Below are 72,089 nucleotides of genomic sequence, written 5' to 3' on the forward strand. Positions count from 1 at the left end.
GTTTTGCTTTAATTATTCGTTCAGAAAAATTACCAAAAGGACTCTTTTCCATATACCTGTGAGAGCAGCTAGATGGAGAAATGCTATATATTTTAACCGAAGTGGCAACGAGCCCCACATTATGACTTGCAGAGCTCCTCAGCGCGAGAACAAAGGCAGGTGGTAGAGAACTCCATGAAACTTTGATTCCTTCATCCCATCCGTACGCAGTAGTTGCCATTTTCAGGCTACCTGGAGCCCATACTCTCTGAAGGGCCGCTCCCTCCCCGGACCGGGCGGCCGAGCCCATACCCAGCCCCCGAGTTGCCCCCCCTCAGTGAGGCTCTCTTTCCTCTGCAGGGGTGCGCCGGGGCCCCCCTGCTTGTGCTGGCCCTTTGGGAAAAGCAGCAGCTCCTGCCTCAGGCCCTCCGCCCTTCCCGCTCCCCGAGGAGGAGGAGGAGGAGGAGGAGGCGGGGGGGGGATTCCCGGCTGTGGGGGTCAGGGAGGCCCGGGCACCCGTTGCCGCCCGTCAGCCGCCGCCGCCGCCAGGGGGCGCCGCGCCCTCTCGGATGGGGGGCGCGGGGGCTCGGCGCGGGCGCGGCGCTGATTGGCTGGCGCGGGCCGGGCTGGGCGCGGGGCGCCGCTTCTTAACGGGCGGCGCGGGGCAGCGGGAGCGCTGTGACCGGGCGGGCTGCCGCGAGCCGGGCTGTCGCGAGCCGGGCTGCTGCGCGACATGAGCGAGGTGAGCCGGGCTGTGGGGGGGCCGGCGGGCTGTGGGGGGGCCGGCGGCCGTAGCGGCTCAGCGGCGGAGCCCCTCGGAAAGCGACCCGGGCGGCTGGAGCGTGGGGAGCGCCGGGCGTCGAATGTAACCTTCCCTTTTCGAAGCGCAGGTGGGGAGGGCTGGGTGCTTCCCGGGCTGGGAACCCGGTGAGGGTCTGCTGTGCTTCCCGGCAGAGCTGGGGCACCTGAGAGGTGTCTCTGTAATGGATGGGGAGGCTGAAAGACGCAGCTTCTGTTAAACCCCGTCTTCCGAAAAGCACATCTCCACAGGTGTGTATGCTCCTTCAAAGCATAAAACAGGGCAGTGTTTTGCCCTTTGAAGGACCGTGCACACTAGTGGAGAATAGTTTATTAAAAAGGGAAAGTTACCTGCTAGAGCTCATGGAAAAAAATGCCCTGTTTGTAGTTGGATGCTGATGTAAACTTTATAAATAGTGTCCTGGGAAGGATTACAATTAAGGAAAAAAAATGTAAATAGTGCCAAACATGTAAGGATTTCTTGTACCCTTGTAAATAAATAAGCTGAACACTTTCACTTGTGTTTTTTTGCACTAGAAAAGTTCTCTGGGGCAAACTAGTATTTCTGTTAAATGTCATGAGGTGTGATGATTACTTGACAATGTAGTCAGTTAAATACTGAGCAGGCTTAGCTGGCAGATCCCACATTGTCTTTGGGAATTGGTAGAGATACCTGTAACTATGCCTTACCCAGCACCTGTCTTTGGAGCCTATTTCCTGTTATAAAAGACTTGCTGCTTCATTAACAAATGGATATTCCTTTCTTAGCAGCAAGAGTAAAATTATGAGCAACACCAAATAAGTTTTTACTAGTTGTTGTGCAGGTGTTATACTCGGCTGTATTTTTAGATGAGGTGTAAACCTGAAACAAAAAGCAGTGTGGTAGCGTGGTCTCTGGTGCAAGGATTTATGAGAAGCTTACACCTTGGCTTGCAGGTCAGGCCAAATGGGGAAAGCAGAAGAAATCCTCATTGTGCTTTTCTGCTGCTTGCAGGGATCAGGCAGCCCAGGTGTAATGCACCAGGCTCTCTGTGACCTCTCCTTGGCTGCTGCCTGTATTTATATCAACTGGATGGAGTTCATGCAGTGTGGGGTTTTTTTTTGCTGTCACTATCCCTTTGCCACCCAAACTAGATGAAGTGTTCTGCAAGATATAACAATTCTATTCTACTCCTTAAAGATGGCATTTGGGGAAAAATCTTTTACTGACAAATAATGCTTGGATGATACTGCTGTACTTAATATAATTGTGCAAGGCACTCTTGTTGTAGCCCTGTGTAGGGTTGTATTTGCTCATTAATTACCCCTTTATAGTTTGAATTACATTGCTTGCCTTTTGGATTTTAAAAGTCCTGGTGAACATCAAGATCATCCCTAGTACCAGCATAGGGGTTCTCTCTTCATAATAGATTTCCTTGTGCCTCACAAAACAGTATTCCTAGCAAACCCTCAGAGCTGGAAGATGTCTTTCTCTGGCACAGCACTAAGCCCTGTACGTATGCTACTTAGCCCTGCACTCGGTGTCTTCAGTGCTACTGTCACTGTCATTCAACTGACAGCATTGGAGAGTTTATCACTCACAGCTCCAATGGAGAAAAGCTTCTTTGCTGTTACCTGCCTGTCAGCTATTAATCAAAAGACCTTTCGTCTTCCAAAGGGCAGATGGAAGCAGCTGGACCACCCCAAACCACCTCACTGCAGAAGACTTTTTTAAAAAAAGAGGGGAAAAAAGATTAGCAGAAAGCAAGCTCCTTAGACATCTGTTTGCTGTGTTTGGATGGGGGTCTTGATGGATTTCACTTGTAATGCTGTAACAGAAAAATATTTTTTTTATTTGTTTTAATCTGCTAGAAAATCTGAGGACAGGGTGATGGAAAAGAGGCTCAGCTAGAGCTGTTGAAAGATTATCCCAAGTAGAATGGTGTTGGGAGGGTGGGAAGGGTTTTTTGCTTTCTTAACAATTGTAAGGATTTGAGTAGAGCTTGAAATGCTCTTGCAGAAATCTCTAAAGAGAGCTTTCATAGCCTTCAAGTTATTTGCTGAGACTTTGCATGGATTCTTCTTTTACTGCTTCATGCAAAATTAACTTATTTCCTGTTTATGGGCAGTGATTACCAGTCTCCTGGTGGAGAAAGCTGAACAGGAAGCAGCCATTCATCTGACTATAGTACTTTTCTATTTTCTAGTAGCTAACTTGTTTTATCAGGAAGGATAAAGAACTTGTACAGAAAAGCCCTACACTTCTTTCTCTATAATATTTGTCTGAGAATGTGTTTAAGATGCTGGGCAGGAGTCAGGCCCTGTAACTAGTTACAGGGAATTTGAGGTATGAGTTTATGTAGTGGCATTGCAAAACATGGTTATTGCTTCCTGCTGCTTGGTTTTGGTGACAGATCACTTAGCTGTATTGGGAACGTCTCAGGAAAGTCACTATATAATGAAACACATTTTTAGGTGTTGAAGTGGCTTTGAAGATCTGTCCTCAAATAACTGAGGAGTCTTTTCTTTAGGTCTGTAGGTGTGTTCCCTCATTTTTAATGAACCTAGAGAGAACAGCCATGCTGGAAAACATCAGCTACTGTCAGTGAGCACCCATGAGATGCAGCCCTTCTTCCATTAAAGATCTCTGATGACATAGGATGAATTGGGAGAAGTAGTTTTGAGTAGTGGGCTCATAACAATGCCAAATTGTTATTCACAGCCAGTAGTTTTACCAGTGAGCCTCTAGACTCACAACTGGCAAAAACTTGATTCATCACAGAGAATCCTGTCACCTTATCGGTCACTTAAGTATCTGACACATTGCAGATGATGTCTGGTCACAGTGGCAGTATTCCTGTGGCACGAAGGTTCATAAGAAGCATTTCGTCCCACAAACATTTTTGACATTCACTGCCACTCTTCCTCCTGTGCTGAATGATTCTGGTTGTCATCCAGAATCAGGTCTGGATTTGGGAAGGAGCACACTTAAACAATATGGTGTTACAGCCCTGGATGCTGTTCCAGTGGTTCAGGGATGAAGCACACATATAGGGAGTCAGAGCTTAAAACAGGATTATCTGAGATTGCCTTGTTGGATGCATTTATTTCCTTTTGATCTTAAAGAGTCAGAGTGGTATTGCTGGTGTGTAGGGGAGGAATTCAGCTTTAACGTGTGTTATTTAGGTGTCTGGGTTTAGGAGAGCCACTCAAAATCTACCTAATCAGCCCACATGCCTGAGGCACCTGTGATTTAAGAGAAGAACTTGCATTGGAAGAGCCTTACACAGTGTGAGTGAAGTGCTGTAGTGACTGTCAGGGTGCTGATGTGCACCACCTAAGGTAGGGTTTGAGCCAGCAGCTTTATATATTTGAGGAGCAGCCTTGCTACCAGCCAGTAGCAAGAATATTCTAGCTTCCTTTTGAAACAGGCATCAAACAACCAGACACATGAAATTCATAAGAGAGAAGAGGAGAGCTGTTAGGGCTTTGCCTCTGTAGAGTGGTGAGGTGTCTTAGCTGTGGAGGCTAAGAGCTGGGGACTTGATCTCTGCATAAATGTAAGGTATTTTGGTCAGGCATGGAATACAAAGAACACCAGGTCTTGTTTCTTCCTTGAGCTACAGCAAGCTCTTTACCTTTGCCTTATGTTGCCCCTGGGCTCTTGAATCCTGCAGCAACTGCTATGTTGTGTCCACCTTCAAAAGGATCATGAAGGGTGCTTGTCTGACCTGTAATAGGAGTGTGTAGGGCATTCATGGGGGGTTGAGCTGCCATGTGGGGTGTGCTTATCCAGACGGCCTGGAGTACTGAACCTCTTCTGGAGCTCAGATTACCTTCAGTGGGGGAGATATCCTGGCAGCCAATTTGGCAAAGATGGAGGCTTCACTGGAAAGGTGATATGGCCTAACACTGGAGTCAAAGAATTTTTTTCTGAAACTTGAGCCTCACCAGCCCTTGGGGCAGGGTGTGTGTATGTAAGACACTAATCACCAAGGCAATCTCTGCTATGGCTATCTTCAAAACTGGTAATACCGCATGGCCTGGTGGTTTGGGCATGCCCCTAAACTGGCAGAGGAACAGATGGTATCTTCCCTCCAGGTTGAGGGAGAACCTGAAACATGTCTCTTATCACTCTGGACAAGTGTAGTTACCAGGAGGCTGTTAGAGAAGGAGAGGAACATGGCCAAGTGTGAAACATTAGGTGTATGTGGAGGCTTATGCCTGAAACTGTAGCTGCTTCAGGTAGTTAAATGGGAAAACTGGGGTTCTTTCATGGGTTGCTGTCCTGAATTCAGTTGAATCTGTTCCACTGAAATAGTATTTTTGGGTCTTGGAACCAGATGTATTTAAACACCAAAGTGAGGATTGTACACCAATAATCCTGATAGCACTAAATTGAGGAGCTGCTGTTTGTAGGGAGAAAATATGCTGTATTTGTTCAAAGGAGCTGCTGTTACCTTGTGCAGTGCTTGCAGTCTGGGGGAGTGTCTGAGCCAGCCAGTTGTCAGGGGGGCCCTTCTAGATGCATTTTTTGGATACTGCCATGACCCCCAACTGTTAGCTATTGGCTTCACTGAGATTATAACCACAATAGGTACAAAACTGTGTAGATCTAAAAGTGCAGCAAGAACATGTCAGGGTGGAGGAGGAAATTCTGCAGCTGTTACAGGATGGGGGTGGGACAGGTAAGGCACATGAACATCAGTTTTTAATTTTAACTTGCATCTATTTATTAGCTGGGTGGTAAATTGCAGCTCAGAAGAGGAGGAAGAAGGGAGAACAATAAGTTTTAGATCTGTCACTTTGCCTACTCCTTACATCAGTGTGGTTTCAGTGGGATCAGGCATTTTCTAAAACAGCACTTAGAAGTAAGGTTGGAAATTGATCTTAATTTGGTGAAACTGGCAGATGTACTCTTTAGAAGCACACTGGTTTTCTTGCAATGTATAGAATGCCAACAGATTCAAACAATACCGCACCTTAATAAAGAGCAGTTAACTTTAATCGTATGCTTCAGATATCATGTTTCCCTGTAAAAGAGTAACTTAAAGGAAAAACTCTTGCATTTGTAAAACAGGAAAACTCCAACCTTTATACCGCAGTACTTGGTAATAGAATATCATTTCAGGTTGCAAAGGCATTTTATTTTCTAGTCCAATATCCCTAAATTCGTAATGCATTGGCAAGCTTGCAAGGGTCATCCAGCTGTTTCTACATTAACCAGATCATGCTCATGATGAAATGTGGTGTATAGTAGCAGTTAACTTCAACAGGAACAGTGGGGGCCTTTTCATCAAAGGTTGCTAGCTGTTTGTTGATTTGAATAGAATATTTTATTTCTAAGCCACTGCTATTGTATGTGTTGGGTTTTTTTGGGGGATGACTTGGAAAATGTCTCAGTGTTTACATGTTTTATCTCTTCTCTGTAGCTTTGCTACAGAAGAACTTGTAATAGTGTGGCAAGGCCCAGACACTGGGTATGTAAATCATGAGGCACCCACTTCTTGGCTGAAGAGGATTGAGAGAAGGTGGCTGTGTGCATCAGAGGAAAGCTATGCCTTTCTTCATCTTGTCAGTTACAACAGAACCTTAAATTCACTGAGCCATGTAATGCTTTCTTCTCTGCAAGACATAGGATCTTCTAATGAAGATAACATACATTCTCCCTCTTTCTGAGAAAAGGTGTTCTGTTTCATTTTCTTCAGTTGTTTGGACACTGGGTTTCTAAAGACATAAGTAGAAAATAGGTCAAATCATAACCAACAAATCCTTTTCCCCCTTCTTCCTCTACTTTTAAGAAAACCAGTCTTTTCCATCTCTTTCCATAAGAGAAATAGAGACAGACTATATATAGGCTACCTTTCTCTTAAGAAAATAAATAGCAATCTTGATGGAATAAACTCAGAGCAAGGAACTGCAGAAGAGTTGCAGTTGTGAAGCTTACTATTTATGACAGGATTTGAGGTAACAATTTATCCCCACTCTCTCATGTTTGCTCCTTCTCAGACCAGACTAGTCTACTTATAGGTAAATGGGGGAAGTGTCATATAAGCCATGTCTTTGGCTGGTGCTATCTCATCTGATCAATTCATACTAAGTGGATATAGCCTTATTTATGGACTAGTATGGAATATGGAGGAAGAAGCACAAGTTTAGTCAGAAGAAATGAAAATTGTCTGCCTGCATGCCTTGAATATTGGTTACAGTTGAGCTGTCTTTCCTCTTAGAGAAAAGTATTTTACAGACACTGAATGTTCTTACATTATCACTTTAGTATATAGTGCATGAAATATGAATGCTGAAACTCACTGCTATGGTGAGTACTGTGGTAGCAGACAAATTGATGTTGGAAATCTCTTTTGTTTCTTTCAGCTTTAACAAAAAGGGGGGGAAAAAAACACCTGAAGGGTGGTGTCCTTCAGTCTGACTTTGGAAACTTCAAAGATTCCTGGACTGAGACAGCAAGCTGGTGAGAAGGGTGGCACCTGGTATGAGGGCTTCAGATTTTTTAGTGTATGGAGAGACAGAGCTGTAACTATGGCAAAATGTATGCAAGTGTGTGTTTAGTGTCTTTAACACGGAGTCTTAGTGTCCTAATGCCTGACAGAAAGGTCTGAGCTGTTTTGTCACCAGCCTTATCTGCTGCTCCTTGTCTGGCAGGTTTGAATCTAGTTGTGCTGTGAGCCAGCTGCTGGATAGTGCCAACAGGACTAGAAAGCAGCAGTAATAGACCCAGAGAAAGCTGAACCAAATGTACAGGTTAACCTAACAGCTTAAACTTAGGAGGGGCATGCACTGCTGTGTGCTGGAGCAGGGCAAGGCTGTGCTGGATCACAGCACAACATGAGTCTCCTAAAAGTGAGGAAGAGGGGAGACCTGTGGGGATCCTGGCTAGCTGTACACGCTGGTGTGGATGTATTTGGAGGTATTTTAGGTGCACCTTTTCTGAGAATGATGGAGCACAGTTCAGAAATGTCCAAGCTATCACTGACTAGGGCTATTTCTGGAAACAAGACAATTCTGTTATGCTAAAGCTTGTTAACCTTGACAAGAGTTAGCAGGCTCTTCTGGAGTGAGGCAGTGAGACAGCTGGAACAGTCCTGTCAAGTCAGCATCTCCAATAGGAACTAGTAGGATTGCACATGAGAAGCAGTTTTTCACATAAAGTGTTTTAGTTTTGTAGAGGGTGGAGGAGAACTTTAAAGGAAATTGGGGATCTGCACAATCACTGGGCAGAGTGCTGGAAAGCAGACAGTACCTGCTGCTAATGCTTGGGGATGATTTGCATATTTGGGTTCTCCATGACCTACAAAATAAGCCTTGCTACCCAGCAGGTACCTGGGCACCTGGCTGTCAATCTGCCTTGGTGATGCTTGGTTCTCTATGAATCTAACACTAGAGGGATTACCAGGCATTGAAATAGTAGTTGGCAGCATTCTGACTACAGGAGAAGATACATTTCAAGGAAAAGGCTATCAAGATCATGATAACTCCTAAATTGGCACAAGTGTGTAACTAAGGAGATGAGGCAAAAATGAAGAGATCTGAGGACATCTTTGACTCCTTGAGGATTTTGGTGATATTGGACCTTCTCCTAGTGGCACTCGGGATATGAAGGAAGGCCAGTGATTTGTGAGGATGTCTTTATAGCTATCATAGCACTTTGCCACAGAAAGTTTGGCTTCAGTGAATTGGTGTTTCTGATCCAGACTTATTGATCCATTCTTGATGGATACCACTGCCCACATATTGCTGTACCTTTGTGTCTCTACTAAGAAGCTGTGTGTGTTTCAGCAAAGCCCTCAATAGACAGCACATTGAGGCTGTGTTGATAGATGAGTGCCCTTTTCTACTAGGGGATGCAGGAGTTGGGCTTTGGATGTCCAGGGTGGACTTCTCTTTAGAAGGGACCAAACAAGCCAAGTGCAGACTTTCGGACAGATGCAACATAATCTGATGGAGAGAAGCCTGGCTGAGATGAACCAGAGTGCAATGCCTAGCTAAACATGAAAACACATTTGAAAATGCTGAAGTCCAAGTTTGGGTGGGGCAGTAGAGGAGAGGTACAGAGACAGGAAAAAAAATTCTCATAAAATTCACAAGCATGTCTTTCACTTGAATTCTCTAGCTTGAATGTTTCAAGTAATGGGATTCTTTCTGTCTCTCTTGCTTTCTTTTGTAGAAAACACGCTTTTCTTTCAAATCCTCAGGATTAAATGATTTTTGTTTTAAAATACTGAATGCTCTGGTTGTTGACTGTTAAGCACATAATTTTAACACTAATTGAAATACTGTGTAGAATGCCTTTTATTTGAATTTAAGAGATAGTATGTGGTGTTCTGGTAATCTGAATTATATTGAAATCTGGTTCCTTGAATGCCAAACATAAATTAGTAAAATGCGAAGTAAAGGGAGACAGAAGATGGAAACTGCTACAGATTAGAAACATTAACCTGATACAAAGGAGGAGGAAGAGCTTACTAGGCAAGAGGGGTGGCTAGGCAGGCAGTTTTCTGCAGATGACATGGTGGAAAAATAAGATGTGGCTTTATAGCTGCTTTACACACATCACTACTCCACTCAGATTTGACAGATACACACCACCAGAAAAAAGAGCAAACACACTGTTGGTTTGGCATGCTTTAAAATGCATGTGCCAGCACACATGTGCTGCAGTTTAAGCAGGGCAGCCAAATACCTAAGGCAGGCCAGCTTCATGCCAATTTTAATTTGCTAGTCAGACTTGGCTAACTATCACTTTCCTTCAGCAAGCTACTGGACAGCATGAACATCCAAGCCAAACTGAATGAAGCTCTTGGATTACAGGAGATCCTCTCTTTGTTTCACAGGGCTTTTATTCTGAGCACTGTTTTGTATTCTTTGCTTGGACTAAAAGCTTGGTGCATGTCCATCTTGGAACTGGAATTACAGGATGGATCTGCAGATGCAGAAACATTGGTAGCAAAGGATCTAGCATTAAGGTTGTAAATTGCAAAAAAGTTGCAAATTATCTGAATTCTAGCAGTCATGCTATGTAAGTCTTTAATAGATATTTTTGACTGCAGTGTCAGGCAGCACACAGTTGGATTTAAGTGAATGTTATCTGCTTTCTGCATGAAACTTAGGGAACCTATTTTCTGTCTAGGTACAGGATGGGTATGTTAGAATATTAACAAAATGAATGCACGACTGTTTTCTGGAGAAGCACGTTAGGGTCCTTTTTTAATGGCATTACATGATGGCTTGCCATGTTCATGTGTGAATAAGGTGAAAATGTCTAGCTGGGTAACAATATTCTTTCACTTCCTATGCAAGGCACAAAGTGCAGTATTGGAGCCTGATACATAAAGGGAGACTGAAGACACAAAGAATGACTATTTGGTGTGGAGAAACTTGCAAGTTTTCATTGAACTTGAATTGCAAAACAGTTCTTTGGAGGGAGAGTGTTTGAAACAAAGTGGGGGAGCTTTTGCTAAATCTGCCTGACCATGTTTCCCCTGGACTTATTCTGTGGCTAGGGCATTACAGGGACTGCAGAGCACTTACTCTTGGGGCACGTAACCCGGTGGGTCTGTCCTGAGGCCAGGGACCTTGGGAAATACCTACAGCTGCTCAGTGAAAATTGCTTGCTTATCTTCTCTGCTGCTGTTAACAATGAAGCTGATAGCAGCATCAATTTCACTGAACAGCTGCAGGGTCCTGGGAGCTTCTGATTTATGGAAATCTCTATTTTTTGGCCAGCTCTTGGACAGAGTTAGTGACCTGGCTTTTCTTGTGCTTGCTGTATGTGAGCCTATTTGATTGCTGTCTCTGATTCCTGGCAATCAAGGTGACCTTGTGCATCGCCCTGTCCATTTTTCTTTTTAGTATGGCAAAATTGTTTCTAATTGCTTGGCTGTGGCTTAGACTCGTAGCAGCTCTACCAAAGTCTCAGCGGGTCATTTCTGATACAGACTAGAACAATGTGGTACAAATCCTGTCAAGCAAGGCCCCATTTCGAGGCAGCTCGAGCAGCCAATTCAAGGTTCCTCGCGTATGAATCTCCTCATGGCACAGAGCCAGAGATAACAGGTTTGCATTTTCTCTTGGTGCAGCCCCTGGGCAGGGTGTCCTGCCATTGCTTCAGCACACTCTCAGTCCAGTGATTCCCCTGATACTGGAATAGCCATAAAGAAGTTACTGTCAATTGCAGATGGCTGGGGAGCTGCTCAGAGTTGCTCTCTGTGACCAGACTGACTGCCCAGGGGTTTGAAGGAGTAGAGTATGTGATGCATAAACATCCTTGCTACTTTGTCTTGTTCTTGTCTTGAAAATCAGAAGGCTTTGCCCTAGGGTTGAGGCAGAAAGTTCCTTTGCATGGCAACTTGAAACTGCCATAATTAATACATTTTAACAACCCGGCTGGCTGTATATTAGTGCAGTCTAACAGACTGTAACCTCTGAAATATGTAGGGAAATGGGAAGAAAGTAAGAACAAACTTTTTAATTGTACAACTGGAAAGAAAACCGAAAATGCCAACAAACTCCAGAATTTTTGCAGTCTGGGAAGAAGCAGCCTGTTTTAATAATGATAGCCAATGTGATCAGATACAAAGCAATTTGTCAGTGCAGACTTTTGCTGTTAATAACCCAAGCTGTCCCTTGAAGACAGCCTCTAACTCAATTACAGCTGGCTTTGTAGCTCAGCAAATTAAATTACCCTAAACTTCAGAAGGGTTTGGAAGAATGAAATATAAAGTAAATATTTGTTATGGAAGCACCATCTGTAATCAGTTATACTATGCCTAGGTAAGGACTCTGACCCCTTAATTGGCTTAGGGCACTCTTCCTATCTGGGGATAGGGTACCCAAGGATACCCAAGATACCATCTGAATCTAAATGCTTTTCCCAGATCCCCAAGGTTCTCTTTGCTCTTAATCAGATGCCACAGTCAGTTGCCATTAACTGTCTGTATTGCCTGCACAGGTGGCCAAGGCTTATAATTTAGGCTACATGGATGGACCCATGTTGCTCCATGTTTTACTCCTTTGCAGAGTAAAGATTGCTAGGAGGCAATGGAACATCACAGGGAGATGCAGCTTGCTGTGTTTCGTGGTATGAAGCACTGACTTGCTCCAATTCAGTTCCCAGAACAAAATTGCAGAGCCTCCTTCCCATGGTACTAGCTGCTGCCTGTTCTGTTACCCTGGTACAACTGTTTGTGGATCAGAGACATCAACTACATGACTGAAATGATCGAGCTAAATACATAGCTTGTTTCTGTTGATCATTTCAGTGATTGTTTTCAACACAGCTTTGCTGAAGGGTTATTTTTAGCTTGAATAATTTTAGTGCTCTTCTTTTCTGTATGACCTTGCAAACAAATGTAGGCGAACAAACGAGGCCTTGGGGATGGGGAAGTGTGGCTGGCTTGGGCTAGACTGGGAAGTAGGAGTTCTTAAGGCAGGTTTCCTGCCCAAAAGTGCCATTTCTGGCACTGTAGTGCCAGGTCTGATGCTACCAATAGATAAGAAATAACAGGAGAAAAAAGGAAGAGACCACCTTAACCTTGGTCATTTTTCATTTATGCCATTTAACTTAATCAATTCTTATGTAATTGAAATATTCCTCTTGGGTCACCTTGATGTTTATTCCGTATCAATTTCTAGTGTAATTAGGATATGGGCTGTGTCACCAGTGTCCAAATGAGAGCTGAGGTATTTTCTGGGGGAAGTGGTGAGAGCATGTCTAATCTGTAGTTGATTTTGCCCTCTTTGTCCTTTGCTAAACAAAACCTAACGTGCAGTTTAGAGAAACTCCACAGTACCACACTGAGGTTCCAACTCTACTCATGTGAGTAATTCTGCTGAATTGAAGACAACTACTTGCTCACATATGAGTTACCCCTGTAAATAAGCCTTGCAGAATCAAATCCTCCATTTCCTGTAGAGAAAAAGGGATTACTTCTCATGGCTGGCATGGTAATTAACAGGATTTGGGAAATACATTCTTGCAGCTGCTTTCAAAATTAACTTCAAAGATTCCATTAATCCTTGCCTCAGAAAAAAAATGATTACAATGTCTTTGGAAAAATACCTGCTTAATAATGTTTTAATTCAAAATATGCTAATAACATAAATATTAAGCAAGCTACTGTTTGTGCTAATTATGTTGACTACATTTGGTGTTGGTGTAAATATTCAGTTTAGAACATTATATTGAATCTGAATACAAAATCAGCAGGTTCTCACTGTGCTGATTTATAAATTACAGCCCAGTGTTGGCAGAAGTGGGGCACAGTGGAAGTTGTTCTCTGTGCTATTAGAATACTTAAAAAAAGCACTGTAAGTGGGTTCTTACATCCCAGGCAGTGATTCTCTCTGCTCGTTTTCATTAGGTGCCTCCTTATTTAACTGGAAAGCATGCTGGGTGCTGAAGTTCTGTGTATGCTCCGGAGTGCCTGTTCTGAGGACTGACTTCAAGCCAAAAGCTCTGTCTGGACAAAAGTGAACAAATCACACCTCTTAAATTGAGGCAAATGCCCCGAGCTCTGTGAGCAACCCTGTGATTAAGGCACTCTGCCCATTGCATGGAGTAGCATTTTTGCATACATGTGTAAACAAAATCTGTGTTTTACATGGACAATGACCACACTGCAAAAAACCCCCAACCCTGGAGCAGGGACTGAAACCCTGTTTTTCAACTACCCTGAGAAGCCTCGGCTTCAAGGTTACTCCTTCAATTGGTTTTTCTGTGCCTGGTTGTCCAGTGAATCAGCAGGAGGGCCAGGGCCTTCCACTAGCATGCCTCCCTGTGCTGTCTCATGGGATCTGTGGGTTCACCCTGACTAAGCAGTACCTAAACCTGCATGTCCTCCTTCCTGGGGAAATGCAGCAAGTAGTACATCAGCAGTCAACCTGATAAATTGTCTGCTTCTCACACAGGCTGCAGCTTGTATGGACAGCTATACCTTGAATATACTGCTTTCCTTCTGCATTTGAAAGTAGTGTTTGAGGCTTAATTTGCACCAGTGTAAAAGTCAAAGATGCAAGGATATGAATCCTGAGGTCCAGGTTGTGTTCTATATAAAAGGATGAAAGGAAATTGCAAAGAGATTGTATCTTGCCCAGATCATTGTGATAGTAAGAGCCAGGCACTGATCCACAGTGTCTAGAAGGAAAATAATCTGTAGTTATCCACAGCCTTGTTGTTAATTTCTGACAAACACTACTGTGGTTTCTAGGATGACAATGTGCATGTGTGTGCATACTCATGTGCCTTCAGTGAGTGCAGAAGTCATAGAAAACCAATGCTGGTCACTGTGCCAACTTTTAGCCACTGCAGTTTGAATCCCATCCCACCTGTGGAGTTTTAATTTATTAAAATAGTTATAGGAGAGCCTTAACAAAATTAAGGACCATCGAGAGCTAGTCAAGTAGAACACTGCTTGACCCATGAAGATAATGACAGAAATTGTCACAGTGCCAGGGATCGTTTAATTTTGACAGCCAGTATTGAAAGATGGATTCTGGCACTCTTGCTCTGGCAATATTATGCTTCCCTGGAAGTGCAAGACAGCCAGAAAAGTGGCTATAGAAAACTCCTTTTGTGTAAAGGAGCATGCAGAGAAGGTGCTACATAGGTGAGAGTAGAGGCCATATCCTGAAGAACTGAGATCCTAGGGTGAGAACAGCCAGGGAAAAGTGGTAGTCTCCGGAAAGCTACTTCTACCAGAAATGTAAGTTTGTTCATAACCAGGAGTGGACTCCTTTGTACTGAAGTATATGTTGATAAGCATTTTTCCTTTCTGTCAGTTGCCCAGAAAATGTGGTCTGCAATTTCTTACAATGATGTGTAAGACAGAAGTAATGGACACATTATGAAATGTACCCATCTTTCAGACAAAATATTGGCTAGATGTTCTGTACCTGATGCAATTACCTTAAATGTGGGCTTTGAAGGTCACTTTCATCTCTTAAATATTCAGTATCATGTCTATAAAAATGTGGGGGGGAAAAAATGGAGTAACTTGTAAAGGAGGGACAAATAGACCAGGGAGGAAAGTTTGCTTGTGTAGCTTCTAACGTGATTTTCATTACTACATTCAAGCTTCTCTCTGGGATTCTTCAGTTCTGTCTGCAGATGTGCTTTAGGTGACTAGCTGTTAGTGATGTGAATGAACCTGTCTGTACATTACAGAAGTTGGTTTGGGGTTTGCCATCTGGCTGTATTGCAGACCAATTTTGTGAAGAATTATAATAGGAGAGAATGAGTGAAATGGCAGAATTTGTGCGTGGCTTTCCAGCAGTATACTTTCTCCCAGCTGTTCATATTCTTGCTTTTTGATGCATAACTTCAAAAAAACAGCGGTGCTAAAATTCCAGTCCCAGTACTTAGAGGCCAGGTACCCCTTGCAGCTTCAGCAAACAGGAATCTTTGTCACAGCAACATCATTTTTGCTGCTCTTAACTTTTTATCTTAAACATGGTAATATATTTTGTCCTTCTTTCTGTGTTGTGGTTAAGAGTAAAGTTTTTCACACTTAAAAGTGTGAAATGCTGAGTGCTATAGTTTCAAGTCAATACATGACACTAGAAAGAGGTTATCAAACATAGTGAAACAGAAGTCTGCAGTAAAGAAAAGTTTAACCTAATTAATCACATTGAAGTCCTGAATTCTGCAGAGTGTATACACTCATCCCAGGTCATAGCTGCTTGGTTCTTGCCCCTACTTAGATTTTGGCTCTTCATTTAGTTTCTGACATAGCTTGTGCTCTTCACTAGAGCATGAAAGAGAAACAATTGCAAAATTCCCATTGATTTCAGTTGGCTCAGGATATTGCCTCATTGCATAATTATTGTCAAGTGGCATGTACACATAATGTATTGATCTACTGACAGTAGCTGATGTTTCCCTCAATGCCCATGCTTGTTTTTAAAGTGAATATATTTCTGTTCTTTTTCAATAGCAAAAATTATACTTGCTGTTAAAAAGCATGGAAAACTTTGGATTCTTAGAACCAGGGGAGTTGCATATAATATGCTTGGACAGGAGGGACATGGAAATGGAGACAGTGAATTATGTAGTATGTAGGTCCCACATTTGATAGTCTGTTTTTTCATAGTTCTGTGTTTTTAATCTAGATTTGTCTAATTCATTCTTTAGTTTGTAGGAAGCATGCATGCTAATGAAATGCCCTAGAAATTCCACCTAGGGGAAACTAAAAAAACATACTATCAATCTTCAGACAGTAGTGGATATGGAAGAAGTATGCTTTGGAATCGTACTGATGCCTATAGTCTAATGAACCTCAACTGAGGCTTACTTCAGTGTCTTCAAAGATCAACCAACACTAAAGATCAGCCTTTTAAAACTTTTTCTTACATTGTACCTGGATAAAGTCAACCCTAATTGTCCTAAGTGAGGAACTGTACAGTAAGTATCTCGTCCTGAAAACAGCAGGTAGAAATTGCTGTTGCTCCTGATCATTCTGCTGTTGACTAAGAAGCTTTTCTTGCTTGGAAAACATGGAAAGTTCTTAAGCAGATATTTACAGTGACATTTTCATTTGCAGAAAGGTTATAAACTTTATAAATTTGTAAAATGTATTTTTCAGTACTTTTTTCATTTTAAGGCTAAAGCAGCTAAACTCTTTAATTAAAGCAGAAGGCTGTGAAATAAGGTGCTTATGAAATAGTTTAGTTTGTGTCAATTTATATGTCTTACAGAGAAAATTTTGTATAGAGAACAGGTGATAGTCCAGAACAAAGGCTTATTTGGCACACAGCTGGCTGACCCACAGCCATTTTTGTGCTGCATTGTACAAGCATGTATTTCCTTCTGTCACACATGTAATGCCTTTTGTTAGGGATGGACTTAATTACAAAACAAGGCTTAAGAAAAGCTTATGCACAGACTTGTCAATCAGTACAGAACATCCTAATAACATTTCATATGTCAATGAAATGACATTTTTGTCCCAATCCAAGTCTACACTGACTTTCTGCTATTCACTTTACAAAAACTCTCAACCTTTTCTATTCTTTTAATTCTACCCTTGGATGCTCTTTCATTCTTTGTTGTAGAAATAATATATTTTTGAAAATTTGCAGGCACTGCCTTACTGGGATACAGTCTGCTGTACCTTGTTGGCCCTGCACTGAGATGAAGAAGCAGAATAATGTCATTACTGTAAGGGCTCATTTGTCAGAACTTTCTGGCAGCTTTGTGTCCCTGATCTTGGGGCTTCTGTGGCTCATTGAAAAACAAACAACCTCTCTGCCCTCAAAAATTCTGTAATCAACACCTGGCTACAATCCCTAACACTGAGGTGCTAATTGGAAGCATAACTGAAAAGGTCAGGCTATTCCAAGGCAAGAATAGAATGTAAGATTAAAGGCAAAAATTAGGCTTGGGGGTGCAGGAGGGGTGAGAAGAATGAGTAGAAAAGCTGCTGCAGTAATTTAACATTCTTCTTGAAAAGTCCTCTGGGCTGCAAATTTACTTTTGACCTTGGTTTGTACACCTAGGGGACTAATTTAGTACAGTTTTACATACCACATTAACTAGCTGCTGTGTATAGCACTGAGAATTTAACAGGAAAGTGAACCTGGTCTTTTCTTACTGGGATTTTGGACATATGGCAGTAGTCCTTTTTCCTTCCTTTTCTGACAAATTGGGAGTGACTTTGATTTTTGGAGACATTTTTAATGATGTGCCTTTGATGTTCTTTAAAACCACTGAGTTAAAAATTAATATAGCCCCAAGCAGTCATAAACTGTTTCCTCCCACGCAACATAGCAACAAAACTGTTTATCCTGTTTTACTGTATAATCATTACAGTTTTGCACTCGTGTTCACTTTGGCTCGATGTTTCTTCTTCGATGCCTAGTGGAAAGCTTATTCAATGTTTTTGTCCTACTGCTTGCCTTAAAATGCTGGAGAATTTTAGAAGCAATCTTTGAATGAAGGAAGCTAGCTACAAGTTATACGAAACAAAGCATTAGACTGCTTTTATCTTGTAAAATATGGTCAACAACTTAGGGATTTCCTTTTTAAAAACAAACCCCAGAAATTAATATTTTCCTGTATTTCACAGATTTTAATTTGATCTATTGCATCTGGGCAAAATACCTGTTATACCAGCTTTTGGAGGGCTTTCATCCATCGCTTCCTGAAAATACCTCTAGTAACTCTTCCTCATGTTTAGTCCTCTTGTGCTCTGAAGGACATAAAGCTAAGCTTTTTGGAGCCTGTGGTAGCATCATGAAAGGTGATGAAAGAAGCAAGAAGTTCCAGCTCCTAATAATATCAGCGTCTTGAAAATGTTTAAAAAAATAGGTCCACTGAATGTATTGAAATCAAAGGCTAAAGGCTCTGCAGGTGGATGATGACACTATATAGCTTTTTTATAAGTTACAATGCCTTGTTAATGGGAAACTGATTTTCACTTTCAAATCCATTGCACTCACTTAGAAGACAGCACAGTGCTTATAATCAAAACATGTATATAACTGAAGGAAAGACTATCAAAGCTTGTTGGCAGACTTTCAGGCTTCATTCTGTATATGTTCAGCGGTCACCAATCAAACGAATGGCTGTAGATACTTAGACTGATTTCAGACTTAAAGAAAAAATCTTGATCTCATGAACAGAAAAAACTTCATTGACCAAAGCTAAGTTTTTATTTGTTTTCTTTGACAACTTTCTCTCCTCCCTGAGGGGAAATCCTGAGATACAAAATAAATGTGTGGAACCATATTCCAGCACTCCATCAATAGCAGACCAACCTGACAGGTGTAGCCTAGGGAGGAAAAAGAAGCTTTCATAAAGACTAAGTAGCACAGCCTGAAATGCTCAGGAAATAAGATAACTTGAAGAAGCATTTAAAAATAAACAGGGGAGGAAAAAGCAATAGTTATGATTTTATAGATGGGGAAAAATCCAGTATTTGTGTTCTTGAGAGGTCCCAGTAAATTAACACTGAAATCTAGCTTCAAGTGTGGATTGAAATATGGAAATATTAACTGAACCTTAAATAAAGACATAAAGGTTAATATCTAGCAAAACTGGTTGGTGGGTGGATTTATGGATTTCTGGCTGTTGGTAACTTACACTTTTGTAAAAGATGTTTATCCCTTTAGAATTCCATCCTTTGTTATGGGTCAAGTTCCCTCCTATTTTAGCTCTGAGGCTCCAGGGAGAAATAAATATATTTCCATCATATGGGGAGACTGTATCTGTGGTTATAGACTCAGTTGTTTTCTCTAGGGATGCTCTGTCTCATTGCACGGAGTGAAGATGAGCAGAGCCAGTAGAGCAGAGATATATGCACTGAAGTCTGCCACAGAGAAGACTAGAAACCCCACCATTGACATGTGGATGCATGATAGACCATATGAGCTCTTCTGTATTCTCCTGGGGCATTTGAAGAGCTTTATTTTCCCTCTGGCTTCTATAATAGGAGCTAAGAGTACACATGAAGGTTTTGTACTTACATTGTGAGTAGCTCCATATAAGCAGAAGACCCTGAAAATACTGCTGCTGTGGGAGATGGACAGAAACCAGAGCAGTAGAGAAGGCTTTAACCAGATATTCTAGAGTAAATACCTTCAGATAAGTATGCCTGTATGAATTTTCTTAAGTGAATCAACATGACTGTCCATATTTTGGTACAAATGATTTGGTTTGCAGTGCTACTGTAGCTGTTAACTTTCCTGAGGATGTGCTGCCTCTGGCTGAATGCAGCTGTATTTATTCACTGAATTTAATACTTCTAGTTTTTTTACATGTACAACCTTAGAGGAGGAATTATTTAGTCTATTTCAGTAATACACCCAAGTACAAATAATTTTGCATAATAAAGATGAAGTTTTGCCATACTTAAAGTACCTTACTTCCACCTGTGAGATGCTCCCTCTGGGGGATGCAGCATAACTTTCATAGTGACCATTCCTAAGCTAGAAAGCTACCTAGTAGTGTAATCACACTAGTACAGCCCTGCCACTGCGAATATTTATTTGGATTGCACTGGTGTTTGCCAAGTGTTACTTAGTAGAATGACTTAAATCAGTTTGTTTCATGGAAAGTCATGAGGCTATTCCTTGGTCAGAGTGAATTGAAGTGGGAAGTTCCATCTCCACTTGTGGCCAAAGTGGAAAGATGAGTCTTCTGGCCAAAGTCAGGTCAGAGAATCAGGGAAATGGAGGCACAACAGGGACCTGAAGAATGTCCTACTGTAGCTCATACCCTTGCACTGCTGGAAACTTGATTATGCATATCCCATCACTAATGTGATAATTATATACAGTTGCACACATACAGCTGAACCTAAATGGTACTAAGCATTCCTGTTCTGACTGGTAGTGTTTCAGAGCAACACTGCATGAGAGTGAATGACTATCCAAGGTATCGAGGAGAAATCAGGCAGTAACTGCTAGTAATTTCAAGAGAAAAATGCACATTTAAGTTTGTTCTAACCACTTGCTTTGGGTTTTTTCCCCTAACAGAGACAAGGAACCGGAGCTACAAATGGAAAAGACAAGGCATCTGGTGAGAATGGTAAGGGTAGACTGTATTTCTTGATGGAGAATATTGAGTCAAATTGAGTCAAAATTTTTTTATTGTAATGATAGATGTCAGGTAGCGTGGCCTTGGCTTCAGATCTTAACTTTTGAATGTGTTTTAAAAGCTGGAAGGGCTTCAGTGACGTTGTTTTCTTTAATATTTGTACATTCAAATCATTTCCTAAAGTAGAGACCTTATTCTGAGCTCGTACTGTGGTAAACCAAGGGGCTCTGTAGAAGTTAATACAGATACAAATGAGGATAGAACAAGACAGTGTTATGTATGTATGTAAAGGACACCAAGAGACTAGGTTAAGTATTATGAGCAGCTGCTATGTGAATGGGGAAGGTGGACAAAAGTAAACTAATTACAAAGGACTTGCTTGTAAACATAGCTTCTGTGGTCTGATTCATCCCACCTGATTTTAGGCCCATAACTAAGATACCGAAGTTAGAAGCCACTTGCATAGAGCTCAGTTGAGCGTTGCTAGAGATAGGCTATGCATAGACCATATGGCAAATAGGCTCTGAACTTTGGCACTCTACATGAGCAAATTGGGACTCATGCTCCACTGCTCTAAGGGGTGAGTCATTGTTTTTCAGACTTTAACAAAGGGGCTTGCCGGAATCAATTTCTGCCCCTTAAGTGGCACAAACAATTCTGATTGGAAAATGTTGATTTTTTTTTTGTTTGTTTCTGAAGAAAGTCAAACTGAATTTTCAGTGAAAACAGCAATTGTATTTTAGCTGAAATCTCATTTTATTTTCTATAGGAGGCAGAAATGCTTTATATACAAATGATCACTTGATTAAAATACCATCAGAAACATTTTTTTAAAGGAAGACATTTTGATCAGCTTTATTATATACCCAGCTGATGAGGCAGCATCAGTTTGTAGACACTCATGAACAGGTTGAGGATTGAACTATATAAATATGCTGTCTGCTTCTGTTTGTTCATCCAGTTCTAATTAAAAGAATATATTCTGGTAGTCCATCCCATCTACTAAAAAAGCAGGAAGAATGTTAAGTGTCGTCTTTGAAAAGCCAAGGGTTTTCTGAGATGGGATATTTGAGCAGTTATTTAAGATATGCATTTTGGCCTTCATGCGTTCGCCTGTACAGAATTTTTGGGCCCTTTGAGGCAACACATCCTAAAACATTAAGAGACTTCTTTATGCTTAGTTTTCCTGTTACAGAGAGGTGACTTTCCCATAAGGGCTGTTTGCATAATGTTACAGTAAATGAAATCTGTAGACGATGTTCCCACTATGATAAAACACAAATTAGAGTGGAAAAAAGAAATAAATATTTTGGCTTGTTATAGTGTCTTGAATTAGTGGGAACAAATGTACCCTGACAGCAAAGCCATTTGCATTCTCAGGTTAACAGGAAAGGAAAGCAAGCAAAATTGTCAGCCATTCGGGCAGCATGGGAAGCATGTTTTTCTCTTTACTGTTTGAGCACATTATGAACTGAGCTCATTTGCCTTGAATTTGTTCCCAAATAAAATTGGGGAGTTGTCAAGTTTATCTTAGATTTACTGATCCTGCAGCCTTTTAAAAAACAAATTATTTTTTTCTCAAAGGGAATTTTGAGTGAGAAGGGACTGCATCATTAATTCACAAATATATATGAATCTAGCTGTAGTTTAGTTTTAGGCATCATATAAACAGGCGGATGCACAGTTAATCTTAGACAAATGGATACCAATTATTTTTTGTAATGAAATTAAAACAAAAAAACTCTCCTACGTAAAAATGAGGAACAGTGGGGAGATGGAAGAATCTTCTGATCTTCCCAATCCACATGCTTGCATGAAAGTAAAGCAGAATCAGAACTTTGAACCTGAGGTTGAATTCTAACTCAAAGAAGCGAAAATGTATAGCTCTTTGTCCTTATTAGCTCTGTGTAGTTAGAACTCAAGCAGAAGTGATTTATTCCTCTCAAAATTGGGGTGTGCTGTAAACCTACATGCACAATAGAAATCCTGTTACATGTTTTTGGCCAGAAGTCTGCAGTATGTCCATGTCTTAAATTTTCATTGTAGCTCTTATCAGCCTCTTCAGATGTTTGTTTCCCTGTCAAAAGGAAATTTTTCCCTCTTGTTGAAAAGGTGGGGGAGAAACCAAAAATCTTTCATCTTGTTAAAAAAATTCATGCTATGAAAACGTTTGCAAAGGCAAAATAGTCTGGTCACTGTCCTTGCCCTTGATTACAAGATCAGAAAAAGGTGCTAAAAACCATCCCTAACAACAAATAATGATGCTTAGCTGTTTTCAGGGCTTTTGATTCACACAGTGGAGACACAGCTATAGGTCACATGTTGTTAGTGCATTGTTTGTAGAAATGAATTTTGTGCCTGTCTCTAGGCTGGCTCAAAACAGGAGAAAACTATTGAGCATGGTAATCGGCGTTCTTCCTCTTTGAAGACATGTATGGTGTTGCTGTCACTGTAAAGCATTCAGGGAAATACAATCTCTGAAGATTCCTTTTATAGTAGTGATGGTTTTGTTAGACACTTACGAATGCATGCTCTTGTTTGACCTTCCTTAGATAGCAACATTATATCCTTAGTTGTATTTAGTTCCTACCACCACAGCAGTGGTCTCTCTTAGCTAGCCTCCCTTCCAGTGGAGGATTTTATCACACACAAAATGCAGGCTCAGTCCCAATGTCTACTGAACTGGCACTGCCCTGCTCTAGCAACCTTGCTTTTGTTGACTCAGGGGGATGAACAATGGAAAAGACTGAGCTTCAGAAAAGCCTGCAGTGCAGAGCGGTGATAGGTCACAGTACAAGAGTTTGTGATAATGGGAGAAGAAAATCCCACACAAACTGTACTGTTGTCACATTGATGAATGGACTGTTGTACCTACATGGGACCTTCATTCATCAGCAGTTATCTTCCTTCAGATGCCTTCCTGAATAGTCTTCCAGACTGCTAGGTGGTAAGGTATGAGGGACAAAGCTTCCTCTTCTCTTTCAGACCATTGGTCATTAGCAGATAGGATTCCTCTCCACTATATTTTCTATACTATATACCACTATATCTCCTTGGGTTTTATGCAGCAATAAGCCTGGTAGTTCTTGGAAGCTGTATCAGTATTATCAGTACTGAATAATCACTCATGTTGGAGTAACTTTTACTCACACTGAGAGTTTTACTGTTAACCTTCAGTGACCTTTGTGAATGCTGGTCAAACTCTAGATGACATTTGTCTCGACCTTTTAAACGAGTTGTAGTTTACCCTTTCAGAGGTTATGATCAAAATCAGATGGTGATTCATGTCTTCCTAAGGAAGAGTGACTATTGCCTTACAGTGTGCTCTCATGGTATGTTAATGGCTACTGAAGTCAATGGAAGAGATCCTGATAGCTTCAGTGGACACTGTATAATACTGAGCAGCTTTTCCACCCAAAACATACTATATTGCTGTCAGAGAAGTCTATGTAACTTCATTCTATTGTCAGAGTGTGAAGAACAAAAATATTGTTGAGAGTAAATTACATAAACTAGTTTTCCTGGGTGAAAACTGGTCAAATAACTATTTTTAAAGAAACACCACCCTAATAATTAGCAGTAATACTATGCATACAGAAGTACCTGTAGAAAAAGAACTCATTGTATGTAGGAGCCATGTAACTGTAGCTGCCATAACATCATTGGGTCTTGAAGGACCTTAGCCTACGTGGAAGCCAAGACATTTGTGTATGCAATTATGAACTTAACTTGTAAACTGTTATATAATGCTCTATGGTAGAAAATCCAAAGGGAAGACAGCAGTACTGTCCCCATGCACCCCCTCCTATATAAATCTGACTTGGTCTAATAGTGTGGGATAAGAAACTATGATTTTCTTTTTGCTCACCTGGTTTGGTTAATCTGGCCTAGATGTTTCTACCTTACTATTCTTACTACCTTGGCAGTGTCACAAAGTTCCTTCGTAGGTTAACACTTGTCACTTCTCATTCTGTTTAACATTACCCTGTGGTTTTTTGCTATGTAATTTGCAAGCTGGTATTGTGTAATCTACTCTTTACAGCCTAGCACTACTGGCAGGGAAATAATTGCATCAGAATCAATTATTTCTGTCTTCAAATTTAGAATCACACTTTTTCCTATTAATAGAGCTTACCCTTTCTTAAAATATGTAAGGCATGTGATTGTTAATTGTTATTAGTAATTTTCTCAGAATATCAGATTTATCGTATAGGAATATGAATATTTATAGTAACAAAATGTGTTTTTATGTGATGAATTCTATAACTTCCTGGGTCTGAGTGAAATGAAAGTGAATAGGTTTTGCATCAACTTGTAGATTAGGCCTACACAGTCATGGCAAGATGGTCAGCTGTACTGAGAAAGTGAAGCCCTTCTCAGTTTCTACTGATTCTTGAGCATTTGTCTTGTCAGTGTATGATCTCTGCTTTGGGGTGGTAGGAAAACTATAAATGAATAAATGCTCTGCATTTCCTCCTCTCCATACAGTACACCATGGGATGCCTTTACATAAGGATAAAGAAACAGGAGAGTTAAAGTAAATTCTTATCTTTTGCATCTAAAATGGAGTCATCTAAACTCGCTTAAATCTGAATGCTTCTAGAAAATATTAACAGTAATGATAAAGAATTGTAAAACAATCATGCATGGTAGAATAAGATATCTCTCTAGTAAGCTTTCCTGTTGGAGGGATATGCATCTTGCAGTGTTATCCATAGTCCATTCACCCACTTAATCTACTCAAGGAATTTGGAAAATTCTGCACTCTGTGCACACTGCATTCAGAATCTTGCTAGGTCCAACAGTGAATAATCATCTTCATAGTTATTTAAGCAAAGTGCTTAGCTTAATAGAGCTTTAATTCCTGGCTAGAGGCCAGAATCATTATTGTAGTATGGTCTAATATAAATATCTGTTTAAGAACTCGAAATTAATTTTCCACTAATATTCTCCAATGACTATGTAAAAATGTACTGGTTTTGGCAACAGCCCTACAAATAAACTCACTTGTGGAAAAAAGACTTTGAGAAGGGAGGGAACGCACAAGGCTAACTTGTATAAACATTCAAAGGATCTCATGGAACATGGTTTACTGTATCTGCCCAGGTCTAGAGGTCATGTTCATTAGTCACAGGAAAGGACAGTGACTGAGCTGTAGCATTTCAATGCCTTGTGCATTTTCTTTCCCACAAAACATTGCTTGCGTGGCAAAAGATGAAATAGGTATTGCAAGCAACTGCTGAATCAATGTAAAAAAAACCCCCAGCCCTTTCAGACCGCTGCTCTGGTATTTCAACCCCACAGCACTAATCAGAAGTTAGAATGGGGAGTACTGTATGAAACTAATACTAAGTTTTCCTGGGTATTAGGTTGAATGTTGGGAGGAAAATTATCTTGCCCTCTTGTCTCTTTTTACTCTGGTGTTTTGCTAAAATTCTCTTTTTCCATGGTATCTGAATAACCCGGCTAGAGCCCCCCCGCCCTACTGCTGGGGAAACTTAACCCTACCCTGGTTAAACCAGGACACCTTGAAAGTGGTGTTTCATGGAATATGATCTCCCAATCAGTAATGCAGTCTCTCTTCCATTTCTTTCAATCTATATCCAGAGCCAAATTCTGTCCTATCTCATACAACCTAGCTGGTGCTAGTGGGGATTTAGGAAGTGAGATGCGAATTATTTGCTGTACTTCATGCCCCATCTCTTAAAATAGGAAGTCTGTCTCAGCAACATTCATAGACGTATACGCAACCATCAAATAACACAACACCTTCACAAAGCCTAAATACAAAAGTGTTTGAACCCTCAGCACAGTTACATAAGTTGTATTTGGTCATGTACAGATCGCTCAGGCTCAGAGGAAGGTGTAAAAATCCTGTGTGAACTCAACACCATGATCTGTTGCTGAGAGTGTTTCAGATGAGTTAGGAGAAAAATTCAAAGTAAACAGTTCTAGTCAAATCCCATGGTCAGGCACAGCTATGCATGGCAAAAAATACTGCAGGCAACCTTACCTGCTGAGTTTCATTTCTGGCACTTTCTTAGGGACAGCTACACAAAGTTTACCCAGAACAAAACCAAATATGCCTTGGGTCCCCTCCTGGCCTCTGTCTCTTCCTTTGCCCAGACTGGTCTGTTTATCAAGGAGTCCGTTCACCTCTTCAGGCAGCCAGCATGTCTCAGCTAATGACAGATTGAGCATTTAATAACAAGGCACTCATTGTCCACAGATCTTCCCTAGAGAGGATGATGAAAGGAAGAGAGGGGAATTATATGTGAACTTCAATTCCTCTCCTAGGTGACTTTCCATTTCTTGAGGCCAGGGATAAGTCCTCCAGAGGAATATTGTGTGTTTGTTTGGGGCAATGATGACAAGGATTGTTCACAAATAATTTTTCATATCAATAACTTTTGATGTTCATCTAGCAACAAAAACTTTCAAAGCAATTATTTTTATGTGTGTTTGAAATAAAGTAGACACAATCTGAACTGAAAATTCTCCTACTACCATGTGTGTCTGTACACATGCAGTGGTCGTCTGGTTTTATGGAGAGGATCCTTGGGTGGAGTTGGAAGTAATGAATAGACCTAATCTGAACTGAAGTAATACTTGTAAGAGAGCAGATACTGTTCTTATTCTTCTGTTATCTGACAGGTCAGGTTTGATACTGTGCGTTACTGCTGCATTTCATCTGGTAATGAGAAGCTTGCATTTTTAAATGTTTAGGCAGAAGTCTTAAAAAAAAAAAAAGCATTGTATTAAAAGTTTTGTCAATTAGCAGAGCCAGCAGTGCTCATGTAGTCTGGTCAATGTCCTGTCTTTGGAATTCCCTGTGAGTTTTTTTGTGTATCATTTATAACTACTCTCATGACTACCAAATAAGTCCATCTACTGACACAATGAATATAGCATTATGCACATGTAGGGTGTCTGTGTGTACATTGATATATAATGTTACTTATGCAGCTTTTTCTTGCATGTTGTTTTGGGTTTTTTCTTCCCTGGGACTGCACTGAAGGGGAAAAGAATGGTATCCTATCTGATGGAGTACCAGGAGAGCAAATTAAATGAAGGAGTCCCATAGGGAAAAAAAACAAAGCAGAACAGCACAACCATAGAAGAACAATTTCAGCTTTTTAAACTCACTTTCTAAGGACTTTAAAAATACAAAATTACTTCAAAATATACTTCTCCCTCTTTTTTTTCCTCTTAGAGGGAGAGGTCCCAGCTAGCTGGCACCTTTGAGATGAAAAAACCCTCACACATAACACTCCTGCTACAAATGAATCTGTCTAGGTACTTATATGGTCCTTACCACCATAGTAATTGAGTGTCTTCCAAGTATTTAAAAATAGAGATAACAATAACATTTTTTGCCCCAGTCCATCTCTTTCTTTCCAGCCTGATACAAGAATAACTTGATTAATTTATGGGATCTTTGTTTTGCACATAGTGCCTGCATACAACTTGGGAGACTTGTGTGCCTGCTCATGTAATGCCCTCAAATTGAGTCCACTCAAAAATGTCAGAAATGAACACATGTATATAAGTATATATACTTACATGGTCACTCATAAAGTCTGCTCCTTTGCAGATGGTAAAAATCAGCAGAGCTGCCGGATTCCTGAGTATTGAGATTTGAAGCAGCCCATGGAAATCATCATGTAACTTGTAACTTAGTTTCAATAGTTAATAGAGGATCACAGTCCTGCTAGTCCTGCTGTGTTAGATTGTGCGCATACCCTCACCCCCTCCCCCAAGCTTACTGTATTGTCAGGCAAACCAGGTTCAGTGGGAATGTGGAGGAGCAGTGAAATTGCCTGAAAGAATGGAGTCTGTAAAAACTAAAGGTAGAAGGAGCACCATTTAAGTCTGAGACCCAAGTCTCTGCAGGATACCCATGGGTATCTTGACATGCTCCTTTGTCCTTGGGTTTTTTGATATGTGCATTGACTGTGGCATGTTACACTCTGGTTTTGGCTTTCTGACTCCTAGTTTCTGCTCTTAGCTGACAACTATGACTTCCCTGTTTGGTAGGATTTTGTCTCAGTTTCTTTGTCCTGTCAACAATGACAAAGTGATTTGGATACAGCTTCCTGCAGCATTGGGATTCTGGCACTTAGGAGGTGCCTAATTCAATTGGCATTTGAACACCTGAAAGGTGGTAGGAGAGCTAATCCTTTGAGAAGCTGGTCTGTAAAGACTGGGCTAGGTCACTAAGAAAAATAGTTAGTTGTAAATTAAGCAAAAAATAATAATAAAGCTTTGGTGGTGCTGGTGGGTTTTGCTTTTTAGATGACTCATAACTATGCTGGAGTTCCTGTCAGGTGTTAATGAGAAAGCAGAACTGAAATTATGCCCTTGACAAGTGCCATATTTCTTTTGGAACTCAGTCTGTAATTATCAGTGTGCTGCCTGACTCTGCACCAGGGAGGATGACTTCTTTCCATGACTGACATGTAGCTGACAGAGGCTTGCTTCCACAAATGTGCCCTCATTTGAAACCATGCTGTCCTCAACACTATGAGGAGAGGAACGTTTAGTTGTGCTTTCCTGCTGGTAGGAACCCAAATGAAGGACACTGGTCAAGCCAGTCCCTAGATAACTGTAGTAAAACCAATAATGCTACCTCTGAAATGAACATGTCCCTACATCATCAAGGATGGTTTGGGGCTGTATCAGAACTGGAGTCAATGGCGTATGTAAGCTAGCATATTTACATTGGAAATCCATCAAGATGGAGTGACTTGCACAAGTTGCAGATCTATCTCTACATGTTCCCAGATGCTAATAAGAGGTGATTAAAAGGCTGCAAGAGGTGGATGTTGCTCAGCAGCATGTTTTTTAATTGAGAAATGAAAGAGGAACACAATCAATGCACAACAGTGGTTACCAGGATTTACTGTTGTGGAAACATGGCTTTTCATGACTGTACACACTATCTGCCTTACTTCATATGGTAGGCTTTTGTTATGTTATTTTTCTTTTCCAGAAGTCTTGGTTTTGTAAATGAAATAAAAATGCTTTTCCATTTAAGAGTTCCTTGTCTGTTAGTAATTTGGTAAACGATTAATCATTTTTTTCTGAGGGTTTTTAAGATTTTAATTTATATCACACAGCTGTCTTAATGCACTTAGCTCGATGCTCCAAAATTAGCTTGTAATTTGGTGTTATCAAGCTCCCTTGTGTAAGCAGGCGCTAGAATTTAGAACAGTGGGAATGTTACTGACATGATTAAAATTTGGTTCTTAGCTGAACTAGTGACCAGAACAAAGAGCAGTTAAGGCTGCAAAAAAGGAATTAGATGCTACAACATGAACAAGCATGACACTGCACCTTCAGTCCCAGTGCTCAGGGTGGATTTTAGGACCTTATGTAAAGTGCCTAGGTTGCCTGTACAATATGAGAGGGGTGTCTCAAAGTGGGACTTCAGCCCACATGTATCTTGGGTTACTATGCTGAACAGGAGCTGTTAGGATTAATAATAGTAAACTCTGTCCCTCTCTATAGGTTAGGGGTGAAATTCCTCTTGCCTGGCTGTATTGGTATACATCTGTGTGAGACACCTAAAACTCCATTTATTGTCAGTACTGAGAAATGTATTCTTTTGTGACATGATCCTTATCAGATGAGCTTCTCCGGAGGGCCTGGTGTTTATAGATCCTAACCTGATTTAGGTATAAAACGGCTTCTGATTCGCTCAACTCTATCAAATACTAAAATAAAAGTCTAGAGCCTGTATATCTCAATTAAGTGGATACTCAACAGGTTTTTTTCAGAAAGTCAATTTTAGACCTGGGCATTTAATTTCTCCTTAATCCCATCTCAAGCAGCTCCATCCTTACTTAGATCTGGTTGATCCTGGCCACTTCATGACAGCTCTTCCAGCCATTTTCTGTATGGAAATTGGATGTGAAAACATTCAAATATTTCCTGGCTTGAGGTCTTTGTTAGCTAGGATACTGGATCTGATGAAAGCATTTGCTTTGGTCAAGCACACTTGATATTGGTTCACTTTTTCCCCAGATCATACTGGGTTATGAATAGGAAGGACTGAGAAAAATACATCTTTTCCAAGGAGGAATTCTCAAGAAAAGAAGAAACTTGGATAGCACCAGATATGGAAAAGGCATTTCAAGAGTCACAGTGGAAAATAGGGCAGGGTGCTCTGGCAGCTCCTGGGAGATACTGTGGGTAGTCCAGAGACAACTCAGCTCTCAGCACTTCTGTAAGTGTCTCACAGTAACATTGTTTAATCATGGCTGATGAACGAGTACGCTAACTGTATTTTGACCATCTCATCTTTCATTCTAATTTATACCTAAAAATCCCTGAGACTGCTGGTTGACTCTAGGTGGGGAAAGCATTAATTATTTGTTCGGTTTTAGTGAAACACTGGTACTCCACAGTGACCAATTTGCTAGCTCCTCTAAAAGCTGCCAATAAAAAATGGACATGTACAAATGTATTCACTAGCAGAAACTAATTAAAATCAGGCTAATACCCAGAAAAAACAATTGTGGGATTTTGGGATTCATTATGTGTCTGTACTAATCCAACAGTAGCTATCCTGGCTCTGCAGTCTCTAATTTAAGTTACAGATCTCATACAGGCAGCTAAGAGTTAGCCTTTTGGATTGCTAATGGACTTTTCACTCTAGGTGGTTCCTGTTCCTACTTTCATAGGTTCTTCAGAAGCACTCCTTTCTGAGAATGTGTTGCAATAGCGCTCTTTCAAACACAATGTGTAGGACAGAGTCCCTCACCTGAACACCTTTTGTTTTATTGCACAGTGGTGGTGCATTGACTTCCAGTGCATTGTGACTTCAGTATTCTGAGGTTGAAGCTTTGATTAGCCTTTCCTTCTGTAGGTTTATTTTAAGGGCTTGTTCTGTTCATTCTGCCTGCTTTATATAGGGACCATTTTCTCCAGCTAAACAATGCTGTGTTATTGTATGTAAATGATTTTTACTCATAACTTTCTATTTCAGTGTTCATAAAATAATTCTCATTAAAACTGGTAGCACCTTAATTTGGAGCTGAGGTCCTTATAGACAGAGCAGTTTCTGACAGGAAGCAAGAATTGGCTATGGAGAAAATTCTGGGCTGGGTTCTGTTTTGTGGCAGATGTGGTACAGCTAAACAGAAGGGTAGGAGGAGAGAGATTAATAAAACTTCAAGATATGCTTATTCTTCTGGCCTTAGACTGATTTCAGAGTTGAATGTTATCAGGTGTGGTACCTTTGAGAAAGGATGTGGATGCACATATAATACCAGACCTCCAGTTATGTTTGGGTGCCATCTGGGGGTATGATGGAAGTGCATATACCCCCATCCTGGCTTATACAGATTGTTGTTTATACAGCACAGATGAGAATCAGATTCCTCTCTTCACCTCAAATAACCAGGAGCCAGAACCCACATAGGGATGAATGTCTAGACAGAGCTGAGGCAGCTGGATTCAAGGCTGGTTGGCATCCTGAAGCAGCTACCTCTTGGTTGGCCAGCGGACTAATTGCTAGCAGACAGTGCAAAGCACAGGTGTATTATCTCATCTAATGATTTTGTTCATAAAGCAGACACCTGTATTTTTCACTAGCAAAAATTTCTTGGTGATCTTTACAATGAATCTATTTGTAGCTAAACTCTGTGTATCTCTTGTGAGGACTGCCTCTGGGAGGCAAAGACATGTTGTGCTGCCTAGGAGAAGCTGGAAAAAACCATTCCTGGCTGCTTTTAGCCAAGAAGGTAAGAAGGCAAATGGAAGATAGGTCGGTTTGAACCTTTTTATCAATGGGTGATAGATGCTGTCAGTGGAGGGCACAGACACAGGCTTTGCCAATCAGTCATGAGTCATCATTCTATCCATCAGAATGATTTTGTCTCATCTCAGACAAACTTAAGCCTTTGGCTTAAGTTCCTTTCTCTGTAAAATTCAAGAGAAAGAAATAGCTCTTCTAGGCCTCAGTGGAAAGAAATGTGGAGATTAAGGATCCATAAACAATACTGTATATACTTAGCACACTGGCAGACAGGCCCATGTCATATGCACAGTAGGACCCGGTGCAAGACTTGGAGCTGTTCCACCCATGTCCGGGAGGTTTGGACCTAATCTGCACTGACTGCTGGATCTCTTTGAAACTATGCCAGAGAAAAGTGTCAAAACTGCTGTTTAAGTATTTATGGTTTTTAAATGAGGGACCACATAAATAAAAAGTGAGACTGAATCATTGGATGGAGTCCTCTGGAGGTCTCTCAGCTTAAAAACCATTCCATTACACCAAGAACATCAAAAGGAAACTAATTTTTGGCTATTCTCTCCATTCCTCCCATGCCACAGGCAGACCTTGTGAACAATGCAATCTAGAGGCTGTTCTCAGATGCAGCAGAATTAGTGTAGATTTTTATTCATCATCTTAAGAAGATTACTGCTGCTAACATTAGAATTTTCCCTACTACATGGTGAACTGGCTGAGGTCCAGAGTGAGTTGGAATTAGAATACTTATATTCTTTTATTAGTTCTCTTTCTTCTTGCAGTAGAAAATGCTGCACCCAAAAAAAAAAATCAGTGAAGAAAGCTGCATCTAGGGATACTAATGCTTCTTTATAGTTTCTCTTCCATATATCTCTCTGTGTGAGTTTGTAACTCCCACTCCATTTGGTTCTAAGTCTCAGGTTTTAATGAACCCAAATGTAAGCACATCCACAACTGCCATTATTTTGGAGTGGTACTCTGCGAGATCACTAAGAAGTTATTGTTTTCCTCTCCAAAGTATAAATAGATCCAAATTTACTTGAAACTTGGCATGGAAAGGTTTTATAACTACCGTAAATCTGACCCTAGCTTCACACAACTCCTAGGACATCACAGTAATTTTCTATGCCTGTAAGTAGTTTTCTCCAGGATTATATAGTACCATGAAGCATATTTAGGGGCAGATCTCTTGACTGAACTTGCAGAATAGAAACTGGCATCTAATTAACCTGAGCTGAGATAAAGAGCAGCTGCTTCTATTCTGCTGTGTGTTTGTGAGGTTTCTGTCCTAGCAGCAAGAGGTTGAGTACAGCTTCCACTTCTGTTCATCACAGCTTAACATTTCAGTATAATTGCAGAGATAGTGAGTGACCCAGCCTAGAACCGCCAGCTGCCTCTTCCAGTGTCAGGGATAACTTTTGTTGTTGTAAGTGATGCTGTCTGGGTGTGACAGAATGGTTGATAAGCTTGAGAAAGCATGCCAGAAAACAAAACGAAGCAATGTAGACTTTCAGTTCAGGTAGTTCAAGAAAAGGTGTTCTACACTTTCCCCCCCCCCCCCAGTAGCTTGCTTCAGGAGAAAGTCTGATTTGGTTAAAAAGTTGTTCTGGTTATTGCTAGTCAGAAGAGGTTTCACAGACTGAGGCAAGCAACAGAAAACACTCAGGTCCTCAAGTGGTGCAAATTGCCATAGCTATGCTGGCTTTGATTTCTGCTGGCTTACACAAGGCCCGAGATGCATTCACTATACTGAAGCTTTTAACCAGTCATTGTTTCATAGAAGTAGATAGTTTTCTGACAGTGAAACCCCTTATTCTCACAAGCAACAAGTGAGTGTGCCCGTGAGAGTGGGATGAAGCACATGCAGTGGGATGCTCTGGGGTGATTCCAATCTACTGGTCCTTTCTGCCAGGGAGGCCAGGCTGCTATAATGGGTTGGGTTAGCTATTCCATACTTTCTTCCCATCTTCACAAAACCTGAAGTTTTCCTTTCATCTTTTCCACAAGCAGTTGCTTCTCTGGCTTGCTTTCTTACCGTCTCCCTCATGCTGTTTCTATCTCACTCTTCATTCTTTTTCCTTCCCCAGAGAATTTTGTGTCTCTTCAGCACAGTTAGATGCTACTACTCCCTCTGCCTAACTTTCCCTCCTCTTATTTTCCTAGGCAAAGTTCCAGTCCAGGTCTTTACTAAAGAGTATACATTCACCAAAAGGTTACTGATTAATGCTCTAATTTGGAGTCATGGCTGACCCCCACCCAAGGTCTCTCATTTCTCTCCAGTCTTGCAAAACACTTTTTCTCAGACAGGATTTAAGGAAGGGCCAGGTGAGCAGACAGCAAAGAAACATCTGTGGAAGAGCACCACATTTAAGAAAGACAAAGCAGTCTTTAGGATAGTGGGTTTGGAAACAAGGCTTTTAATTGTTCTCTCTGTCCACCTTATTAGCTTGGGAAGAGAGGAGTAAATATTGGGTTTCCTGAGCAAAAGAGAAGAAAAAAGTATTTAATTGGTTCTGTTTACATTCAGGTCTAAAATTTGAGCAGTAAATAAAATGAGGTGGGTGTTAGTGCACAGACTCGTTCTGGCTGTGCTGTATACTGTGCATTCTGTATATGCCAACACTTGTGGTGTCAGGGATTTAAGTCCTAACTTAAATGCTTCATTGCACTAACCCAGCTTGTGTTTTCTGATGCAGAGGAAATGCATGAAATTTCTAGTCCTTCTTCTAGATGCTGACCTTATAAACTCATGGGGCTTGTAATCCTCAGAAACAAGGGAAAGAAAAATTAATCTATATGGATTAGAAAACACAGGCTGGAGTAATGATCTGAGGTTGGTCAACTGTGTGTCAGCTAAGATGCTGATCAGCTTTATCAACAATCTGACAAGTCTGTAAATCCAAACAGAACTTAAAGTGCCTGTCAATGCTTAAATTCACACAGGGGAAAACGTTTTCTAGAGAAGTTTTAAATGAGTTGCAGAATTAAGTGCTAGAGAAATCCTCAAACACAATGTATAAGGGAGAGCTTTGATTGTAATCATTTTAAGTGACTCAACTATTTTCTATTTTTTTTGAGGTTAAAACTGCAAGAAATCGTTGGCAACTCTCAAAACACCAGCACAGGAATATTCACACTCTGGTTTTGACCCCTTTTAAAGATTTTCCAGCTATCCATAACTTTTACTTCATTTAGTTTACATTCTTTTACTCATATTATATACACTTATTTTCTTTATTACAATCTGCACTGATGGCAAGGCCAATTAACAGAGCTCCCTTTTCAGTTGTAGACAGGCTTGCCAAAATCCAATTGCTTAGGCTGAAATTTGTCATGTTGATTGCTTGCCTCAAGCAGAATTATTTTGGAAGGGTTCAGCAAAGTCATTCCAGTTGTTTCCAAAAATGAGGCTTGAACAAAATGCAAGAATGTCTAGCAATTAAAAACAATTTCTGGTGGCCTTTTTTTGACTGTTCTGAGCCTTTGTAATTTTGAACAGAAATGTAAGATTTGCCATCTGGGATGTGACTTTTCTATCTTCAAAACTGGCCAAGTTATAAATGTTTAGAAAGACAAGTCTTACGTCTGCATGTGTTCAGTGAAGCAGTTAATTATTTTTTAAATGAAAGTTCAACATCACTGAGCCAAACAGTAAGCACTAAACCAACTAAACCGACACTGTCTTTGCAAGACTTAAGGAAATTAGTTTTCCTTAATTGCTACTACTTGCTTCTGTAAGTTACACTTTGGCCAAGAACCGAAACTAAGAGCATGGTGGTGCTCCCTCTGTGTTCCTAAGACACCACAGTTGCTTAGGAGGAAATGTACCTCCTTCCTTGGAACCAGGTGGTCACAGAAGCTGGAACAGGGAAGTCAAAGGATGGAATGATGGAGTTCAGAAGTGTCTCATCAAGAAACCAGAACCCCAGCATATTAGGAAGGGTTTGATACTTTTGAATGGAAACGGACTGGGAAGGAGGAATATGAATCAGGATGTGAGAACCGGATTAGGCCAGGAGCTGGCTAGTGTGGAAAGGGGCTGGGGTGGACTTCTGAGATTAGGGGATGCCCTGGTACAGTTCTAGGGACTAGGACTAGACAAAGAAGCAGCATCATTGAGGTTTACTGGGAACCATGATAAGGATGTAGCCTGGGAAGAGAGGGGGCTAGCCCTGAGTTTGTACAGATGAGGTGGAACAGAAATGGCCACCACATCTGAAGGCATCAATGAGCAATGAAGTCCCTGAGCCTGCAGCCCATACCTTCCATTGTCTCACTGTTCCTTTCCTGTCAGCCATATGAAGCCCACCAGTGAAATATGCAACTCATCCCATTTCCTACTCATTCAAGTAGAGGACAACAGCCTACTACCACTATCAGTTACCTCATTAAAACAAGAGGTTATGTGGTGGATCTAACAGTTCCAAGCAATCGTGCTGAGGAACCATGTGGGTGTTCATATGTTGCAGCAGAATAGAATTTTTTTCTTTAAATCTAGGAAATGCAACATGCTTCTAAGACTATGAAGGTTGCAAAAAGTCAAGTATTTGAAACAGGCTTTTCTGGAATTAAAGTTGTCCATGCAAAATTAACTGAATTAATTGCATGATGGTATTGGTGTAGCTTGTTGTTTACTAACTTTTTCATGCTCAACTTTACAACCTTAATATTCTTTTAAGATAGCTTTCTGTGTGCAATAAACATACAACAAGCAGGAGGGAAACCTTTATTCTCTGGTCTCAGTTAGATTTTTCATGTCAACTAGACTATCTGGCACGGGGTTTAATAACTCTCTAATTGCAATTGAAGCACTTAGCTAAATCAATGCCTACCCTTCCTGATAAAGTTGTTTTTAGATAGCAGTTGTTAAAAGGTGCCAGGTGAAAACTTAGTGAGGTGAAAACAAGGATAGCATGAATAGGAACCTTTCTTTTGTTCCAGACAACCTCACATCAATAAAGCATTTTTTGTTTTAAAGTGTTTTTGCATGTTTTATATTTAAAACATCTTATATTTAAAAGCAAACCACTCCAAGACCAAGTTTCAGGGAGGCCTTATGAATCTCCCAGCACACAAAACATTTACCATAAACTTATAACAAAGAATTTCTTCTTGAACTTTGTGGTTCATTGTGCTAGCTAGCCACCACTTTCATTGGCAGCTCAGAAATGCACTGCACTTCAGGCATGTATAACCTTTCTTTGTGTCCTCAGTGTACTGTGTGGGTTTAAGTGCACTATCTGTCAGGATAAAGAGATCATTTTCCCTTCCCTGCTCTATAATCACCTGATATATATAAAGAGCTAGGACTATGGGCCTACCTTCTCCTTTCACTGGGACTTTATTGGAAAACCATGCTTGCTTTTACCAACATTTAAAAAAAAAAGATATGTAGGTGTGATTAATCAATACATAGGCTATAAAAAGGTGGATGCTTCTTCTTGCTACACACCTGAGTAATAAGCCCACTGCAACCCAGCCTTAATGATCTACTCTTCAGTTGGATGCTTGTTAGATACTTGCCAGAACATGTAACTGCATTTTTATGAGAGAACAACCCTTCCACCCTTTATCTTAAATAGCATCAAACTCAAAAAAGGATGTTGCTGAGTGTCTGGAACCTAGAAAGTTTGGAATTTTGTTTTTTGAGGTGTGGGGGGGGAGGCAGAAGCGTGGTTTGAAGTACTGTCTAGTGCCTTTGGTGCCTGACCTTGCTCATTAATCTCTGCTACTTGGAAAAGGCTTCGAAAATTACATTACCCTATACCATCAGTCCTCACTCAATAAACACAGACACTAAAGTCAGGGACGAGAAATCCCACAGAGCTTTGGTATTGACTTGTTAGAATTGCAGGCTTTAGCCTCACAATACAGTAACTGTCTATAAGTAATGAACAAGCTGCTGAGAAGGACACCTTGCCCTCTGGATTCATTCCCCATTCTTTTAGAGAATCTCTTCACTGCCATTTTTTAATGCCTTATGCCAAACAGTAAATTGTCCTAGGTGCCAGTAAGGTCTTTTCTATTACTCAGTGAGAGGAAATTTGTGGAAGAGCAGAGCTATGCTCACGTTCTGTCTCGGAGCCAATCGTCATATTAACCTTAGCACCAGTTTCTGCTCTAGAGGAGGGGAAAGAAAAAACGATCACAAGGATATATGGGTGGGGTTGTATTTCTTCCATTAAGGAATGCTGAAGCAGTAACTTGTGTGCTTTGACATTTAATGAACGTGTGTGCATATTGCCCTGTAAAATTGTAATTCTCTATTAAGTGTGCATCGGCTAAGATTTCAGTGCAGAAGCCATGCCTCCTCCTTACCCACCAGTGATGCACAGGACCCAGGAAGGAAGGGGAGGGGATTCATGTTGGGGAACTGTACTACGAGGTGGTCACTATGTTTTTCTGTGCATTTCATGCAGACTATAATCTCATGTCAGTGGGGGCCTTCCTTGGCTTGGATCAGCAATGAGAAGCACAGCTAGCAATACCTTTTAAAAGGTACTTGTCTCCTCCAGCACATCCAGTACATCTGACTCACCCATTTTATTCCTTCTCCTTTATGTAGTCTTAGTCTTGCAGGCAAGTAATGGCTACCTTTGACACATGCTAGGTGTAACAAGGTTCCTTTGAGCATCTCCACTCTTCAGCATAATGTCACCAGCCATCACCTGGCTCATTATTAGCTAAATAGCAGAGTAGAGATTCTGTGTTTGCAGTAGCTTGCACATTCAATTATAGTTCTCACAGCAACTGTCATTTGCCTACTTGTTCATATGAAGCATTTGTTGTGGTGTGTTAACTGTAATCCCTTATTAGGGAAATATAAGAAGTCTTACTGGTGTACACTTAAAATAAAGGTTTTTGAGCATGAAATAGTCTCTCTGTAGCAAGCAGGCACACATACATGCATAAAAATTCAGTATCCTTGAAATAAACTGAAAGGATAGCAAGAGGTGCTGTTACAGGTTTTTTGTCTGTTCAACTATATATCTATAAAAAAAGAAATGTATGCAGACTGTTCAGTCAGCTCCTGAGGGAACATGAGAGAATCCAGATCAGCTGCACAACTGGCAGCTTCACTGGCAATCTCAGCAGAGGGAACAAATGTTCATTTTGACCCTCTGTTGAAAGTGAGCTGTTCTCTCCTTGCTAGCAATGGGATGGAGGCATACAGAGTAGTGTGAGAAGGTGTGCCTCTTTTATTTTCTTCCTTTCTGAAACAAATACATTTTCTCAGCTGTTACAGTTTCAGTGTAGTACCTTTCATAAGGGCTAAATAATTTATTTGATGAAAAAGAATTTCACATGAAATAGCAGATAAGTGTGATCATATGAAATTCTGCAATCTGTAGTTCAGGCACCACTCAGGGTCAGGGAATGTTACTCATTTGACTAAATATCAATATCTACATCTGAACTAGTCAACCTGAGCTCCCTTTATAGCAAATAGAGAACTAGCCAATACAGGAAGGGGATTCAAGGGTGAGATTCATGCTATTGTAAAATGTCTACCTAGTAGGTCTGATGAATTGTACCCTCAGAGTGCCTATTTTTCTCTGTTGGATGGTAGGTTTCTTTCTAAAGCAAGCTGCTGCTGAGCTCTGATGTAAATACCTGCAAGTTAGGTTAGGTGAATTTTGCTCAGAAATTGGACAGAGCTTTTTATCTAGAATCCAGTTTTTAAATGTTCGGCCTAATGAGCTTCTGCACAACATGTAACATGGCCCTCCAAATGGCTGTTGGGTGAGACAGCCTGGAATACACTGACAACACCCTCCAGCATATAATTCCTTTCAGAGCCGTGTTGCCACAGGATCTTAATTTATTTCCCTCTTATTTCTATTTCATTGTTATCATGCATTCTCCTGAGGTGCCTTTCTTGCTAAGGAAGTTAAGCAAACCAGCCTGCAGGGGAAATAAACATATAGTGTGGCTTTTTGTGTTCAATGGAGACTGTTCAGATAACACCCCAAGCAAAAGAAAACAGTGGAAATTTCCTAGAACCCTCCTGCAACAGAATTTCTTTGCTGTGTGGTAGAAAACTACAGCTGGGTGACTGCTTTCAGGAGTCAGAGATGTTAAAATTTTGTACCTTTTTTGAGAGAATTTCACTATACAGAACATTCAGTAAGACCACTGGCCAGACTGCATCAATCCAGTACTGCATCTGGTTGCACTTGTGGATGCTGGAGCAGAAGTCACAAAGCCAGTTGATGCAGGAGCATGTAAGATCTACTGGCAGGCCAAGTCTCATGGTAAATCGATGTCTATCAGAGTATGCTGGTCTTCGCTCAGACTGTGACTGAACTACCTTGGAGCTGCTCCAGAAGCCTAGGTTTCAGATCCATTGCATCTCTGGGCCTCTACTGATGGGATGCGTTTGGTTTTGTGGAGGGGTGGCAAAATTTATTTTGCCAAATACACTCCCAAAAAAATCTCTTGGAGCATGATTGTTCAACTCAGCCTGTGGGCTGGATCTGGTACCCCGTGACAATTTTCTTCTGTCTCCAAAGGACTCCAGATGCTTCCTTGGGCATTTTTAACCTTACAAGCTCCACTGCTATCTGCAAGACTGAGAATAGCCCAGCTGCCTCCACAAGCACCCCCAAGCTGGGCTATAGTGTAAGATGTTAAAAAACCATGGTACATACCTGTATTAAAACAATGGCTTTTTCATGATGGGATTGTGCCAAAGTAATTATCCTATTACCAGCACAGAACAGTGCCCATATTCATGCAAATAAAAGTTGCAGTGTTTGGACATAATTTAAGTTGTTCCTTGCATTTAATTTATGCAGTAAAGTAAATGCTTCTTACAGATAATCTTATTTACAAGGCGTTTTTTGATACCACGTTGTAAGGCATAGCAGGTACTGAAATTACTCTTTTGCTTAAGAGTGTAATGTTGAATAGCAAAGCTCAGTTCCTATACCTTATACTGTCCACTGCCGAGTGTGTGGTTAAATACTTTGTAATTATAACCAGGTTATGGATTTTACAAGAGGAGAATATCTTCTTGCTGTGACTTTCTAAGCTCTCACATAACAGTTTTTATTAAAGTTACTATGAAAACTTAAAATAGTGCTCTCATTAGTTGCTAACAGAGATCTGCCAGTATACAATGATGCCTAGAAACTGCCCTTATTTTCCATTTTGAAGATGAGCAGGGCAAAATCTCAGTCTTCATATTCTTAATTTTGTGTGTCAAGAGAAACACTTTCTGACACCATACCACAGTTCTTTTGATTGACTCCTCTCCTTTTTCTGATTGACAGGTTTTCCTCTGTAACCTATGCTATCTTCCCCAGCTCATCTCACTTTGGCAGTGCATGAATTTGAGCCCCCTTTTCTGCTACTTCTATGTGGCATATTGTGATCACTGCCATTTCTCTGAGCTTATTCCCTAGCTACTCTTAGGAACTGCAAATGTGGAGGGGGGGAGCGTTCCTGGAAAGCAAAGCCGTTGCGTGACACAAGGGAGGCAGTACTGCGTTGGAAGATGAACACCTCTCTTTCACATTTTCCTTGCAAGGGCTCTCAGGTACTGTTGGTCATCACACAATTAATAGCAAGTGCCAACTCATTTTGAGTCAGTTCTCTCGCAGTCTAGAGCTACAGAGTGTTTTGAAGTGCTGAAGGCTACATCTCTATTAGAAAATAAAATGTGCTAGAGCCTCTTCTCTGACTTTGATGTAAAGTGGCACAGCATGGCTAAACTCTCTTTCCCTCAAAAACCCAGGGTGTTCTCATTCACCCTGCCTGCAAGGTAGGGTCCTGGCTATGTTATGTGGCCACAGTAGCCAGGCAGTGCCTGGCAAAGGGCTAGGTGGAACAGTGCAGCCATGCCAGTGGCTCCACTATTACATGCTCTAGAGAAGCTGTGGATGGCGCCTGAGCCATACCGTGGCCTTGGGTACTGTCCTGGTGTAGCCATAGCCTAGGAGGTAGCCTTGAGGAAGTTATCCTGTTGTTATTTTGAACTTGATTGCTGAAGACGCTCTTGCAAAGGTCATAGTACTGAGGGGCGGTGGAAGGGGGAGAATTTATTGTTCTGCATTTGTAACCACATTAGGGTTCCCATCTACGGCTTGGAGTGCCTGAATGCTACCATAATAGGAAAGTAACTGATCATATATTAATCAAGGAGTTGACTAGTGAGTCAAGACAGTGGCTTGCTTCACGCACGGCTGAAATGCAGCTCGTACCATAGTTTAGCTGTTTAAAGGCACAGTGTTTACTGAGGAAGTGAGAACTGGAAATTGCACAGGAAATTAAAAACACATCATATTGATTCCTATTTAAAACTTGGCTGGGACATTGGAGATCACATGCATGCAGCTGCAGAAAGAGACTCCATAACTTTGGACTGAATTTGTGAGGAGGATCATGGCACTGTCTCCTGGAGGAGAGGATTTAGGACTGTATTATCCCTGCTGGTGGGGCACTGGTCTGCAGAGACAGAGCGACCTGACTGTGCCAGCTCTTGATCCCCAGCACCATTTCCTTTTAGGTCCCAGAGGCTTCCATTTTTTTGCCAGTCAGTCTAGCACTCCTCAGGTGCAGCTTTAGCTAGTAAGAGATGAAATTACACAGCTGATGGCCATTTTAATTTGCTATGTTCCTTGTTAAACTTCCACAAAGTTTGATCTCCACATGGGGATGTGAATTATGGCCTCTAGTTTTGTGCCCAGAATACCTCATAGATACCCATTAACATGTAAGTCTATGCATCAGTTATACATTTATAAGCCATTTTAAAAGTCTGTAAGTGATACATTAATTATTTTGGAGATGAGGAATGATTGCTTAAATTATATTAGCATTTAAAGAAAAATAATATTTGCCTCTATTAATTGTTGAGCAAAATCAATTCATCTGTAGCTGGCTACGAATTAGTTGAAAATACAATTTTTGTAAACTGAATTTTATTACTATTCCTTTCTGTTTCATTATACGTTATCCCAATATACATAGTTTTGTGGTTCTTTGTTTATCTTATGTCAGAAATAGTATTGCTGCTCTCCAATGTTATTACAACTAGGAAAAAAAAAAAGATGAATTAGAAACTTCAAAAGCCTCATGCTGAAATAACATTTTTAAAATTGTATAAGAACAACTGCTATTTTCTACAGCAAAACTATTTTTTCAAATTTGAGGTAACACTGCATTACAAAAGTAAAGGTCAATTTGAAGAAGAAAGTATTCTGGTTGCCTAATGAAGTTGTCTTCTTTATACCAAACTATAATTTACAGTCTAATAGGAAGATGTTAATTCTTTCCTGGTTTGCTTTGAGTGATACTAAGGGGCCGGTTGGTGTGGTTCAGATAAGAATAGCTGTTACATTTAATCTGATCACTAATAATAACCTTTATTTCCCTTCACACTGTGTTTTTGAAGTCACAGGAGACTACTGAGCTCCAGGGTTTGTTCTTCAGTTTCAGAGATGGTTGCTGTGTGGACATTGCACTTCTCCAGCACCTACCATCTTCAAATAACTGACCGTGGAAAATGAACAACCTTACATAAACCCATAACCTCCCCCACCGTTGAGTGTCTACCTGTTGACACTCAAACAGAACAGGCAGCCTATGAATTTGAAAGGTGGCCCTTAAATGTCTGAGTTCATTATGGAGTGAAGAAACAAGAACAAATGTAGTGAAGTAGTCCTTGTCACAAAATGAGTATCTCACCCTGCAGCATTTTTAATGAGTAGGAAGGAAAATTATTGGTTTATTCCTGAGCTAATTAGAGAAAAACTCTGCCCGTAAAAGTGAAGTAGTTGGATTTTCTATATAACAGTCAGATAGTGATAACCCTTTGTGCAGATATGGATAGGAAGGGGAAGAAGACAGAATTTCTGTCTTGCATAGTCCCATGGTTGCTGCTCATAGGACTGAAGGGATTGTGCCTCTTGTGTCTGAGTAGGCGATGGGGCCACAAGACTGTCACACTGAGGTAATTCCACAAAGACCTGGTACTGCGTTAGCATTATGCTAGCGCGTTGGTAAAGCAAGTAATTACAAGACTTCCAGGGATTCAGGTCTTTTGCAGATGACCACCAACCTGGAGATTAGCCAGTAATATCACAAAAGCCAATGGCTTTAAATGACTCTATCAATCTAGGAAAGTTAGACCAAAATTTCATACAATTTTGTGTTGTGACATCAGGAACATGCATGTGAAAAAAGTAATCTCCAAGAGGTTTGTGCCTAGACAGTAACTCAGGAGGCAGACAGAGCTAACAGAAAGGCCAATAACACCCTGATGCAGTAAGGGCAATCTAGGCAATGAGAATATTGCATCACACCAGCAGTATCATGGAGGTCCATCCCTCAACATGCATAGTTACCGTGCTAATGAGCTTTCATCAGCCCACTGGGCTATAACAAGCAGGCTACTCATACAAATAATTCTCTCTGGATCATCCCATCACTGGAGGGGTGCTGAGGCAAAGTCCTCACAACAGCCTGTCTCCCCAGACCACAGCTGCAAGCTGTATACACTAAGCTAGTGAGGTCGCAAAACCAGTGCAATGCTCAAGGCCCTGGGACATGTTTGTTCCTGATACCACAGAAAGCAACAAACTGGAGCTGCTGAGCTGATGATCTCAGAGAGGCCTCTACTTGGCATTTTATTCAGCAAAAAAAAGTCTGGGAAATAAATAAGAGGAGGCAAGGTTAGATCAAGGCTCTCTTCTGCATGTCAGTACTACCCTCCTTTCTTCTCTTGGGCTTGGGCAATGTCCACTCCCCCAACATTGCCATCTTTTCAGCTGCCCTGTGAAGTAAGAGTCTGGTGGGGAGCAGCAGGGTGACCAAAACAAAGGGTCAGAGCCAGCCTCCTGGGTAATGTGGCCCTGGCGCTTTTATTGAGAAGCAGACTGTTGCCTTTCTTCAGCCATAAGGTCAGTTATGGTGTTATTTTTCCTCATCTTGCACAGAAGGAAAAGGCTAGGTTGACTCCCATAGAAGAAGATGGGACCTGTCTTTTACTTCCTCACACCTCAGTTGAATACAGAAGGGGAAGAATGGCCACATCAACTCTTGGCTTTCAAAACTGGTACTTGTAAGGAGTTAAATCTGGCCTCCATACATCTAAGCACCCGTACATTTTCTCTAGCTGTCTGGTTGCTTTGTGGAGTCTAGTCTGATAAAATGACTCTTCCCATCACATAAAGATAATGCTCCACATGAATGTCAACATCCGTGAGATTCCTGCCCATTTTGGTCCTCTTTAATTAGGGACTGTTCTGCCTCATTGGACAGACTGGTGTAATAGCTTGGGATCAGAGTAGCATAAAGATTGTCACAGCTTGAATAATCTTTCGAGCAGTGGGAGGTAATGATCCTGCCTGAGGCAAAATACCGCTTCAGGCATGTTATGGGGCACTGTGATTCTGTCCCACACTTCATTTAGTCTTTTTGCAAATGCTGTGGTTTAGCCCCTGAAAAATGCAGTATTTTTATGAGTATATTCCATCTTCAGTACAGTCCCGTAATTCCTGTTGGATGTGGGCCGGGTGAGCAGGGGCGGAGGATAGCACTTAAGACATGAAATGCCAGTTAGAGGCTCCAGCCCATGCAATTTTTCATGCTGAATGTTTTTCCAGAAGGTGACAAGCAATCTCTATTTCATCTGGAGGATGGAGAAATTCTGAGAATAAAGAGTGAGTTCTCTTTTCCCCCAAGGCCATCCCTCCAGCTTTTGCCCTTCCATGAACACTTTTAGGAAAGACCAGTCTGTTCAGCCTGTGTTCAGAGGTCACAAAAGACTGCTTTAGGCTTTTGTCCCACGTGGAATAAGCAGTGTTTTCTTTTTCCAGTGTTGTCACAATTTATTTTACTTTATAGTTGAAGAGTAAATGAAAGAAATAGCTGAAGGCATATTTGTGAATAATTACACTTGCACCACATTTCTTGAGAGTTTGCTGGGTAAGATTTGTGTGTAAGATTTGATTATTTTCCTTGTTACTGACAGCTTCATTATCCATCCAGCATTTGCAATGGATTACAAGGCACTGTAGCAGGTTATGGAGACAGCATTCTAATGTTTCATCTGGAAATGGAATAAATAGATCTTTTTCAATTGCAACGATGTGAAATGAGCTTTCAGCATATTAGATTTGGAAAACAGCTAATTAGATGTTGTTTCAGGCTCTCCTGCTGGGATGACTATTGTATATACTGAAGTAAAATCTGCACCCTGCAAGTTGTCTCAGTCTTTAGTCCTGCAAAGTAGCCTGTAGCACCAGACAGGCTGATCAACAGTTGATGTGCTCCAAGGAGTTTGTTCCACCACAAGTCATATTTGCCTGAATTGACATATGGCCAGAGTCAGTCCACACATGATTTTGAAAAACTCATCAGATACTAAACTTCTGCTATGGCCAACCCATCACTGTTGGTGATGATCAGAACCCAGCACAGACATGTACTGACTCCTCCAGCTTGTCATGGCATGTTCAGAAGAAGAGTGGGAGTCATTATCTAGGAAAGGGAATTTGGACTAAGTATGAAGAAATCTTACAGGGAAAGCCTTGAAATAACTGAGTGGAGTGAGAAAGGTTAGGGGGTTTATTTTTTATGGTGCTAATGAAACTAAATCCCCTCAAAAAGCAGAAGGCACAGGCCAGTGCTTATCAACCCTTTTTGATTTCTGAATCCCTCAAAATCACAAGTAGCTTGTGAATTGAAGGGTACTGACAACAATCTTGTTCCTCCTAGTTTCTTCATATGGACCTGTGGTAGTCCAGGGATCCTCAGATATCCATGTGGAAGAAATCTGCTCGTAGTCTAGAAAGTGTGCATATCGACAAAAGTGTGTGTGTGTGTGACAGGATGGGGAGGGAATCCAGATCTACCTTTATTGCTACGTAAAGATAGCTTAGAAAAAGGTGGCTTGTTATCAGACAATGGTTGGCCCTCACTGGTAGGAATGAAGAAAGCAAGTTCGAGAGTAAAGCCTCTGCAAGTGCTTATCTATGCTCTGGCCTGCTGAGAGTGAAAATTTCCTGGCTTTTCAGACCACTTTCAAGCTAGTGATCCCTTGTGAAGGGAGAGCTAGGAGTGGGAGACAGTGAAAGCAGGAGGGACATTTCTATGGGCTTGCTTTCAGTTCTCTGCATAAATTTCATGATTTGAGCATTCAAACTTAATAGCCTGCACGTTTAAGATATAGCAACAACTACTGACAGGTAAAAGCTCGTGTGGCATAGGTGCGTACATAGTAGGAAGGGTGCAAAAAGGCTTTTAGTCACTCATCTTGGTGCAGTAAGGTCATCTCTAGTCTGTGCAGATCCCGAGCCCAGGCTGGGTTTTCACTGTAATTAAGTGGGTCAGTTGTTAATTCACAGAATCGTAGAATGGTTTGGGTTGGAAGGAACCTTAAAGATCACCTAGTTCCAACTCCCCTGCCATGGGTGTGTGTGTGTGTGTGTTAGAACTCATGCTCTTAACTCCTAACTAAGCAGGGGTGTGATATATTTTAAATCATTAGGCTACTTTTAGTAAAGCAATTCAAGGTAAAAACTAAACTCTTTTTCTCTTAGCATAGAAAAAGCCAAAGAAGGCACACCACTTAATTCTCTCTTCAGATTGACACTCCATCTGTTAAAGTATCTGTGTTGTGACAGTCATCAATAGAAAATGTTTTGGGGAGAACTCCAAGAAAATCCACTCCCAAAGTTTAGGAAATACCCCATCCAGCTCTTTTTAGTTTAACACAGGACTTAAAACTCATTAAGCAAATATGGCTGTGTATTTCTATATATATTCACTGTATATTCAAGTGTGGATATACCATACATGTATATAGAAAGAGAAGGGGAGAAAGAAATCACAGGTATGTCATATACATTATATATAGATGGTATACATGTTGTTTTATAATGTACATTATGCATATATGTGTAATCAGCATATAAATATTTCTATACCATCTGTAATCTAACAATTAATTTATTCATTACCCACTAAATGTCTTGACCCTTTTGAACACTTATAATTTCTTAATCTACAAGTCTAAGTCATGGCTGAAAACTTCCTACCATTTCTCCTTAGGCATGGGAAAAAGTGAAATACAGAAAGAGTTCATAAGGAATTTTGGTTTTGTTTTCAACGAGAATGAGTCAAAAAATAAAAGGAAGTCAGGTAGATTTTAAGATATGGTAAATTATTGTAGATCTTCATGTATGGTAAATTATTGTAGTACAATTGATTTTAAGGCAGTGACGATGATTCACATCAAGTAAAGATTAACTGGCCTGGAAATTCTAGAGAAAAATTATATTAAATGCTCGCTTTTCTTAAGTCTATTAAATCTTAATGTAAGATTGCTGAGTCACTACTGCAGGTTAAATACTGCTAAGACTCGGTTGTAATAGGAAATGAGTTGTACAAGCCAGAGTTCATCAAGAGGTATGAAACCAGTTGTGTCTACTCATCCATCCATCTGGCTTTCCCTATTGACATTTCCAAGGGAGAGTAATTTATATACAGAAAAGCTAAAATTGATGCATAAACTCCACTTTTGTTTTCTACTGCTAAGACTGACAGCTGAGTGGCTAGGGAGGATCCTAAAACTCAGAATGTTACAACAAAAATGAAAATCATCAAGCAATGAGAAGACATTAGTCTCATCAATTTCAAAGCTGATTAAATGCTTATTACAAGTATAAACATTTTGATAAAATATTTCTCCATAAGAAATAAGAGTATTTCTCCATAGGTGATACTCTTCTCTTTAGAATAAGTTAATAGGACGCTATTAATAGAGGAGAGATTCTGACACAGGGACAAGTTAACCAGTTTTTATTTTCCTATTCCTGATACCACAAAGTGGTTGCTTATAGAGCTAGCTGATCAAGCTCTCAAAAATGTCAAATGAAAAGTCTATATTTACATGTTCTGTCTGAAAATTCTTAGTTTTTTACAGGATGATTTAAAATTCTTTTTGGTTTGTTTCCATATAAAATGTTGTGAATTCTTGTCTTAGTTCCCTTTAATCCATAAATACCAAATCAAAACCAAGCCCCCTAAATACCAACAAAATATAGTAAGTCATTGTGAAGATAATAATTCCTTTTGAAATTTGATTAAAAAAAATAATGTCCATTTCTCTGCTGTATACACAGAAATGTGGAGAAGATGGTATCTGGCAATAGGAAAATTTTCACAAAGTGTTGTTGTGTTATAGTTACTAGTTTAGGAACTGGTACCGAAATGTCTGTTTCTTTAACAAGCCACTCTAAATTTCAGAATATAACATGGCTTTAATGGGAGAGTTCAGTTTTCTCCTTGGCTGTGTCAACAACTTGTGAGCATAAGGAAGTCACTTCCAACCTTCACCTCCCCTTCTCCATGAAAAATAAGGCAATAATTGTATTTCTGTACTTAAGGTGGTTGTGTTGCTTCAATAGTTACACAAACTGTGCAGATTCTTGCAGATTTAATGGCTGTGGAAGTGTGATGTAATGTTAGTATGATTCATTTTCTTCCATAAATTTTCTTTTTGACAACCTAAATTTTCATTATACTGTATAATCAAAGTTTTGGTAAGCTCTCAAGCTATTCTTCCCCTCCAGAAATTCTCTTTCTTCTTACATTTTCATCTTCTTAAATGTTCTTCTAAGTAAAACAAAATATTAAGTGAACATTTCTTTTATGTTAACATAGCTGCATTTATTTGGTTATTGTAGTTACAATAAAATCAGTGTGGAATATGTCAAAACCTTCCCTTTAAATATTTGCCCAGTTTAGAGTGGATTCTGGTCATAGAAAATGGACACAAAGATTGAGTTCTGAATAAGAACAAGAAGTAAAGGCAAGAAATATGAAGATTCATGCTAAAATCATGAAATGGTGTCCCTGTTTTCTAGTGGGAGGGAGAGACGGAGTGGGGAATAAGTTTCTTTTCATTTTAGTACTACATTGAAAGTGTTTCCCTTGAAGTGCATTAACAGTACTTGGGGATGAGCATCCCAGAGGTATTAACCTCAAGAATACAAATCAAAGTGGTTCAAAATGAGTGAATCCTCACAGCTGTTTTAAGTAGAGCTGCCTGCAGACTCCTGGCATGACATTCACTGCAAGGACTGGGACACAACAATTATGTAAGTGAGTTTAACAAACAAGTTTGAGAGGAGAAACAGTGTTACGACGAGGTCAGTGGAGTGAATGTGTGTTCTCACTTTGTTAGTCCAGGCAGATTAGGTTTATTTTTGCAAAGATGGCAGGAGTTTTCGCAGGGCTGCACTTTTAATATGTAGGTGGATGAAGCAAAATCCAGCAAAGTCAGCTGGGTTGTCCACATGGAGGCTGAATGCAGTTGAACAAAAAGCTGAGGACTGGGAATTAAAGAAAGGCAAAGAGCCAAGGATTAAGGCTGAAGGGCAACAAGAGCGCCCAGAGAGAAGTGAGAGAAGCAGCACAGTGGCAGAAAGATTGAGCATAAATGATTCAAAGGGGAAGAGCAGTACATGTTGAAAGAGATGAGGAAGTGAAAAGGTTGGAAATTTGCCTTAGGAAGTATTATCTCTTCCTCTAATGCAGGGTGATAAGAACAGGGTCTTAATCCCTACTTTAAAATATTTTAAGGTGCCTTTGTTTTAGAGTAAACATGGTGATATGAATAATTTCTAGCTACAGGGTGTCACAGGAGGGTCCCTCTGCCCCACACTGTTAGCTCCTGGGGCGGGAGAGGACTTGCTCAAATGTCAGACTGATGCTTGGTGACTGCCGAGCACCATTTGGACGTTGCTTCTCAGTGCCTGGCTACCAAGAGGCTGTTACGGACTGCTGTTGGGAAGGGGTGGGGGATTTGCTGTTTGCTGAAACTGGTCCCAGTTTTTTTTCTGAATATGCTCCCCATCATTACAGTTGTGTCTGTGAAGGGAGGAGGGGAAGGTTTTTCACCGGTGCTGTCCAGTGGTTATTGCTGTTTGAAAAAACTATTGATGTTTTGTTTTGTTTTCTTCGAGCAGATGGGCAGAAGAAGGTTCAAGAGGAATTTGACATAGACATGGATGCGCCAGAGACAGAGAGGGCGGCTGTGGCGATACAGTCCCAGTTCAGAAAATTCCAGAAGAAAAAAGCGGGGTCCCAGTCTTAGTAGCTACCTCACAGCTTAAAACAAAGTAATCCTGAAATGATTTATCAAGAAAATCAGAAATAACGTAAAGATGCATGTACAGAAGTTATCAATATTTAAAAACCCATTGGCAGATAACAAACCATGAGTTTGTGTGTGACTTCATCCCAGATGCTTCACGCCCATTATCCTCTGTAACTCACCATTTTACTTGATGTTGTAATAAAAAGTTAGGGTGAAGTAATTAAAGTGTCTGCTTTCATCTGTCTTTTCATATTAATCCAGCAACCACAGTGTTACAAATGAACTCAGGCCAGATGCCTGTTTTCAGGTAAAGCCTGGAGATGTAACATCTCCGTATGTTACAAGTTTTTGCTGAGGGATGACAGCATGCACCTCAGCCCTGCTTACCTCATTTGGAGAATTCCAGCTGCCAGCTGAATGTGACAATAAAATTGCTTTCTCGTAATGAGCTGAAAGTAAAAAGTTGCAGACAGAAGCTGGCATGAGGGGAAGAGGTGTAGGAACTGGTGAGCAGTTTATTGTTGTCTTGCAGTTATGCCAATAAAGTGGCTTAAGTGGGGAAGTTGTCTCTGTCCTTCCTCTTTGTGTGATAATGTTCAGAAGTACCCAGCTTGGACCACATTGACTCTTATGGAAAAATAATAAAAATCAGACAGAAAATACATAACCCAATTCCAGAAACTTTATGAAGGTTGGTTTTTTTAATCTGTAAAAATAGAAACTGACCCTCCAAACTCTCTTTTTGATGCAGCTTTTTACTCTCTACATAATAAGTAACTATTTCTATGCCATTGCTCTCATTCATATTATTTTCAGTATTTGATGAGTAAATCATAACAGACTCCCCATCTCTATTTGCACTGTTCTGTATTCAACTTTATACGAGCCCCTTACTTTAACACTGTATTAGCCCAGTTTTTGATCATCAAAAAGCAGCCACAAAAATGTCTGTCTTAATTTGGGAAATATTTCTGTTTTCTCCCTGTTGTAAAACAGTAACAGACTAGTTTCAGGCTGGATCTAAGTAGGGATCTCGCCTGGCTTCAGACCTGATCAGGAATTGGATGCCCATATAGTGCATGAGGGTGGTTCAGAAAAGGTTTAAACAAGGTCTTTGTACTCAGAAAAAGGAGCTACTTAGATTGAGCAAGTGGGACACACACTACATAGAGATGAGTAAAAAAAAAAAATCTTATCCTCTTCTTGGCTTCATCAGTAGATTTAGGGGATCCAGTAGGCATCTTTGTCTCTAGGGAAATCAGAGACAGAAGCATTTTCTGAAGGACTGGTGTTTGCAATCGTTCTCCAAGGCATCAGCATTGAGCCTCAGTTCTAGGCTGACGGAGGTAGGTGTGCTGAGTGGTGACAGCCTGCCTGCCTTTAACAGCCTGGAGCTGGGTCTCCTTCAGGTGTGAGAGATTCAGGTATAATTCCCAGCTCTGCCTGGAGGGATTAATTTCTTTCTCTCCCACCTTCCACCGGAGTATTCTGATCTCCAGGGCAAAGGAGTCATTTATCATTAGTCCCCTCATATAAACAGAAAGCTACAACCAAGGGGTAGGAATAGGGGGAAAGGAAGGATCTCATGCTGGTGGCAGTTGCTTCCCATGAGAGCCCACCATAGCAGCAGTCCTGAAGGGGTGCAGACAGAGTGTCTGACAGGCAGGCTGCAGGCCTGTGAAGGGAAGGCCCTATGCAGGTTAAGGCACTTGTGCTGGGCAACAATTTAGTGAGGAGCCCAAACCTGAAGGTGGATGATAGGAGCTCTGGCACCATGCTGGTTAGGAGGAGCCCTTGGAGATGCTGAGCAGAGGAAGCCTTATGGATCCTGTGGGCAGTGTAGAAGGCATGTGCAGAGACGACGTGTGAGGTGCTTCGTAAGCATGGTAAGACTGGGTGGGATTGAACAGGGCTTTTTAGATCTTAGTTTGGGGATGAACATCTAAATGCTGCCCAGACCCTGCCTTAGGCACCTCTGTCTGGGTCAGGTCCCAGCCCTACACATGACTTACCAACACACCACCTGCAGTCAGAGTTTTCCAAGCTGCAGCTCAGAGCTTTCACTCTAGGAGAACGTATTAGCAGCACTGTTTCTCCTCTTTTAGGAACCGCACAAATAAACCTCAAATACCACTGCTGCTGTGCTCAAAGCGTGGTTTGTGGAGGCCACGGATTCCCCACTTGACTTTCACAGAGACTGCTCACCATATAATAATCACTTTAGCATAATAATTTAAAAATTGTAATGGGTTTGGATTGTGTTGGTGTCATTTTGTTTAGATGAACATATATCTGTAATAAAGGACTGCATCTGTGTTCTGCATTATGTCATTTGAAATAGTGTGAGCTCTGTAATGGCTACTTAATTGAATAAAAGCTATGGGTAAGCACTAGGCTTTTATATTTGATCTGACATTCCTTGGACTTAAATTTCCTACACAACAGGAATAATCATATGGTTGGGACACAGAGAAAATGATTACATTACTGAAGCACAGCAACAAGGGCTGTTAGTAAATGAATTATGGCTCTTTCAGCAGCAGGGCTATTCTTTAATGTGAAGTTCAGAGTGCATCTTGCAAATACAGTCTTAATATACAGTGAAACATAATGAGGAAATAGTGAACTGGCATGAAATTTGGATTAATTGTGGCTGCCTCTGTCAGACAATTTCCTTTTTATGAAAATGTGTTTGCATCACAGATTCAGCTCATGTTCCCAGGAGAGGAGAGCTTTCTTGATCCTGAGTCCTGCTTTTCATTGATCCATTTTTCATATCCAAGGTGGCAGTTTTTAATTTCCTTTCTTACCAGTAACTCATACTTTTCAAAGACCTGTCTGGATATTGCTGAGGTGAGCAAAGGAGTTTGATTCAACCAGAAACTTCACTAAGATGGGTGAAAGAAGACACTTAAACTTTCCATGTATTATATAGGTCTTTTAACTTCCAGACACTCACTGAGCTGTAGTTAACTGGCACTACCTAGCTAGGAGTAACCAAGTTATGGAAAACAAAATTTAAAATAGGTGGATATCTGTGCTGATAAACCAAAAGTTCCCGTAGGTAACATGAAAAATTACTCAGAGCAGTAGATTTTGCAGGAAACAGGGTTATCACTCCCACTACATACACCCACACCCTTCCCAGACATATCCGTACTGCTTTTGCTCAAAATTACTGTCAGATTGTCCCAAAAGAGAATAACCTACAGTCGAATGATCAGAACAATTGCCTGAGCCTTAGAAATCCTTTGTTCACATCGTTGCCTGGACCGTAAATTAACCCATAAAAGTAAACAGCAAAAGAGACTATTACAAGTAAAGAAACACCATCAGAAAGCATGAAAACGCCCAAATGAGGAAAATTGCAAAGGATGTGAAGTCTGTCAAGTTAAACACAGAAAGACAATCCAAAGCCAACCTGTGGCTCACTGAAGGTACAGAGTTAGAAATGAAACTTTTTTCAAACACTCCTCAGACTGGTAGCTTACTGGAGAATTGTGGGGATGTGGGGAAGCGAAGGTCTTGCAGAAAGTAGAAACGAATCTTGCATTAACGCTCAGAGCAGAGGCTGCCACAACAGAGGTCTTTTTTGTAATATATCAACCTGAGGAATTAATCATCAAACTGAAATGTCAGTAGAAGAGACAAAATTAGTAACAACAGATCACTAGGACTGGAGGAGATTGACCCATGTCTTGTAGAGGAGCTCAGATACACAGCGGCCACCTTGTTCAACACATTGCTTGCACTGGCCTCAATTCCAGGGGAATAGGTGGTGGCAAATTAATAACAGAATTTAGAAAGGGCTCTATGAGTATTCAGACATTTACAAAGACTGTCTTCATTAGGTAGCTTGAGAGAAACTATGATATGATGTAATACATCAACACCAGCCTGACAGCAGCTGTGATTCACAAATCTGCTGGCAGTCGCTGATGGAGTAAACTGGTGGGTAATAATAACCCAGGTGCACCTGGATTTTCAAGTTTTGACAGGACTCATGAATGCATCTTAGAGAAGCTAAGCAGTCTGGGAACAAATGGTCAGGTCCTCTTGCAGAAAAACAACTGGTTAAGGGACAGAAGCCAAAAGGGTGGGATGGCATGTCTGGTTCTCACAGGAGCAGGGTGTTGCCGGTGGAACACCAGCAGCATCTATGTTGTGCAACATTCTTAAAAATCACCTGAAAAGAGGGATGATGAAAAGTGAGGTGACAAATTGTTATATTGGTGCTTTCTACAAGAAAAATCCCATTCTTTGCTCCCTAGTTTTGCAGAAGGCTCCCCGAGATCCACAAGGAGACGAAGGTCATGTCAGGGCCATGAGGGCATTGACAGCCCTGACCACCCCACCCCACCCTGCCCGTGTCAGCCCGCTGGAGCTCCCCCACCCTGTCCAGGGTCCAGGGCCACACGTCAGCTCCCCAGGCCCATCAGCCCCTGCCCCAGTGATGCTGCAGCAAGACCAGTCTCCAGCTCCCCACAGCCCTGCCCTGCCCAGCCATGGCCCCACCAAGCTGGGCCCACCCCCGGGCACATGTCCAGGCCTTGGCCCATCCCAAGGGAGGTGTCTGATCCCTGGGGCTGGAGCTGCCCTGGTGCTCCCCGGCTGCCCTGCTCCTGGCTGGAGCTCCCATGTCCTGGCCCCAGGGAGCTGCCTGCCCCACTGTGCCTTGCAGTCTCCCTGTCCACGTTAGGGGTCTGTCCCTCTGTACATCCTGGTGTCCCTCCCAGGGAGGAGAGAGGGATGTAGATAGCTTTTGGTTATACAAATATGTATAAAGGTCAGAGGCCATGGAAACAAGTGACATTTCCCTCCTCTGGCTTATTTGCCCTCAGTCACCCAAGCTGCAACACAACACAGCTCAATGCTGTGCTGCGAGCCCAAGAAATGGGCAGGATGCCCCAGGCAGGTCCAGGGCAGGTGCAGCAGAGTCCCTGCTGGATTCCTGGTGGCAGAACATGCCCAAACGGGTGTCAGCGGTGGCTCTGTCACCTGCTCTAGCCCCGGCACAGCGCCTCAGCTTGCAGCCTGCTTGAAATCGCTCCAAAGTATGTCGGCCGAGCACAGCGGCCAAAATATGTCAGTGAAAGCATCTGCCGCAGTATGCAATGGAGATGGACGGGGTGGAGGGGAATTCTCTGAGCAAAAGAGGAGCACAGCTGGGAAAGGAGAAAAGGGAAAGCGCTGCCAAAACTTACTGAGCCATCTGAAGGTGATTTCTCTTCGGCTCAGGTAATTGACTCCTCGTGTCTGGTCTGTTTCAGGGCTCACGCCTCAAAGGAGCACGGGCTCTTTGCCACAAAGCTGGCTGCTGCCAGGAGGTGATTCTGCAGCCTAGTGAATCCTACCTGCCACCCGGCGCTCCCCAAATGCCGGTCCAAAGACCACTCAATTCCCAGGAACCATGCAGCAGAGGGGGGGCATTCCCACGCAAGCCAGCAAGCCTTGCTGACAGCCACGGTCCCTGCTCCGCTGCCTCAGAAGACCAGCTGGAGCATGTCACAGTTTCTTCTTCATGAAAACCAAAGCTTGAGGGGGGGTGTGGAGGAGAGAGCACGTGATAGGCATCCAGGTGGTATAATGGCCTGCCTTTGGGACATGGCTGTGCTGGTGCTCTCATGCAGGCATCACCAGAGGCCTCTGCAGCTGAGAGGTGTCTGAGGTGCCCTCTGCTATCCCCCAGTAATTACCTGCCAGCTCCCATTTTAGACCTGGCAGCTGACTGTGGAAACTTCCAAAATAAAGTCCCAGCGGTTCAGCTGAATCACCACTGAAGGCCGTTTGGGCTAGGTTGCTTAATGTTTCCTTAAGACCCACAAGCTAACAGATGCCTTGTGGCAAGGAAAAGCTTCCTAAGGTGTCTCCTGACAGTCATCAGTTTGCTGTGAGGCTGCAAGAGATGGTCACACCCCAGTGTTATCTCAGTGCCATAACAGTATGGCAATGCAGAAACACCTTTATATCCATTACTGAGCATTTATCACTCACCACAGTTTTGACCTGATCTGAAATCTTGTTGAATGTGGTTATCACAAGTCCCAGGTCACTAGACAGGCCTGTGCTGGCCCACTGTTTACTTGCAATACTAAGAGATACGATAAACTTCAGATTTAAATTATGGTTTAACCTAAATGAAATCTTTTTTTCAGGATCAGCTCTATACATATGTTCAAAGCCTGATGGGAAGAAAAGGAGAGGGCATTATTGATAGGATTAAATTAATATTTAGACATCTATCTCCTGTAAATATTCAAATACAGATATCCTTCCCATTCTGAAATCAGCAGACTTGACTTGGGTTCGTTTATACAATCAAGACAATCTTCACAGTGAAAAGATCTAGGAACTTACTCTAAAAAGAGGAGCCATACCACTTTAGTCCATTAAAGTCTAGTCACAAATGGGTTATTTAGCTCAACTCTTAAATTGTGGCAGTGATTTTTTTTTTCCTCTTTTTTTTTAATCCCTACACTCTCTGTAACAGATGGTCTCCTGCCTCTTAGTATTTCCAGTGATGGGGAGTCTAAAACCTTCCTTGGCAGCTTGTTCCATGGCTGAATTTTTCTTAAAGCTATAAAGGTTGGTTTGTATTTAACCTAAATCCTCCCTCCTGCCATTTAGATTAATTTGTTCCAGACCAGCTATACCCAGTTTCCCTAACCTTATCTTGTAGGTATCCTTTTCCAAACCTTTTAATCATTTTTTGTTATTCTCATTTGAACTCTGCCAATATATCTGTGTGCCTGAAATGAAATGCAGCCATCCAAATGAAACATAACCAGTGCCAAGGACAGCAGCATAATTATCTTGACTATTTTACAAGTGACAATCCCCTTACCACAAATTTACATGGCTTTTGGCATTTTTTGTGACAGCATTATTTTGTTGGCTTATACTCAGAACATCATTTCCCTTGAATATGGAGCCTCTCTGCTGTAAAACACCTTTATTAATTTTATAGTCCCACTGCACCTCTGCAATATGGGGATGATACAGAAATCCAGGTAAATGTCTTTATCTGCAGTTCTTTGGCCTTCAGAGCAGGCAGGGATTGAAATAGGTTCAGATTTTTTTTGTGCTTTCCCCTTTCCTATTACTAAATTAATACAGTTAGGTGCAGAGGCTTCAAAGATCTTGAAGTCAACCTTTTTTGGAAGCTCAGAAAATGTTTCAATGACTTCCTGTTTTATTCTCAAAAGTTGTCTTGCTTTTACTTGTGATGACTAATTATTTGATAAGAAAAGTCTGACTATCCATATCTAAAAATAGCTCTTGAAATAAGCCTGAGGACTCTTGCCCCTTCTCAGTGTGTTGTGATTTAATGCTCTTTCACAAAGGCCAAACCTATACTATTACTCACATTCAGTAGCAGTTTCCACCATAAATATTCCCACTGAAGTCTTCAGGACTAATGTGACAGAGGGAGGGTGCGTGAGGAGGTGATCTGTTGGCCTCATCAAGTACACAAAGTATAGTGACTTTCTGTACTTAGTTTGCAGCTTTTGGCAAAACGGTATCACTGTTTTTCTGTAACCATTGTCATTTCTTCTTAGAAGACAAGTCCACATTTAATATAGTGAATGATATAAAAAAATAACCACAAGATGGTGGCAATGATTAATAATAATAACAACAACAACAACAACTACAGGAAGGGGAAAATTGACACACTTGCAGAAGACTGGTGTCTCCCAAACACATTAAAATAGTTCAGGTCACACACACAAGCCACAGTGACACATTTCTTTGTGTGTATGGGCATACCTATAAGTCTGGTGTGGCCAAACTCAGTTGTTGTGGTGGCAGCAAAGTGGCTCCTCTTGGCAGCAGGGATCTTGCTGTTGTGTCCCTGCTTTGCCCAGGGTGGCTGCAGTCCCACTTTCCCCACTTCTGCACAGGGATGCAGTGCCGCCTGCAAGCCAGGCGTGGGAAATGTGCCTGGTCCCCACTTAGATATCATACGGAGATACATGGGTCCCCTTTCTAGGAATATGTTTATTTCTTGGTTTCTTTTTAATCTCCAATTATCTGATAATTAGACACAGCTCAGCCCCATTCTGCACAGCCTTGAGGTGGGGCTAGCTTGCAGGGTAATTGATGGGAGCGCACATCTGCAAGCCTCATTGCCAAAACACAGGGCAGGCCAAAAATAAGCACCAGCACTAGACTAGATCAGCCACGGGGTTGTAGAGTCAACACACTCCCCCAAAGCGCAGAGTGGTCCCAGCATCAGGGATGGCTTCTCGGGCCCCAGCAGCTGAGGAAGAGGACAAAGTGACATGTTGGTGGAGGATGGTAGCTGAGTGTGGGAGCAGGGGTGAGCTAAGGTGATTGCTGTAGTGGAAAGAGTGGGGATATGGGAAAGAGGAAGGGGACACATGTAACAACAGTGCATTAAGGAGAAGGCATAGGGAGTGGGTGGAGAATTACAGCAGGAAGGGTGGGTGGAGGGGGAATGGTGGCAGGGAAGGGAGGTGATTGCCTGATGTTGAAGAGCTGGAGAATTTCATTTCCCACTCACTCTTTTGCTGATGTAATGAATTACTTAGATATTTCCCATCCAGTTATGTAAAACTAAACAGTGTAGTGTTGTCTTTAGGGGATACCTGGGCAACATCACTAGTGCTGAGGCACTGCGATGCGTTCAAATTATGCAAGGCAATTGGCAGGCATTTAGGGATCACAGCTGTGCTGTGTAAATTCTGTCTTAGAGTTAAAAATAAAAATCTCAGTATTTGATCAGTCATCCTGTAGTTTGCCCTCTAGGCTTTCCCCTGACATATGGTACCTACAGTCTCTGGAGAACGTCTGAAACATCTTCTTGCATCTAGGGCTTAAAAAATGAATTGGGAGACATCATATTTGGAGAACTTGAGATCATTGTTCAGAGGGAAAGCAATTTTATTCCACTAGAATTCTTCTGCCATCAATATTCCCCTGATCATAAAGGCTTTTTCTTTACAAAGAATAAGTTAAGGCAATCAATTGTTTTTTTCTACTAAATGAAAATTGATAAAATACAATTTGGAAGCAGGTAAACACAGAAGTCATTTTCCACTCAGCATTAGCTTACATCTCAATGGACATTAGACCTGTGTTTATTGAAAGATAGGTTATTGCCTGGGACATTGGGGTTTTAACAGAATGGAACACAAACTCCAGTTTATTGACATCTGCTGCATAGCAAAAAGATGGATGATTAGCGCCTCTATTTCTGCTCTTTTTCAGTATTGCTGTGCAGATGCACACAAGGGAAAAGTATGCATTATGCATCATATTCTATATACTTTTATACAAAAGAAGTAAATGGTCGTTTCATAGTTAAAGAAGCACTTTCCGTTAATGCAAATTTTTCTTGGCATTAGAGAGCTACCTACGTTTTCTCCATTCTTACATACATACATGATTCAATGCTCATCATCTGAATTAAAAGTCCATTATCTTGATTCTGTGCTGCACATTGAAATTGTAATCCTGCAAGCTTTGTAGTCAATAAGACTAATTTAAATAAGTAATTTTCAATAGTATTTATAGTTTATAGCTGCCAAAGCTTCAAGGCTAGGACTAGCAATGAAGAAAAAACTAGGAGAGTAAAAGTAAAAGGAGTAAAGGAAATCCTGGAAGTATCCACTGAGAAGAGGAATTCGCTTGATGACATTTTTTGCTTGCATAAAAGCAGGCAATTCTCCTTTGAGGAAACAAACACAAAATGATAAACATCCCTTTTTCCTCTGCACAGCATCCTTTCAGTGCCAATGCACAGGCAAAGCTCTGGCTCAGATGTACACCAGCCGATATGCAGCTGCTACCCAGGAAAGCAGGCACTGGAGAGCAGCCCCGGGTGCACCAGCATGACTTATGCTTTGCTTCTGACCTTGAATTTTATTTGCATCGCGTGCCACCTCACCGCACAAGCAGCCCAGCAGGGTGGAGCGGGGGGCTGGGCTGCAGGACTGCAGCACGAGTGAGGATGTGCTGCATAAAGGTGAGATAGAACTCTTGGCCCTGCTTCCCCACTGAAAGCTATCACCTCTAAATTTACCACTCCATGTCTGTCTGAGAGCCTCCTAAACCTCAGCCTCCCCACAGCCTGCTCTTGCTGGTGGATGCAGCGTGTCCGCAGGCACAGGCGGGCAGCCCATGGGAAGCTTTGGTGAGGTGTGGTGTCTTCCCACACATCAAGACCTACTTGATAACGAAACAGGTTGCAAATTTTGTGTGTCTGTGTGTGTCTGTGTGTGTGTGTGACTACTTCATTCCAAAGGATATTTATCAGAAAACCTTGAAGACATCACCCAGTCCCCTTTGCAATTCTGCAGAGCAGCAGCCTGCTTGCCAGTTCTGGAGTGTCCTTCTAACTCTCTGCCTTGGAAATTGCTGACAATATGGAGGTGATGGATCTGAGACTTGCAAAATGCCACAGAACAGTGTTTTGCATCTCAGGGATACAAAACCACATGGCCAAGGAAGACACGTTTACACAGAAAGTTGATTTCTCAGCTGCTGGGAGTCTTTCAGGGAGTGCCTTAGCCACTGTGGCATGAACAGGCACTCGTGTTGCTTTTTCTTTGTCCTAGCAACCAAATTTCACTCTCTTGATTTTCCTGCTGCTTTTTACTAAAACGTTCCCAGATGAGTAGCTTTTCTGTTGATACACTACAGATGAGGCTTGACTGGATTGCTGGAGTCAACATTATTATTTTTAGACAATAGGCTGAGGCTTCTGATGCAAATCAACTTTAAAAGGTTACTTCTGTTTACGGACTTTAGGCTATGTTATTCCCTCTTGTGAATCCATTCTCACGTGCTCTGTCAGCAGCAGTGTTCTTCAGGTGAGATGATTAGTCAAGGCCAGTTAATTCCCTTTCTCTCTTCTCTGACATAAACTAACCTGTTGATTTCCACTAAAAAACATCTGTTGGCATTTAGGAACACTTGTTATAGTGAGCCTAGGAGTTCAGTATTATTTTCAGTCTGATAATTTCTGAAAAAGCAGTCATTTTTGTTTTCTTCTCACAAGATCTGTCAATTTAAAACAAAAGCAAGACTTGCCAAGCTTATGTAAAGCTGGATTGCACTTCAGACTGTATTTTTGTGCATTATTAAGTTTACTGAAATCTCAGGGGATGAAAGTTGCAAAAGCAAGTACCATTTAAAGTCATTGGCACTTATGCACTTTAATCTCCTGGGTGCTTTTGCAAGTCTTTCACAGACTGTGTAAATGTGCTATATTCAACTGTAGCAATTCCGTGATGGATGAGGTTTCTGCCAAGCAGCGCCTTTCTTCAGAGTGCATTTCACTGTTATTAACAAGCTCTCACCTAAAGCAAAATAGATCTGACTTAATTTGCACCAGTTTCCAGTTATTAGCCATCCATTGATAAACATAGCTGAAGTGACATCTGATTGGTTTTTTATATGTCTGTTGCATCAAAAATAAAACCAAGCAATTTCTGTCATGCTACATATCTGCATCTATTAGCAGTTGTACAAGGTTTGCCTGTAAGGAAAGTTTTGAGAAAGAACCAATATTATGGAACAGGTATTTTCCACACTACTGTTTGAATTAATCTCAAACCTGCCCTGTGTCTTGAAAGCTCAGAGCAGTGGTACCTGTAATTCCAGGCAGGTGCAATAGTATTACTGAGGTACAGCCCAGACATCTTTCTGGGACTGAAAAGTACAAGATGAATGTCAGGTGTCTGCATTCGTCAGGGGAAGAGTACAGCAGTCTGGTAATCTTCATGCCTGTGAATGTGCTCCTGTGAGCTCCTTGCTGCCGCCCCTGCTGCATTAGAAATGGCTGAGCTCGACGAGGGAACACGTCCTCAGCTTCTGCAGTTAAACGGGACACACCTGCTCAGCAGAGCCTGGGTTTAAAGCTGTACCCTGGAGGAAGAGGACCTTTTCCTGCTACAGAAACTCCCTTTTCTGGAGAGCAAACCAAGCTGGCCCGCTGCCTATTTAGGTGCTGCTGCAGGCTTCAGTGGCTGCAGCAAGCAGCCTTCCAACCCAGCCTTGAAAGTATCCAGCCTCTTTCTCCAGTGAGAAGCTCACCTTGGTTTGGTGCTATAGAAAGAGCTCCTGCCTGAGAGAGAGAGTTTATCCTGTTTCCAGATGGAGTTGATCCAATTCATTACTCCTTCATTATTTATATAGCATCTACATTCACTACAGCAGTGCTTATGTTAGAAATGCTTAAGTGATACCAGATGTAAATAGTTAATAGACTGGAAAGTTACAGTTAATAGAGGCTTGGAAGCACATCTAATAAATCCGTCAACAACAAAGGCCAGGCGTTGGAGGTGGACTACTTCCAAACCAGTTTTCACCAAACTTGGAAAAAATAAGAAATTAGTAAATGATTCTGAAGACATTGCTTTTAATGAGGATATGAGGCTGTTATTATATAACCCAGGATATTTATGACTTCACCTCATAGCAGTTTAGGGATTTTCATTCTACAGTCAAAAATCAGTTGGAAATTGTCAGTGAGAAATTGATATTTTTACAGAATCGTTTTTCCTCTAACCTGAAAAGAAAGATGGAAAAAGAGCTCATTGCTACAGCCTGACACTGTGCTTCTCATTAATCAGAACCAAATATTTTAGAGAAATCTGTTTCTCGCCTACATATAATCAACCAAATTAATTGATCTAAGATAGACTTCTTTCTAAATACCCTGTTCAGCAGAATAACCGTATTATTTTTCCACTTAGTGCAGCATGAGAGGCTCTGTGTTCAGCTGAGGTTTTAGAAAAGTGTACTGCATCTCTTGGTAACAGCTGCATTGCTAAAATAAGAAGCAAGTCTCAGTTTCTGGGGTTAAAAGTTCGTGGTGTTTTTTTTTTCCCCTTTTTTTCTGTTTTTTTTAAGCGTAGTTTCCAGAGTCATGTAGAAAGCACTATTTCGCCTGGAAAAAGTGAGGAGCCACCTTCTAAAACTTTGTTGACATGTTGATGGATAATTGTCTTTATAGGTCAGTAATGGAACAATTTAAGTAGTTGGGATTTTTTCTGGGTGCTGGGCTATAACCCGTGTCTTTTGTCTTGGAACTGTTACACTTAGTGAAGTCAGAGTGAGGAGAAAAACAGGGGTAATACCTTTTCTTAGCTATGGTATTTAACTTCAGACCTTACAGGATTATCTAGTTAAGTTCATTAACTAAACAGTCAGAGAAAAGGTTATTTTCAGCTCTCTTCCGCAGACAAACAATGAATTTAAAAAGATGCTAGATGTGAGATATTTAGATATGAGGTGAGTTTCTGGTCAGCGCATCCCACTGTTGTGTTTAGCGATACATATTGCCCATGTGGGTACAAACACATGTATGTTTTAAAAATTCTGAATGACAAAAGCATTTAGATTCAATATTTTGATGTGTACAAAATCTGAATTTCACGTAAGAGCTTTAGTAATTCCTCATGCGCAGGTGTTCTGTTCTTTCAAAAGTGCGTGCATGACCTTTGAAAGAAATTGCCTTGTGGAGAACCCTCCTGAGTGGGTTATTTCTGCTTGGGTTATTTCTGCTTTACAAATGAAGCTTAGTTCAAGGTCCAGGGGAAGCTAATGGGTAGTATATTCACCAAGCAGCCATTTTCTCTAATTGAATTCCTGAAGAGGAATAGCTGGAGGAACTGGTGGCTGATCTGTTTGCCTTGGCATCTAGCTAAGGAGAAATGAGTGACAGAAATCTTTGTAAGAGAGGTACTGTCTTTCTTGGGTGGAAATAAGGGACAACATGAAAAATAAGGGATCCTTTAGAGAAGTATATTTCCCTTAGGATCCCGAATTTTTTTTTTTTTTCCTGAATTTTCCTATGGCTGTGACATGTAAAATTCAGTTATTATAAACTTTACTTTGTTGTTTAAGATATTATGTAAATTCAATGTAACTCTAATACATATTTGTATTTCATAATCATTTCTTGAAACTTCTTTGCCTGTGTGAGCGAAGCCTAAGCCTAAGTGATTTAATATTTAGCATATTTCTGCAATCTGGCAAGGTCGTCTTTCTACTGATATATTTGAGTTAGGAATTTACACAGCAAATGCCATAACTATTAAGTGTGAGAGAAAGCTAGAATTCTGAAAAATAAAGATGTTTGAAAATAGAACCTGACCTTCTCTAGTACAAGATTCCTGACGCCCTCCCCAACATACATACACCCTTTACTTAATATTTCAGTTCCCGTCACACACATGGTACAAAAAACCATAAATCGATTAGAAGTTTCCCCCTTTTGCAAACATCTACAGTTTTCAAAGTCATCTTTTTTCTTCCTTCAGAAAATCTAGTTCAAACAGTGAATAAAAATTTTCTTCTCAGAAATCAGAATGTGAATTCAGCTATTTGAGAACAAATGTGTGACAGTGAATTAAATAATTCTGCATATTTTTTTTAGAGAAGAGTTACTCTTATGAACAAGTAATCTGTCATCTGTTCTTTGTTGTAATTTAACCTTCAGCATTATGTCAAACCAGCACATACAGGATGAGATTGTTCTAATTTTAAGATTGTCATAGTTTTTAGCGTTAAAAAAGCAGCATTCACCCATCTGCATCTTCATCATCTTTAAGAGGCTTAAGAATTACAACTTAACAAATATAAACTAATATTAAAAAGTCATTTGTTATATCTGCAGAACATTTTAAGTTTCTTTGTGCTTTCCTGTGCACAGCTGAGTACTCTGTGCCTCAGAAATTCCCAGTTGTCAAGGCTGACATGAACAATCTGCTGGCACAGAGGGAAATGTGAAGGAAACCTCCCACCCTATAGGCTTTAAAGTTAAGCTGATGTCAGAGAGAGCATACTTGCTATTTCTGCAGTGTAGCAGCTAAACAAGCATTCAGTAGTTCCCTTTTCTGTTACTCTGAAGGCAGAGTGATTTCTTCAAAAGTTAACTTTAGTGTTACCAGCTGCACATCATGATATGTTGTCCAACTACAGACAGTTTTATGGTAGTGTACTGTTTATATTCACAAATACTGCTAACGATTCACTTCAGTCCTGAAAATATTTATGCAGACCTGTTCCCCTTTCAACTAATTGTATACCAAGAGACACACTTTAGCTTGTCATCAGTGGCCACAGAAAAGCAAGCTCCATTCTTTTCAACAAGTCTTTGCTTACTTCCTCATCTGAAAAAGGAGCTGATATATTGATGGTAAAGCATGAAATGCACTTGCTATCAGGGTCTATCTTTCTAAGGTGTGAAAAGTTTTGGAAAACAACCTTTTGTGATTGTCTAATTACTGATGAGAGTAAGCATGGACTATACCATGCTGTATTTTTATGCTACAGCAGTCATATTGCCTTCTGTATCCCCACATTTCTAAGCAACCAAAATGGCTTTTAAATCGTTGTTCTCACAAGCTAAGCTAGATCTATATTGATGAACTGCTCTGCAGGCTGCCTTGCAGTTAGCCTCTCTGGTTCAGTACCATGCCAAAATGGCTTCAGCTGAAGCTGTACTAATTCTCATGGCTATTCTCTCCTCCACCATGCAAAATCATCTATGTACTCATTGCAGTAAGTGTGATGCCTTTCCTTCTTTTTGGAGGTGCAATTTGCCTTATTGATAGACCATTACTACTGCAGTTACTTTTACAATCACAGTGCATGAAAAGATGCAGTTTGACCAGCTGACATAAATAAATTCTAGCTTCAAAATTAGACCATGGTTGTGCTGACTATTCTGCTTCCCTTGTGTGTTGAACTAACAAATGGGTCCAGATGCTTTGCCACATACAGCTAGTATTTATTGCCTGAAAAAAATTCATAGAATAAAATGATCATCAAACACTAAGCTACAATTAAATACCAGAGCAATCCTAGCCTAGCCTGCCAGGATAAAGCTAGCAGGTGTTTAAGTAAACTGTAATCTTCTGGAACAAAATTAAAATTTTTGCTCCTTGGAGTTGCAGTTCTCATGGTAGCTGAAGGCACATTTATATAAATGACATGAAAAACTGAAAACCCTCTGGTGATTTTTGTGATAACATCTTGGGATTTGCTCTCAAACAATGACATCATTTGGGAGAAACAAAGCAGCATGTGGTAGCCAGCTCAGCCACTCAGAAGGTGGTGGCAGGTGGGGGAAGCTCTCACCATCACTCTCTGAGTAGCCCCGCGTCTCTGGTCCTCTCTGGCTGGTCTTCCAGTCCTCCATCAGCTACAGCCTCAGCAGTAGGGTATGGCAGAGGCTCCAGCAGCTTGGTCTCTGCTCTTCAAGGTAGTGGAGCCTGGGCGTCAGTCTGCAAAGCTGTGGACTGGAACTTTGCTGAAGAGCCTGCCAGAAGGATGACACCATGGGTGAAAGTCTAGGTCTTGGCATATAGTATATGTGAAACCCTTGCAGCAGGGAGTTCATGGTTGATTTGGCTCCTTGCCTCTTGCTCAGATGGCATATGAATAAAATAAAGGGTGGTCCTTTAAAGCAGGGTGGGTGTGGTCACTCTATACAGTGCTTCTGGAAAGGATTCAGATTTTAAGTGTCTTTTTTTTTTTCTTTGGAAGAACTTCTGTTGACTAGAAGTGTTTTCCCACCTTGGACATTTTTTTTCTTTTGTCAAATGTGTCACCCACAGGCAACAGAGAGCCATAAACCCCATGACCCCTGTCACCTGCTCCCTTCCACTGGAGGATTTCTTGTCAGAAGCAAACTTACTCCCTATTCATCTGAAATCAGATCTGGGGGAGGAAATCTGCTTCAACCAGAGCAGAAACCAGTTCCCTTCCTTCATTACTCCTACTGTGGTGCTCCAATACATAGTTACTGAGGGACCATATAGTTGACCTATAGAAATAACTCTTATTTTGAGCTTTTATCCAGCTACAATACTTCTTCAGTCTGAATACTTGAAGCAATCTATGTCCCTAAAAAAAAAAAAAAAAAAAGAGACACAATTTGATGACACAAAATGACAGCAATTCAGCACAGTTTTGACTTCCAGAAAGGTGAGATTTTTCTTTTTTCCCCTCTTCTCTCCCTTCATCAGACCCCATCTCAGCTCAGCTTTTGGCAGCATTTTGTCCTACCAGAGCAGCTCCCCCATCACTTCTGTGCCTGCTGCCAGCTCTGCACTGTCCCTTTCCTTCCTGTGCCATCACTCGATAAAGTCATGGCATTAATAGTTGAGCAAAATCGTGTTTCTCACCATGATGGTTCATTTCTAGAAGAGCCACTTTCAATCAGTACCAAATAGTCTTCCATGGGGAGGGCTGCTGGGCACTCAACACTTCTGAAAGTGTAACCATTTACGTCCCTGCCTGTCTGTGGCTCTAGAGAGCCAGCTTGAGGCAGTACTTCAGCTGTACTTTATATATGCAGCTCCAGGTAGTTAAAAGCACTTTTGCTTCCAGCAGTGGTGGAAAGAGTGGGATGATATGAGAAATAGGTACCTCTTCTGAATTTCACCAGAAATCCTAACAGAGATTGTCTTACTTTTCCTACAGCCTGTGTTTCACATGAGCTGTTTGTTGAAGGACGACCAGAGGGAAAAACCTTTAATCACAATCCACGCTGACTGATTTTTGATCAGCAAACCTCCATCACTTCAATCAGTAACCTAAGAGGGAGAGATGCTGCATTCTAACTATCAAGCTACTCCTTCCATCAGCTTATTCAAAGCAAGTTTTCTTTGACATCCATCCCCCATTTTACCTTCCTTTGTTCTACTTCCCACCTTTAACCCTCTCTTGGAGAGCAAGATACTTTATGGCCATGGTTAAGGTTCTCAAAACCCCATCAGAAAAGACAAGTGATGGTGTCTGATGAGAAGCTGCAATCAGCCTTCAGCCATCAGACACTCTTCTGGCCACAAGAGCAGGACACTTTTCGCAATTCAAGTTTGTTTATTGCCTGAGCTAGCTAAAGGCCATGAAATGCTAATGTTAATGCTATGAGCACATTACTGCCTCTTTAATTTATTTCAGCTAACTTCTGTTGATGGCATTTGGGTAAGCTGAACTGCCAGTTGAACTGAATTTGTTGTGCAGTTCAACGTAAAAAACCACACTGGAAATAGATCTGTATTCAGAGGCATCTAATTAGGAAAACATCATGATAGTCAATGCAAATGTTTTCCAAGGCACTGCATCTGTGCACCATGCATCAATTGCATACTGAGATTGCAGTATCCATTTTCCAAGTCATAAAAGCCATCTAATGAGAAAAACATGCACTTTCAGCCTGCCTGTGTGAAAGAAAGAGCAAACCTCAGGTTTTGGTGCTTAAGCTTCTGTGTGTAAATTTCCTCAGTAAAAAAAATAAGAAGGAAATAAGAAGGAAAATTTGCAGGGCAGGATATAACAGAAATCTGTGCAATGTTTATTTGCTAGAGTTGCGTTTAGAAATGCTGGCTCCTATGGCATTAGGCTGCATAGAAACACTGTTTGATGTGCAAGGAATCATCCCAAATGGATAATTTTTGGAGGCCCAAATACTGTGAACTACTCTGAGCATGCTGACCTGTGTCCCCTTCTTTCTTCTCTTGTTTACATGGGTGTTTATGTCTTAAAATGCACATACACTTATGTATATATACAGATATATGTATATACATACACCAGAAAAGTTCTGCGCCTTCCTGAGCAGTATGCAGGAATAAAGAGCTTGTTGTTCAATTTTTAGAGAAAGCAAAAATAAGGCTGAAAATGGATTAGACTATCCATCAGTTACATTAAGCATAGTCTTTCTCACAAATCCAATTTTTTTTTCCTTCTTTGACTTCACTATGGAGAAAAATGAAGACATTAGCTTCACTGGGAGTGCTTCTGGATGTGAGTCCAGCTTCTTTGTGATCTGATCTCTTAGACCCGGTGCAAGTTACACGTGAAGTAGGCTGAGCATGTTAATAGTATGAGGGAGAGTCTCTCCTATATATAAAGTTACTTAGTCTGTTATACACTTCTCCTTTACTGTCTTTCTGCATCTTGCTACTGAAGGGAATAAACTTTCTACAAAAGATGAAAAAAACTATTAGGAACATCATTAGCCATTAAAAGCCTTACTGGAAAATAAAACAACAGAAGAAAAAAAATCTACTTTTTTTTCCTTATATATGCCAAAATGCATAGATACTGACATACAATAAAAATCAACTAAACTATTTTGCAGTGTATTAAAGTGAAGTACCTGATTTTAGATTAAAAAAAAAAAAAAACAAAAACCAACAAACAAAACAGTAACTGGGCTAAAATACAAGGGTTAATATTCTTACATCTTGGGAAGATTTTGTGGAGTTTTTCATTGAAGCATTTAAAATACTTTGAAAGCATCAGCATTGCTGTCGAGTTTTTTTTCTGTGCTTCTAAAGTGTTATAAAAATCCTTAAGGATCTGTGCAAACTCTCTCTAAAATAAAAAAGAACTTGCTTCTAGTGACTAAACCTGACTAAAAATAACTAGTCCATCAAACTCAAAAGAACAAGCAATTTTATTCAAGTTCATATGGGGATTTGACTATTCTTTTGAAAATGGTAAAGAACAGCAATCCTGAAAATCCAGGCAGAAAACCAGATTGATCTCCTAGGTGTGTTTAGTTGCTCTTCTTCAACACAACAGATACCGCTCCTTTTCTTAAAGTAAGTGTATAATTTCTGGCCTCACATCTGTAGAAAACTGCTTTTCAGGAAGAACTTGTTCAAAAAGTCACTACAGTTCTATTTGTAGAGCAAATGGGTCTTTAATGGTTCACAATCTTATTTGAATATTCATGGTAATGTGCATTTTTTCCATTTAGGAAATAATTGTGTGGTACCCAAGCACTCCAATTAACTGCAAAATGCAGTTCTTTTAGGAAACTAATTTATACTGATTCTTGACGAGATTGAGGAAATTACCATGTTCATTAGGGAAATTAAAAACACCATATGTTTTCATCTACCTGTCCTAGTTCTAGTATATATAGCATACCGTTTACAGCTATAGTGCTTCCAAGGATCTTCCTGCTTATAAATACTAAAAATCCAGACTGGCCATCATTCTTTAGAAATGAACATACAAGCAAAGCAGTGCAGATCCCACTGCTTAATGATGTACAAAATACTATTAAGGTGTAAGGAAAAATGAGGAAGAAAAGAAATGAAAATGGAGAATTTAAGCAGGTATTCTCATTCAACTGGTATGAAGTATCATAATTCATACCAACTCAGCACGTTTTTCATTACTAGACTTACTGAAGGCAACAGTTCACATTAAAGAAGGATGTTCTCACCAGTATCCTTGTTTACAGACACATGTGCACATGCACATGCCCACCAAGCACCTTGTTTTGTTCCCTCCTGAAGCTCTTTTTAAACAAACTTTCCAGTAATTTCATGTTCCCAAATTCTGCAATTACAGAGGTCAGCTGAGCGCCAGTACTGACTGTGACAGTTTTCCACAAACATTTTTTTGACTGTCTCGGTGGAAATTAAAAGAAAAAAAAAGTTTAACAGATGTTTGTGGTAATAGTTTTTGACAGAGTCCTTTAGATCTTTAGTCAGATATGAACTGATTATGGTTATTTCCTAAAAGTACCAGTAATGCAAAACATATTGGAACTGTCTTAAGGGACTCTTTTTAAATTTTGTCTATTAAACAGTTCAGTTATAAAGTGTATTTACAGATTTTTTTTCTCCAATTGTTTCAGAGATAGCTATTACTTGCTGTCATATATTAAAGAACACGAGAAGGAAGGTGTGCTGGTTTTGGCTGGGGTAGAGTTAATTTTCTTCATGGTGGCTAGTATGCTGCTGTGTTTTGGATTTGTGCTGGAAACCGTGCTGGTAACACAGGGATGTGTTCGTTACCACTGAGCAGTGCTAACACAGAACCAAGGCCTCTTCTGCTTCTTGCACCACCCCACCAGCAAGGAGGCTGGGGGTGGTGCAAGATGTCGGGAGGGGACACAGCCAGGACAGCTG

The 72,089-nt window shown here is 40.9% G+C and overlaps 1 protein-coding gene across 1 annotated transcript; it reads left to right on the forward strand.

Annotated features, from left to right (window-relative positions):
* Positions 1–614: 614 nt before the first annotated feature.
* On the forward strand, positions 615–51,399 carry PCP4 (Purkinje cell protein 4). The gene is made up of 3 exons (XM_074858374.1): positions 615–721; positions 20,248–20,299; positions 51,044–51,399. The coding sequence occupies exons 1-3, from the start codon at positions 713–715 to the stop codon at positions 51,169–51,171; spliced, it is 189 nt and encodes a 62-aa protein (XP_074714475.1). The 5' UTR covers positions 615–712; the 3' UTR covers positions 51,172–51,399.
* The last annotated feature ends 20,690 nt before the right edge of the window (positions 51,400–72,089 follow it).

This window comes from Strix uralensis, chromosome 2 (assembly GCF_047716275.1).
Source record: "Strix uralensis isolate ZFMK-TIS-50842 chromosome 2, bStrUra1, whole genome shotgun sequence".
Lineage (NCBI taxonomy): Eukaryota > Metazoa > Chordata > Aves > Strigiformes > Strigidae > Strix > Strix uralensis.

Coding starts and splice junctions, on each gene's coding strand:
- PCP4 (XM_074858374.1), top strand. Junction 20,300..51,043: donor CAAGGCATCTGGTGAGAATG/GTAAGGGTAGAC, acceptor TTCTTCGAGCAG/ATGGGCAGAAGAAGGTTCAA.